The sequence below is a fragment of the Poeciliopsis prolifica genome, unplaced genomic scaffold (genome assembly GCF_027474105.1).
Source record: "Poeciliopsis prolifica strain line A6 unplaced genomic scaffold, Auburn_PproV2 SCAFFOLD044, whole genome shotgun sequence".
Classification (NCBI taxonomy): Eukaryota; Metazoa; Chordata; class Actinopteri; order Cyprinodontiformes; family Poeciliidae; genus Poeciliopsis; species Poeciliopsis prolifica.
The window spans coordinates 295109-367197 of NW_026562419.1; the positions used below are offsets into that span (position 1 = coordinate 295109).

The 72089-nt window shown below is 40.4% G+C and overlaps 2 protein-coding genes and 1 pseudogene across 2 annotated transcripts; 2 read left to right on the forward strand and 1 right to left on the reverse strand.

Moving 5' to 3' along the window:
• Nucleotides 1–7945: 7945 nt before the first annotated feature.
• LOC129376565 (gastrula zinc finger protein XlCGF71.1-like) lies at nt 7946–8715 on the forward strand (the record flags this gene model as incomplete). The annotated part of the gene is made up of 3 exons (XM_055056162.1): nt 7946–8044; nt 8185–8296; nt 8381–8715. Coding segments are annotated over exons 1-3 (546 nt in total), but the record flags the coding sequence as incomplete, so codon positions are not given.
• Nucleotides 8716–23938: 15223 nt separating this feature from the next.
• On the forward strand, nt 23939–30929 carry LOC129376450 (gastrula zinc finger protein XlCGF7.1-like; the record flags this gene model as incomplete). Its single annotated transcript, XM_055056083.1, has 5 exons — nt 23939–24027; nt 24078–24213; nt 25391–25549; nt 30241–30727; nt 30811–30929. Coding segments are annotated over exons 1-5 (990 nt in total), but the record flags the coding sequence as incomplete, so codon positions are not given.
• Nucleotides 30930–33411: 2482 nt separating this feature from the next.
• On the reverse strand, nt 33412–46276 carry LOC129376551 (gastrula zinc finger protein XlCGF57.1-like; annotated as a pseudogene).
• Nucleotides 46277–72089: the final 25813 nt, after the last annotated feature.

Sequence of the window (72089 nt, forward strand, 5' to 3'; positions counted from 1 at the left end):
TGTGAAACTCCAGTCCTCAAGGTGACCTGCAGTGTTTAGATGAGCCACAGGTACAAAACACTGCAATGAAATCACCATAATTACCTCCTCCTTGTGTGGATCAGATCTGCAGAGCCTTAATGACCTAATTACTCTATTCAGGTGGTGCAGCAGAGGCTCAGCTAAAGGTTTCAGGGCATCAGCCCTCCAGGACTTTAAAAGAAGAGACTCAGCAGAAAATTTAAAGCCAAACTAATAATCACTTCCAGTTTCTTCAGCACAGCAACAGTGAAACACGTGAAAAATAAAAACAGAGCAAATGTCTGGCTTTACTTTTCCTCTTGAAGACTATTTTGCAGTTTAGTTAAATGTTTCTGTGTTTAATGTAAAAATGTCTTCAGTTCAGCCTCAGAGAGTTTATCAAGCAGCAGGAAACTCCTGCTGAAGAAACATTCACAGAGTGGAAAGAAATCAACGTTAAGATGGAGGAAGAGATGGACGATCAGCGCAGACTGATGGATTTTACCCGGATACCCAAGATCATCTTGCACCGGATAGGTACGAAACAGCTGCAGTAGCTGTCATTATTTTAATTGATTGTATACATTGATATTAATTTAATTGGTGAATCAATAAAACCAGAGCACACAGAGCATGCTCATTGCTCTGTGATAGTTCTGTGCTGCCTGGCTTCATGCAGCAGGAGAAAAAGTGAGAACTGTCACAGTGTTTGGTTTTTCTGCTTGTTGCTCCTTGGTCTGTGTTCATGATGGAGCGTTGTTTACCACTAGTGCATTGCCTTAATTGCTATGTTTAATAGTGCAGACAGTGGTGGTTTCTGATATGAGAAATATGGGCAACCGCCCAGGGCGTTAACTTTTAGGGTTGGCATGAGACTTCCATGGATTGTAGCACAGAGCAAACTAGAACAAAGAGTTTGAATTGATAATATTGGTTAAATTGATTTGTTTTTATGGGAATGTGGATCTTTCAGACCAATTTGATTAGCACTTTTGCTAATATTTCACATTTTATTGTCATGTGGCGGCTGGTCTTGGTCTCTGCTTAGATGGTCTTGACTATAACACTATGTAAAGCTAATTAAAGGGCCGTTTCATTTAACTAAAAGAAATGTCATAATACTAATGGTCAGATATTGACTTAGCAAGCAGAGTTAATAGAGACGGTTCAGTTTAAATATTCAGTACTTACTGTAAGTTACAGTGTGGGACCATTATTTGATAAGCGCCATCATATTCTGTGTCCATAAGAATAGCAAAGTATGATGTAAACCTGCAACAGCGCCTCCTACAGTCACAATGTGCAGTGGTCACAGAATATGGTGTAACGTCCCTGTTGGTGAGAAGCGAATCTTGAAGGGAGTTAACGTCAGCTAGCCAGACTGCATATTTCCAAATGTTGGCACATTTGACGGCATTAAGTTTAATTGCTGGTAAAATTATTAACCACATGCAGACATTGTTTATTCTAAATAAGGTAAATAACAATCTCTCTGAAAGACGATGGAAGAGATTTCATTTTATAATGTTTGCTGAGAATTACATTTTCCCCTCCTGGGGGTTTCTGTGGGCTCTAGTGTCCCTTATAAGAAAGAAGGCTGACAGGAATGTAGTAAGGAAAGACATGCGGCAATATCGTCGGGTCCGGAAATCAAACCCGTGACGGCCGTGTGGAGGATTGAAGGCCTCCAAACGTGGGTTGTGCTACCACAGCACGCCCCTGATGAAGAATATTTTCATTTTAGTTTTAGTTAATTAAACTGAAGGGTTCATTGTGTGACCTCACATTTTGACTTTTTTTTCCAGATTTCCCACAATGCAGTGTGTGCAAAGAGGAGGAGGATCTAAATGAGCTCAGAAACCTGGAGAGAAACTTCACTTCATATCAAGATCATCCAGAACCTCTGCAGATAAAACTGGAACAAGAGGAACCAGAACCTCTGCAGATAAAACTGGAACAAGATGAACCAGAACCTTTGCAGATAAAACTGGATCAAGAGGAACCAGAACCTCTGCAGATAAAACTGGAACAAGAGGAACCAGAACCTCTGCAGATGAAACTGGAACAAGATGAACCAGAACCTTTGCAGATAAAACTGGATCAAGAGGAACCAGAACCTCTGCAGATGAAACTGGAACAAGAGGAACCAGAACCTCTGCAGATGAAACTGGAAAAAGAGGAACCAGAACCTCTGCAGATAAAACGGGAACAAGAGGAACCAGAACCTCTGCAGATGAAACTGGAAAAAGAGGAACCAGAACCTCTGCAGATGAAACTGGATCAAGAGGAACCAGAACCTCTGCAGATGAAACTGGAAAAAGAGGAACCAGAACCTATGCAGATAAAACTGGAACAAGAGGAACCAGAACCAGAACCTCTGCAGATGAAACTGGATCAAGAGGAACCAGAACCTCTGCAGATGAAACAGGAACAAGAGGAACCAGAATCTCTGCAGATGAAACTGGACCAAAAAGAACCAGAACTTCTGCAGATCAAAGAGGAAGAGGAGCAACTTTCCATCAGTCAGGATGAAGAGAATCTTGTGATGAAACAGGAAACTGATGACATTTTGAACAAACAGCAGAAAAACTCAACAGAGACTTCAGAACAAGAAACGCACATGAAAGCTCAACCAGACCAAAATCTATATTCTTGTCAAATTTGTGATAAAACCTTTTCTCGAAATAGTTCCTTGATGAATCACAAGAAAACTCACATGGCTAAGAAACCTTTCAAATGTTCCACCTGTGGAAAACGTTACCCTTACAAGAGTCGTTTAAAGGATCACATGAGAATTTATACAGGTGAAAAACCGTTCACTTGTCCAGATTGTGGAAAAGGTTTCCGTCTAAACGACTCTTTAAAAAGACACAAGAGAAATCACTCGGTGAGAAACCTTACACCTGCACAACCTGTGGGAAAAGTTTTTTGTTTAAATCTCATTTACTTGCTCATATGACGATTCATAGAGGTGAGAAACCTTTCTCCTGTGAGACTTGTGGAAAAAGTTTCCGGAGGAAACATAAGTTAGTTAATCACATCAGAATTCACACGGGTGAGAAACCTTTCTCATGTGGGATTTGTGGAAAAAGTTTCACTCAAACAGAACTTAACTTCTCACAACAGAATTCACACAGGTGAGAAACCTTTCTCATGTGGGATTTGTGGAAAAAGTTTCACTCAAAAACACAACTTAACTTCTCACAACAGAATTCACACAGGTGAGAAGCCTTTCTCATGTGGGATTTGTGGAAAAGGTTTCACTCACAAACATAGATTAACTTCTCACATCAGAATTCACACTGGTGAGAAGCCATTCTCATGTGAGGCCTGTGGAAAATGTTTCCCTCATAAAAAAAGTTTAACTGTTCACATGAGATCTCACACAGGTGAGAAACCTTTCTCATGTGGGATTTGTGGAAAAAGTTTCACTCAAAAACAGCACTTAATTTCTCACAACAAAATTCACTCAGGTGAGAAACCTTTCTCATGTGGGATCTGTGGAAAACGTTTCACTCGAAAACAGCACTTAACTTCTCACAACAGAATTCACACTGGTGAGAAGTAGCTGTGCATTGATTTATCAGCTGGCTGATTAATAAATGTTGATTTCCTTAATTTTGGGACATGGGTGAGCAGCAGATACATGCATGTGAAGCTGATCTGATTCCTCAACGTTATTGACCTCAGCCACTGTTCTGTTCTCCGCTGTGAGGTTTGACTATTAGACCAGCTCACCATGTCATGTCTGCACCCTTAGTGAAAAGTGAGGAAAATGTTTTGTGTATAGATCCAGTTTAAGTCATCACATGAAGATTCACACGGGTTGGAAGCTTTTATTTTGTAGATTCAGTAGAAAAGGTTCACTCAAAACAAATGTAACTGTTCACATGAGAACTTGCACAGGTTTGATGGCACAATGTGAACCTCAAGATTCTCAGTAAGTTGCTGTTTGGAAGTGGAGTAATTGCAACTGACTTGGATTTTATTCTGGCAGTTTTATATTTTTATTTTATTTAATCAGACTCAGGGAGAGATTGTCTCTAAAGAAACGATGACTTTAAATGCTTTGAGAGTTAGACTTCTAAAATGTTGGAAACTTTATTGTGTTTTTATTCTTTGTACTTGTTTATTTTATTTCAATGATTTGGAGAAATGGATGCATTTCTTTGACATGGTTTTAATAATTTTCCTGCTTAGAAAATGTATTGATGATATAAATTGAATTTCAGATTGAAACTATTTATATAATTTTAGAAATAAACTATTATAATGATGATATTTTTCTTTTTTCCTGTTTAGTAGAAAACTGTGTGAAAGACTAGATTTACATAATTATAGAGGCTGGAATAAAACCTGTTTAAAACAAAAAGTAAATCAGGAAAACCTTCATATACATAAACAGCAGCAGTCCACAGAGATCATCTCTTCCTCAACGTTGCATACATTCTAATAAAGTCGATATTCTTTTCATTCAACACTTAACAGACTGAGTTCTATATTTATACTAATAAGAGATAAAACAAAATGAGCCATAATTTAACAAAGAATGAACCTAAATAATCAAAACTTTAAAATTCAAAGCAAGTACAATTAATCATTTTAAACAACCTTCAGTACTTAAACTGGTGAGTTAGAAGTGAAGGAGTCATGGAAATAAACTATATTTTGATCTTATATAATAGTAAAGGTCAGGGTTTATCATTCTATTTATTTAATATTCCTGCTGGAACAATGTTCTTCCTCTGTATTTTCTTTGAAGTATTTGGTGAATTACTGAGTAACTGATCATAACACCTAATTCAATATTCAGTGTCTCCTCAGACTGACAAAAGTATAACAGTTATGTGAATATTCTGGTATTTTAAAGAGAATTTCTGAAAATATTGATACCAATAAGGAGTTTGGTTTAGAGGCCAAATTTACCACAAGGGCCAATGTGATCGGTTTCATGACGACACTTAAAAAAGAATGAAACAAAACAACAGATCAATATTTTATAATTTGATATAATAAATGAGCCAAAGAGCCTCTTGAGTCTCCAGAGATCCAGGTTGCAGAAACCTGCAGATTGAACAGCAGCTAAAAGTGCAGCAATTTATTAAAGTAAAATTAGGAAGGTTAAATAAATCTACCTCTAAATATTAACTAAAGGCTTTAAATTTAAACCAACAGAACAATAAAAGCATCCTGGTTAACTTCATACTTATCTGAAATATCTTTATAAAAATAGAAAATATATATGTGACTTTCACAGAATCAGGATTTTATTAGTTATTGCAAGAACAACAAAACATCATCAGTGTTTTCTCCAGACTGATCTATTGTAACTAAACCACAGGTGTCAAACTCCAGTCCTCAAGGTGACCTGCAGTGTTTAGATGAGCCACAGGTACAAAACACTGCAATGAAATCACCATAATTACCTCCTCCTTGTGTGGATCAGATCTGCAGAGCCTTAATGACCTAATTACTCTATTCAGGTGGTGCAGCAGAGGCTCAGCTAAAGGTTTCAGGGCATCAGCCCTCCAGGACTTTAAAAGAAGAGACTCAGCAGAAAATTTAAAGCCAAACTAATAATCACTTCCAGTTTCTTCAGCACAGCAACAGTGAAACATGTGAAAAATAAAAACAGAGCAAATGTCTGGCTTTACTTTTCCTCTTGAAGACTGTTTTGCAGTTTAGTTAAATGTTTCTGTGTTTAATGTAAAAATGTCTTCAGTTCAGCCTCAGAGAGTTTATCAAGCAGCAGGAAACTCCTGCTGAAGAAACATTCACAGAGTGGAAAGAAATCAACGTTAAGATGGAGGAAGAGATGGACGATCAGCGCAGACTGATGGATTTTACCCGGATACCCAAGATCATCTTGCAGCGGATAGGTACGAAACAGCTGCAGTAGCTGTCATTATTTTAATTGTTTGTATACATTGATATTAATTTAATTGGTGAATCAATAAAACCAGAGCACACAGAGCATGCTCATTGCTCTGTGATAGTTCTGTGCTGCCTGGCTTCATGCAGCAGGAGAAAAAGTGAGAACTGTCACAGTGTTTGGTTATTTCTGCTTGTTGCTCCTTGGTCTGTGTTCATGATGGAGCGTTGTTCACCACTAGTGCATTGCCTTAATTGCTATGTTTAATAGTGCAGACAGTGGTGGTTTCTGATATGAGCAATATGGGCAACCGCCCAGGGCGTTAACTTTTAGGGTTGGCATGAGACTTCCATGGATTGTAGCACAGAGCAAAGTAGAACAAAGAGTTTGAATTGATAATATTGGTTAAATTGATTTGTTTTTATGGGAATGTGGATCTTTCAGACCAATTTGATTAGCACTTTTGCTAATATTTCACATTTTATTGTCATGTGGCGGCTGGTCTTGGTCTCTGCTTAGATGGTCTTGACTATAACACTATGTAAAGCTATTTAAAGGGCCGTTTCATTTAACTAAAAAGAAATGTCATAATACTAATGGTCAGATATTGACTTAGCAAGCAGAGTTAATAGAGACGGTTCAGTTTAAATATTTAGTACTTTACTGTAAGTTACAGTGTGGGACCATTATTTGATAAGCGCCATCACATTCTGTGTCCATAAGAATAGCAAAGTATGATGTAAACTTGCAACAGCGCCTCCTACAGTCACAATGTGCAGTGGTCACAGAATATGGTGTAACGTCCCTGTTGGTGAGAAGCGAATCTTGAAGGGGAGTTAATGTCAGCTAGCCAGGCTGCATATTTCCAAATGTTGGCACATTTGACGGCATTAAGTTTAATTGACGGTAAATTTATTAACCACATGCAGACATTGTTTATTCTAAATAAGGTAAATAACAATCTCTCTGAAAGACGATGGAAGAGATTTCATTTTAAAATGTTTGCTGAGAATTACATTTTCCCCTCCTGGGGGTTTCTGTGGGCTCTAGTGTCCCTTATAAGAAAGAAGGCTGACAGGAATGTAGTAAGGAAAGACATGCGGCAAATATTGTCGGGTCCGGAAATCAAACTCGTGACGGCTGTGTGGAGGAGTGAAGGCCTCCATTCGTGGGTTGCGCTACTACAGCACACCCCCTGATGAAGAATATTTTCATTTCAGTTTTTGTTAAACTGATGGGTTCATTGTGTGACCTCATATTTTGACTTTTTGTCCAGATCTCCCACAATGCAGTGTGTGCAAAGAGGAGGAGGATCTAAATGAGATAAGAAACCCAGAGAGAAACTTCACTTCAGATCCAGATCATCCAGAACCTCTGCAGATAAAACTGGAACAAGAGGAACCAGAACCTCTGCAGATAAAACTGGAAAAAGAGGAACCAGAACCTCTGCAGATAAAACTGGAACAAGAGGAACCAGAACCTCTGCAGATGAAACTGGAACAAGAGGAACCAGAACCTCTGCAGATGATACTGGATCAAGAGGAACCAGAACCTCTGCAGATGAAACTGGAACAAGAGGAACCAGAACCTCTGCAGATGAAACTGGAACAAGAGGAACCAGAACCTCTGCAGATGATACTGGATCAAGAGGAACCAGAACCTCTACAGATGAAACTGGATCAAGAGGAACCAGAACCTCTACAGATGAAAGTGGATCAAGAGGAACCAGAACCTCTGCAGATAAAACTGGATCAAGAGGAACCCGAACTTCTGCAGATCAAAGAGGAAGAGGAGCAACTTTCCATCAGTCAGGATGAAGAGCATCTTGTGATGAAACAGGAAACTGATGACATTTTGAACAAACAGCAGAAAAACTCAACAGAGACTTCAGAACAAGAAACGCACATGAAAGCTCAACCAGACCAAAATCTATATTCTTGTCAAATTTGTGATAAAACCTTTTCTAGAAATAATTCTTTGATGAATCACATGAAAACTCACACGGCTAAGAAACCTTTCAAATGTTCCACCTGTGGAAAAAGTTACCCTAAAGAGAGTCGTTTAAATGATCACATGAGAATTCATACAGGTGAAAAACCGTTCACTTGTGCAGCTTGTGGAAAATGTTTCCATCTAAACAACTCTTTAAACAGACACAAGAGAATTTTCTTTGTTGAGAAATCTTACACATGCCCAATCTGTGGAAAAAAATTTGTGTCTAAATGTCAGTTACTTGCTCATATGACGATTCATACAGGTGAGAAACGTTTCTCTGTGAAACTTGTGGAAAACGTTTTCAGAAGAAATCTAAGTTAGTTAATCACATCAGAGTTCACACCGGTGAGAAACCTTTCTCATGTGAGACCTGTGGAAAAAGTTTCACTCAAAAGCAAAGTTTAACTCTTCACATGAGATTTCACACGGGTGAGAAGGTTATCACTTGTGGCACTTGTGGAAGAAATTGTTTGAATAAATCTCATTTAGTTCAACACATGAGATCTCACACAGGTGAGAAGTCTTTCTCATGTGGGGCCTGTGGAAAATGTTTCCCTTATAAAAGAAGTTTAAATTGTCACATGAGAACTCACACGGGGGAGAAACCTTTCTCATGTGCTACCTGTGGGAAAAGTTTTGCTTTTAGGTCTGATTTACGAAATCACATGAGAACTCACACAAGTGAGAAGCCTTTCTCATGTGTGATTTGTGGGAAAAGTTTCCCTTATAAAAAAAGTTTAAATCGTCACAGGAGATCTCACACAGGTGAGAAGCCTTTCTCATGTGGGATATGTGGAAAAAGTTTCAGTCAAAAACAGCACTTAACATCTCACAACAGAATTCACACTGGTGAGAAGTAGCTGTGCATTAATCTATCAGCTGGCTGATTAATAAATGTTGATTTCCTTAATTTTGGGACATTGGTGAGCAGCAGATACATGCATGTGAAGCTGATCTGATTCCTCGATGTTATTGACCTCAGCCACTGTTCTGTTCTCCGCTGTGAGGTTTGACTATTAGACCAGCTCACCATGTCATGTCTGCAGCCTTAGTGAAAAGTGAGGAAAATGTTTTGTGTATAGATCCAGTTTAAGTCATCACATGAAGATTCACACGGGTTGGAAGCTTTTATTTTGTAGATTCAGTAGAAAAAGGTTCACTCTAAATAAATGTAACTGTTCACATGAGAACTCGCACAGGTTTGATGGCACAATGTGAACCTCAAGATTCTCAGTAAGTTGCTGTTTGGAAGTGGAGTAATTGCAACCGACTTAAATTCTTAAATGTAGCAGGTTTTGCTTACAAAGCATTTTAATCTGGATATTTAGCTGAAATTCTTAAAAATTTTATTCTGCCGGTTTTATATTTCCATTTTATTGAATGAGACTGAGGGAGAGATTGTCTAACAAACAATGAGTTTGAATGCTTTGAGATTTAGACTTCTGAAATTTTGGAGTCTTTATTGTGTTTTTATCCTTTGTACATATTTTTTATTTTAATGATTTGGAGAAATGGATGCATTTCTTCGACATGGTTTTAAATAAATTTTCTGCTTACAAAATGGTTTGACGATGTGGATTGAATTTCAGATAAAAAAGTCATTGAAACTTTTTCTATAATTTTAGATGATAAAGTATAATGATGGTCTTTTTCTATTTTTCTGTTTAGTCAAAGACTGTGACAGAATCGATTTACATAGAGACTGAAATAAAACCTGTTTGAAACAAAAAGTAAATCAGGAAAACCTTCATATATAAACAGTTAACTTCTCACATGTCATTAATTTGATTTCAGCACCTCTGAGATCTAGAATTATAAGGCTGAGATATCAAGGTAAACAAAGAGAACCCAGTAGCTGCTGGTAGGGGCCCTCCAGACATTATTACAAAATATAAATAGAAAACTGGTTTTATAACTTCAACATCAGACCTATGTTTTTATTCACAAGTGTACGTTAGAAAAATTAATTATTGCCCAAAATTTGACCGTTAGAGGTCACAGTTCAGCCCCGCTCTTCCTCGCCACGGACCCGGTGTCTGAACAACGTGGAGGCAGAAGGACTGGGAATCCTCATAATTAGACCAAGGGCAGCCAGACTCATTAGTTTTGCTAGGTGTTATATTTAGAGGCACAAGAAGGCCTCCTGACACAAAAGACTCAAGTTGAAAACAAAAATAAACTCAAAAAGGGCTCTGGGGCATCAAGGGTAAAAGGGGCAGGGCTCAAGCCCTCTCCAGACCCCCTCTGCATGTGCCTGCATATGAATGCTTGTCTTTCTAAGTTACCATCCAATAAAATATCTGAAAATACAATTTAAACGATGTTAGAAAAGTGGCTCTGCAAACTCCGGCATTATTACTTCCTGCACCTCCTGGTTTTAGCTGTAGATTGTTGATCCACTTTTCTCTTTGTTAGGTGAGTTTTTTTCTAAATTAACTTCCTTGTGACCGACTACCTTCAAAACACAAAGATAAAGTTTTTCTTTCTCTCTATTAGAATGGTTGGAACAACCACACATGGCACAGACTTAAGACATTTTTATGTTTAAGTCAAAATGCCTAAATGTGCTGCATTTACTTTCTGACCCCCACCTCCATGGTAAGGCATCGGTGCTACATCATCTGAAACCCAGCAATTTATGGGAAAAAAGAATAATACACTGCTTTAAAATGTAAAATACTTTATTTTAAGTCATACATGTAAAAGTCAACAATGTAAAAGCTGAACTCAATAACTACATGACACAGAACTGCAAGACACCTGAAATCCACAGAAATTAAACCTTCCTGAAGACATTCCCCTCTTTAACTTCAGTATCTAATGGGACACTGATGGGAACCTTAAGTACAAATGTGACTGAGAAATAAACAAAAAACTGATTTTAGAAAAACAAAGCTGGTAGACAAAAATGGACCTCAAGTCTATCTTAGTACAGACATTCAGAGCATCGACTTGGCTTTGGATGAATGGATATTTTTGTGCAGAATTGGCATGGATTTAATTTATAAGTAAAGGTAAGATGGGGAAAAAAACATGTTTTTGTTTAGTTTTTAATGAAATGTGCATTTTGTGGGCCACAGTCTGTATGTCTAAAGAATTCAGTAAAGTAGAAATGTTAGCTAATCTACCACAGCAATGATTTATTAATAAACACTAAGACTAAAACAAACTACTGCAAAAAACTCAATGTTCTGTTCTGTGACCAAAATTCTTTATTTTTTTATGTTAAATCCTAAAACATGGCATTGTTATCAGTTGCTATTGCAACGAGTCTGCATGTAGCTTGGGTGATGCAGAGTGAGAAAGTGGTTTAGGTTTCTCCCTTTGCTGTGGATCATAACACGAAACAATACCTACATTTCTAAGTTTTCACCTGGTTACTACAGCTATGGATGACGTGTAAAAGAACGGTCTTTCTGCCCTCCAGCGTTGTATGCATGAGCAAAATTTCTGAGTAACCAATAACATACATGGTGTCTGTATTTATACATCGTAAAGCCTCACCGCACGTCACTGTTTTGCATCCATATGAATCTTTATGTGTTTAAGTAATTGTTGTTTCATCCTGAAACTCTTTCCACAGGTCCCACATGAGAAAGGCTTCTCACCTGTATGAATTCTCATATGCCGAGTTAAAGTCCCTCTGACACTGAAACTCTTTCCACAGGTCTCACACCAGAAAGGCTTCTCACCTGTGTGACTTCTCATATGCCGAGTAACTAAAAGTAACTCTGTCACTGAAACTCTTTCCACAGGTTGAACAAATGAAAGGCTTCTCACCTGTGTGAATTCTCATATGCCTAGTTAAAGTCGTTTTTTGTCTGTAACTCTTTCCACAAGTCCCACATGAGAAAGGCTTCTCACCTGTATGAATTCTCATATGCGCAGTTAAATTCGCTTTTACACTGAAACTCTTTCCACAGGTTGAACAAGTGAAAGGCTTCTCACCTGTGTGAATTCTCATATGCCTAGTTAAAGTCGTTTTTTGTCTGTAACTCTTTCCACAAGTCCCACATGAGAAAGGATTTTCACCTGTGTGAATTATCATATGCTGAGTTAAAGCCGTTTTTACATTGAAACTCTTTCCACAGGTCCCACAAGTGAAAGGCTTCTCACCTGTGTGAATTCTCATATGCTCAGTTTAAAGCCACTTTTTGTCTGTAACTCTTCCCACATGAGAAAGGCTTCTCACCTGTGTGAATTCTCATATGTTTAGTTAAAGTCCCTCTTTCATTGAAACTCTTTCCACAGGTTGAACAAGTGAAAGGTTTTACTCCTGTGTGAATTCTCATGTGTGTCTTCAAGTTACTGTTTCCAGAAAAGGTTTATCACAAATTTTACAAGAATGTATTTTTGCCCTTTGTGAGTTTTCTTCTGCGGTTTTTGTTTTTCAGCATCAGTTCTGTCTTTCTGCTGTTTGGTTTTCTCATATCTCTCCTTTGGTTTCTGTTCTTCCTTTCTCTTTTTTCCTGGGTCTTCAGAATTGCTTCCTTCCTGATCATGGTTCTCAGTTTCTGCAGAGCCATGAGAGATGAGTTGGTTCCTCTGTGGTTTTGTGTCATTGAGAATCTCCTCTTCTTCACACACACAACATTGTGGAAGATCTGGGAAATAGACAAAAAAAAAAAAGTTTTTTAAATGTCAATCAAACAAGAAATCCACTTTGATGCCTTCATGTATCGAAACAGGATTTTCTTAGGTTATTCGAAAATTACAATCTTACAAGAATGAACATTAACTCAACTAAGAAGTTAACGTTCTATGTTCTAGAACATTGGATGTTCTAGAATGGAACTATGACCAGAACTAGTTTCATTCTGGTCATTGCTCCATTCTAATGACCAGACTGGAACTAGACCTGAGTGAAAATATGATATTAAGAATCTCCAGGTGAGCAAATAAGATGGCAATAGCTTAATCTAGTAGCTTCCTGACAAATATTACATAAAATCTTCTTCCTCCATGTAGAGAGAGGAAGAAGACGCCTACATGGAGGAGGAGTCAGATGTTCAGGTCACCTGACTTTTGGACATGTACCCTGACCACACACACGGTGTCGCAATCCGACTGGGAGATTGTGGACCAACGCTGGTGGTGATGCGGGCTGTGTGCCTGTAATGGGCGCAGGGGAAGTGCACCCATTATATGTCACCAGATATATATCACATTAAAGAGTGACATAAAATGCCTAAAGGGAAACCATAAAGTAATTTTTAATCTCACCCGCTGATATTGTCAGACATTGCTCCGCTCACACACTCAACACAAACGTTCAAAAGCACAACTAAATCTCAGCCTTTACTTTCCTGGGATTCACAGCAGAATTGGTAGCAGTGGGTGATTGTTGTTAATCGCACACATGCAGAAAATAATGGCAAAATGAACCAATGGAAAATATTTAGACTTAGAGAGTCTTAGACTTAGACTTGACTTTATTGATCCCTTGGGAAGACTCCCTCAGGAAATTATAGTTACCAGCATGAATATTGGACAATTTGGAAGATTAAATATGAAAGATGAAAATGTACAATGATAAAATTATTTAACGAGTTTATTTAAGACACAAGTTAGTTAATAAGTCATTTACTAAGTTTACATTATGAAAATGGAAATTTAGCAGCCAGACAAGACAGTTACTAAATATGCTTTTGATTGTTGTGATCATTATTATCACCTGGATCCACTTCCTGTCGTGTCACCATAAAATAATTCCCCAATGAAAGTGGAGGGCGGGGCTTTGGGCGGGTCTAACACTGACCTTCTTTAACTTAAATTTGAGCCATTATTCTGTCAGAATAACTGACATGCATTGAGTACAAATGAGCATTAAGAGGCGCTGTCAGCTCAGCATATGTGACAAGATAAAAGAAAAGTCAATAAATATTTTCTAGTGATAACTGGATGGATAGTAGCGTTGCTGTAAACAACTATTTCAGTAATTGAGTAATCTATTAATTATTCTTATGATTAATCAACTAATCAGATTAAAAATGTATATAAAATAAAATATTGGTAAATCTGCTATAACACCAGTGTTACTATCAGATATCAATATCAATCCAATTTTTCATATTGGAGCATCCCTAACAGTGATTTCTTTGTAGTTTAGAAAACTGACCTGTAACAATAACATCAAATAACATAACATTGGAAGATGCACATTCTAGGCTAAACAATCACAGAGAAGTTTGATAGGGGAATTAAAAACTGTGTCGGCGATATTCAGGGTGCACAGTGGGTCAGGAGAGGAACCGCAGACCCGTCAGAACCTAAAGAACCAGACATCAGTCTCTTCATCCCTCAGTGATAGAGACTGAGAAATAATATGAATGGCAATTTACAGAACAAATCATACAAATAGGTTAATAAATATTGCGAAGAGAAACCGACTCAGAGACAGTGCAATAATATTAGCCTGCATGATCTTTTCCTCTCAGGTTAGGGCTCTGCTTTGCTGCACAAGCATCAGCCTTTTCCCTGCAATAAGCTTCTAGCTATTTTTATTACTTATTAGCCATGTTTAGGACCCTGAATGCAGGAAGTCAATGTAAGACAACATTGTAATGATGCCCCACATGCTACTAGCAGCATTTAGGCTAACATTAGCATTTTGGCTCATTTTAGATTATAGACTAATTTTAACAAACTGAATGGAGGAAGTCCATATTAGTCAACATGCATGTGACTTTCCACAGGCTATTGACTATAATTCAGCTTAGCTTAGCACTGATGCTAATTGTTAGAATCAGAGCGCTGGGTCCAAACTGGGGCCACTTTAGCAGGCCCTGGTTACATTTCTCCAGGGATTTTCTATTTTTACTTAATTTAAGCAGATTCTTTAAATATGTCTACGAACAGAACGATTATTTATCTGTAAAAACTCTCTTTAACCTCACTAATCAGTAAACCGTGAAGCTGTTTCGTACCTATCCGGTGCAAGATGATCTTGGGTATCCGGGTAAAATCCATCAGTCTGCGCTGATCGTCCATCTCTTCCTCCATCTTAACGTTGATTTCTTTCCACTCTGTGAATGTTTCTTCAGCAGGAGTTTCCTGCTGCTTGATAAACTCTCTGAGGCTGAACTGAAGACATTTTCACTGAAAACACGGAAAAAATTAGCTAAACCTCAAACTCTTCTCCAAACGACCGTCTAACAAAGGAAAAGCTAAAGCGAGCCCGCGTGCTCTGTTTTCATCTTCCCCGCCTTCTTCTTCTTCTTCTTCTCTCTTCTTCTTCTTCTTCTTCTTCTTCTTCTTCTTCTTCTTCTTCTTCTTCTTCTTCTTCTTCTTCGTGTGAGAGGAGGGTGTGTGAGGAAGAGCGGAAGGAGAGTGAAAGAGAGCGTGCTTGTATATCTTTATCTTTTCTTACTGTCTTTTCACTGGGTGTCTAGTTTTATTTGTTTAATTGTAATTTTGTGTTAGTTGTATCACGTTTAAGGGGTTTTTTGTTCGTTTGTTTGGGGTGTGGCCGTCGGGCGTGCCTGGCTTGCCGGCGTCTGACGGCAACAATGGTGGGTGTTGGTGGTGGGTCTTTCTCCACGCTGACACGGAAGAACGGCATCAAGGTGGGTGCCGGCTCTCCGTGCAGCGTGGAGGAAGTTTGTTTAGCGGTTGGAGAGGTGATTGGGCACGGGTCTATTCGGTCGGCTGCACGGATGAATGGGGCGGTGGTTTTATTTGTGGAAAAAGTCGAACAAGCTCAACAGTTGGTGGAGGCGGGCGTGTCCGTCAACGGCTTATTTCTGCAAGTGTCACCGTTAACGCTACCAGCAAAAAAGGTGACAGTATCGAATGTACCGCCGTTCATTAGCGATGAATTTCTAGTAAAGGAGCTATCGAGGCATGGTAAGGTGGTTTCACCTGTTAAGAAGGTACCATCAGGGTGTAAATCACCTTTATTGAAGCATGTAGTTTCTCATAGAAGACAACTGTTCATGCTTCTAAACAAAAAGATGAGAACTAAACTTACGTTTTCATGTGAGACTAGATGACTTCGACTACGTGCTTTTTGCAACCACTTCAAATATGAAGTGCTTTGGTTGTGGACAAGAGGGACACATTATAAAAATGTGTCCCGACAGGGCCGGGCTAGCCGCTTCGGTATCGGAGGAAAAGCAGCCCCCTGCTGGGCAAGATGGCGAGGCCGCTATTGCTGCTGCGGCGGGGGAACCCGCTGCTGCGGCTGGGGAACCCGCCGCTGCGGCGGGGGAACCCGCCGCTGCGGCGGGGGAACCCGCTGCTGCGGCGGGGGAACCGGAGAATGTTGATGAAGGGTCAGTGGAGGACGGAGATAAGAGTGGGAATGTCGGAAAAGGTGAGAGCATAGCGGTGTGTGGTGATGGGGTGAATGGTGGTGTGAGTGAGAGTGTGGAGCAGGTGAATGACGGTGTGGAAAGAGATCTGGAAGATGTGAGGGGCGATGAGGAGTGTCAAGTGTATGAAGGTGAGGGAAGAGAAGCTCAGCCAGAAGGACAAAGCAAAAGGAAAGGCAGTGTAGAGTCGGTGGTAGGGGATGGAGCAGAGAGAGAAACGGGTGAAGTAGAGGAAGACATGGACTTGGACGCAGCAAAAGGCAGAATGTAGTGGCTGCTGCAAAAGCTAGTAAACAAGCTAGCAAGTTGACTGTAGAGAGGAGGGAGGTGTCAGACAGCAGTGATACAGAGAGCTGGTTCTCTGACGCCAGCGAAGCCTCTGTATCAAAAATGGACAAAGAACCGAGATACCCAGCAGAAGCCTTTACAACCTTTTTAAGGCAAACAAAAGGGTTAAAGGGGGTAAAATTAGAAAAATATTTCCCTAATTTAAGAACGTTTTATTTCTCTGCCAGACACCACATCAGACACAAAGAAGAATCAGATTTTACGGACACAGAAATTTACAGGTTAAAAAAGATAATGTCAAAAGTTAGAAACAATTTTAATGATGTATAGTGATTATTTATTATTTATTGTAGTGTTTTGGTGGGTTGGTTTTAGTTTTTTACACAAGATGGAGTCTTTTAAAATAGCATCTTTGAATTTAAATGGGGCCAGAGAGGTTGAAAAACGGGCTTTAATTTATCAAATGTTAAAACAAAAGAAAATTGATGTAATTTTTCTGCAAGAGACACACAGTGATCACATATTAGAAACGGAATGGCGCAGAGAGTGGAAGGGAGAGGTCATATTAAGTCATGGCACATCTATGAGTGCAGGGGTAGGCTTTCTTTTTTCTAAAGCTTTACCCCTATTGCTATTGAAACCGAACACGTTATAAAAGGGAGGTGTCTTTTAATAAAGACAAAATTTGATTTTTTTAGCATGGTTTTATTAATATTTATGCTCCGACTACCAATGCAGAGAAGAAACGTTTTTATGAAAAAATTGGGGAAAGACTAGGTGATTGCGGGCCAGAAGATTATGTTTTCATAGGTGGGGATTTTAATTGCACTGAGAACGAGTTTTTAGACCGCAATCATGCAGAGCGCACCCGATAGCCCAACATGTCTTGAAGCAGCTGGTCTCGTCTCATGGCCTGGTGGACGTATGGAGGAGGATGCATGCAGGCTCCAGGCAGTACACATGGTCCCATATTAAGGAAGGTAAAATCTCTTTAGCTCGTTTAGATCGTTTTTATTGTTTTAAACACCATTTTAACGTGTTTAAAACATGCCAGATTTTACCCGTGGCTTTTACGGATCATTCGTTGCTTTTAGGTAGTGTTTTTATCAGAAACATTTTACCTAGAAGCGCGTACTGGCATTTTAATTCTGCTTTGACTTACGATCAGAGTTTTAAAGAGGTTTTAACTTATTTTTGGAACGGTTTTTAGACAAACGAAGGCTGATTTTATCTCCATCAGACAGTGGTGGGACTATGGAAAGGTCCAGATCAAACTGCTGAGTCAACAGCACACTGTCAATGTCACTCGTGACATTGCCGGATCTATCAGAGATCTGGAGATGAGCATAGTGGAGCTAGAACGACTTAGTGACGCCACAGGAAATCGAGAGCATATTGAAGCTCTCAAATCAAAAAGGCTAACTTGGCCAACCTGCTGGAGAATAAAGTCCAAGGCGCGTTGGTCAGATCCCGGATGCAAGACATCGCAGAGATGGATGCTCCCTCTGGCTTTTTCTTTGGCCTGGAGAGGAAGCACGGGCAGAGGAAAATGATCCACTCGTTGCTGTCGGACACGGGGCAGCATCTGAGCGAACCAGGGCAGATAAGGAGGAGGGCTGTCGATTTCTACCGTTCACTGTTCCAAGCGAGAACAGGGAGAACGACGAACTGATGGAGGAGTTCTGTGAGGAACTGCCTCAGGTCTCTGAGGAGACCAACAGCGAGTTGGAGCGCCCTCTGAGCATGCAAGAACTCCACACAGCCCTCCTGGGCATGCAGGGCCAGAAGTCCCCGGGTGTTGATGGGCTCACGGAGGAGTTTTTCAAGACTACTGGGATCTTCTGGCCCAGGACATGCTTGAGGTGTGTAATGAAAGTCTGGCCACTGGTTCGCTCCCCTTGTCCTGTCGTAGGGCGGTCATCGCCCTGCTGCCCAAGAAAGGAAACCTGCAGGATATAAAGAACTGGCGCCCCGTGTCCCTTCTCTGCACCGACTATAAAATCCTCTCCAAGGCCCTAGCCACAAGGTTAGGAAGAGCCATGGAGCAGGTCATCCACCGGGATCAGACCTATTGCGTCCCCGGCAGGTCTATGGTAGATAATATCTACCTAATTCGGATGTTTTGGAAGTCTCCGGTTCATTGGGTTTACAAACTGGCTTGATTTCACTAGATCAAGAAAAGGCTTTTGACCGCGTTGAACACGGCTTCCTCTGGAAAATTATGGGGAAGTTCGGGTTCAGCGAGGGTTTTATCGCCAAGATCCAGGTATTGTACAGTGACATTGAGAGTGTGCTGAAGATCAACGGTAGCCTGTGTGCTCCTTTTAGGGTGTGTAGAGGTGTCCGACAGGGCTGCGCGCTCTCGGGGATGCTCTACGCACTCTCCCTGGAACCCCTCCTGCAAAAATGCGCTCAGAGATCCATGGCATGGTTTTACCTGGTTTTAACAACAAATTGGTTTTATCCGCCTATGCTGACGATCTCGTGGTTTTATTAAAGATCAAAGAGACGTCAGCGCTTTAACCGAGATCATACAGAAATTCTCCATGTTGTCTGCCGCCAAGGTGAATTGGGAAAAGAGCGAGGCCCTGGCTGTTGGCAAGTGGCTGAAGGACTCCCGGCTCTCCCCAAGGGCATGACTTGGAGGAAAGATGGCTTGAAATATCTTGGTGTTTTTTTAGGCGGAAAGGATTTTGAAGAAAAGAACTGGGGAAACATAGAACAAAAGATAACAAATAAACTTGCCAAATGGAAATGGCTACACGGCAAAATGTCTTATCGAGGAAGAGTGCTGGTGTTAAATAACCTGGTTGCCTCACAACTATGGCATAACTTGTTGTGTTAGACCCGCCATCAAGGCTGTTGGCTAAAATCCAAACAGAAATGGTGAATTTCTTTTGGAATAACCATCACTGGGTACCGCAATCAGTGTTGTTTTTACCTAGAGAGGAGGGGGGCCAGGGCCTTGTCCACCTGGCTAGTAGAGTGGTTGTTTTTAGATTGCAGTTTTTACAGAAATATTTGACAGGATCTCCTGTATGGAGAGATGTGGCCAGCTGCATTTTGAGACGTGTGAATTTATTGGAGTTGGATGCTGCTCTGTTTTTAACAAATTTAGTCTTTTAAAGTTAAGGGAGATTCCGCAATTTTATCAGAGCGTTTTTAAATCGTGTGCTCTTTTTAAATTGCGTAGATCGGAAACGAATGACTCTCTGCATTGGCTTTTAGAAGAAACCATTGGTCTGCGGAGCAAGATTAGACGTCGAAAAAGACACGTTCCTAGGACTATCAGAGACTTTGAGCAGAGCTGGACTGGTGACTTTAAAGCGGCTGATCCAAATTTCTGGAGCGGATTTTGGAGACGCCCAGGGGGTTGCCGCTGCAGTCAAAATGAAGTCCACCAGAACAATGGAACGTGTCCTGGGAAAGTAAAGGAGAGACTGGCTGCAGAGGAGAAGGATTTACTGCAGTCATACAAAGAGAAGGAATGCCTACCAAGAGACACGGATCCATTCCCAAAGGTACTCCTGAGTCCGGGCTTTGAAGAGGACAGTGGTCCCCTTTTAAAGAACACGGACTCGGAAATGGACCTGTGCAAGGTAATGCCAAAGACACTGTACAAAAACTGTGTAAAAATCCTAAACAGGAAAACACTCCAGGGGAGAGCTGTCAGCGTGTGGGCTGATAAGCTAAAAGGACAGCCGATACAATGGAGGACGCTATATAAACTGCCAATTAAAAAAGGACTGGTGACCTCCAGTGGAGGGTGCTCCACGGCGCCATTGCCACAAATGCTTTTTTATCGGTCATCAATCATAATATTGTAAATGAGTGTCCTTTTTGCACCTTATCAGAGAGTGTTTTTCATGTTTTTATAGATTGTACACGTTTAACTGGTTTTTTAGTTTTCTATCGACTGTTTTTAGTCTTTTTAAATGCTTTTTACCAATGCAGTATTTATTAACGGTGTACCTCATAGTAAAGCAACTAGTTTTTAGATCTCGGCTTTTAAACTATTTATTGGCTGAAGCTAAACTAGCTATTTATATCACTCGAAGAGATAGGATGCAGGATGACCTCAGTTGGATGCTGTGACCCTGTGGAAAGTGAACATAAAGGCGAGATGAGATTGGAGTTTGCTTTCCACAGGGCCACCGGGAATTTGGAAAAGTTTTTGGATTTGTGGGGATGCGCTATAACGCACTATGCATCATCTCAGAGAGAAATGAACTAATTTATAAAAAAATACTATTATAATGATTTTATTGATGTAAAGAGAAACATTGTGAATTGTGTATATATATTTGTTTAATAAATGTATTGGTAAAAATCAAAATCTTCTTCTTCTTCGAGTGAGAGGAGGGTGTGTGAGGAGGAGCGAGGAAGAGTGAAAGCAAGAGTGATTTGTATATCTTTTCTTTATCTTTTTCTTACTGTTTTCGGGTGTTTGGTTTACCTTGTTTAATTGTTTTTTCTTGTGTTATGTTATCACGTTTTAAGGGGTTTTTGTTCGTTTGTTTGGGGTGTGGCCGTCGGGCGTGCCTGGCTTGCCGGCGTCTGACGGCAGCAATGGTGGGTGTTGTCGGTGGTGGTCTTTTTCCACGCTGACACGGAGAACGGCATCAAGGTGGGTGCTGGTTCTCCGTGCAGCGTGGAGGAAGTTTGTTTGGCGGTGGGTGAGATCATTGGCACGGAATATAAAGTCGGCTGCACGTATGAATGGGCAGTGGTGTTGTTTGTGGAGAAGGTGGAACATGCACAGCAGGTGGTGGAAAAGGGTGTTTCGTGAATGGGTTGTTTTTTACAAGTTTCACCGCTCACGTTACCATCCACTAAGATAATGTTGTCAACGTACCTCCTTTCATCAGTGATGAATTTTTGATTAAAGAACTGTCGAGACACGGAAAGGTGGTGTCGCCGGTGAAAAAAGTCCTTTCCGGGTGTAAATCACGCTATTGAAACATGTTGTTTCTCACCGTAACAGTTATTTATGATACTGAACAGAAAGGTATGAGGAAATGAATTTGCGTTTCCACGTTAGAGTGGATGATTTTGACTATGTTTTGTTTGCCACATCAGGGCAGATGAAATGTTTTGGTTGTGGGGCAGGAGGGCCACATCATAAAGATTTGCCCTGATAGGCAGAACTGGCCAAGCCGGACTCGGAAAAGCAGCAGCCTGTTGCCGCTGAGCAGGGTAAAAAAACAAATAGTGAGGAGGATGTTGTGGAGGGAGACACTGCTAATGTTGCGGCGGGAGAACCCGCCGCTGCTGCTGCTGGCGCGACTGCCGCTGCCGCTGCGGGGGAACCAGCGGTGGTAGAGGAGGATGTGACAGGAAACATTGTTAAAGAGGCGGTGGAGGACGGTGGTAATGGTGCGAGTATAGGAGAGGATGAGAGCACGGTGGTGTGTGGTGATGGGCTGAATGGTGGTGTGGGTGGAAGTGTAGGGAAGGAGAGTGATGGTGTGCAGAAAGAACAGGAGGATGTGAGGGGTGATGAGGAGCATCGAGTGTGTGGAGATCAGAGCGAGGGGGGAGAGGTTCAGGGGAGAAACGGTACAAAGAAAAGACGTGGAGTCGTTTATAGTGGCTGGAGGGAGGGAGAAACAGGTGAGGTGGAGGAGGAAATGGAGCTGGAAGCTTGTGTCCCGGTGAAACGGCGCAGCAAGAGGAAAAATGTGGTGGCTGCTGTGCAGGCCAGTAAGAAAGGAAAGTAAGTCGGTTGTGGAGAAGAGAAGTATCGGACAGCAGTGATGAAGAGAGTTATTTCTCAGATACCAGTGAAGCTTCCGTATCTCAGACGAGTAGAGAACCGAGATACCCGGTTGAAACATTTAGAACCTTTTTAAAACAAACAAAAGGTCTCAGAGGGATAAACTTGAGAGCTATTTCCCAAATTTAAGACTTTTCTATTTTTCCGCAAGGCATCACATTAGACATAAAGAGGACTCAGGTTTCACAGACACAGAAATTTTTAGGTTAAAGAAAATAATGTCTAAAGCCAGAAAACAATTTTATGATGTACAGTAGTTTTTTAATATCTATTTTAATGTTTTGGTGTGTTTGTTTTAGCCTTTTACCTAAGATGGATTCATTTAAAATAGCATCCTTGAATCTAAATGGGGGGAGGGAGGCTGAAAAACGGGCATTGATTTATCAGATGATGAAACAAAAGAAAATTGATATCGTCTATCTACAGGAGACACATAGTGATTGTACAATAGAAACAGACTGGGGCAAGGAGTGGGAGGGAGAGGTGATTTTAAGTCATGGCACCTCCAAGAGTGCAGGGGTGGGTTTTCTTTTTTCAAAAGCTTTCACCCCACTTTCTATAGAAATTGAACATGTGGTGCAAGGGAGATGTCTTTTAGTAAAGACAAAATTTGATTGTTTAAACATGTTTTTATTAATATCTATGCTCCGATAGCCAATGCAGAGAAGAAATGTTTTTATGAGAAAATTGGGGAGAGGCTGGGTGATTGCGGGACCGAATTATGTTTTTATAGGTGGGGATTTTAATTGTACTGAGAACGAGTTTTTAGATCGCAATCACGCAGAGCCACATCCGGCGGCCCAACGGGTCTTGAAGCAACTGGTCTCGTCTCATGGCCTGGTGGACGTATGGAGGAGGATGCATGCAGGCGCCAGGCAGTACACATGGTCCCACATTGTTGATAGTAAAATCTCTTTTAGCTCGTTTAGATCGTTTTTATTGTTTTAAACACCATTTTAACGTGTTTAAAACATGCCAGATTTTACCAGTGGCTTTTACAGACCATTCATTGCTTTTAGGTAGTGTTTTTATCAGAAACATTTTACCTAGAAGCGTACTGGCATTTTAATTCTGCTTTAACTTATGATCAGAGCTTTAAGGAGGTTTTAACTTATTTTTGGACTGGTTTTAGGGAAAGGAAAGCTGATTTTAGCTCTCTTAGACAGTGGTGGGACTATGGAAAGGTTCAAATAAAACTGCTGAGTCAACAGCACACTGTCAATGTCACTCGTGACATTGCCGGATCTATCAGAGATCTGGAGATGAGTATAGTGGAATTAGAACGACTTAGTGACTCCACAGGAAATCGAGAGTATTTTGAAGCTCTCAATCTAAAAAGCTAACTTTAGCAAACCTGCTGGAAAATAAAGTCCAAGGCGCATTGGTCAGATCCCGGATACAGGACATCACAGAGATGGATGCTCCCTCGGGCTTTTTCTTCAGCCTGGAGAGGAAACAGGGACAGAGGAAAATGATGCACTGCTTGCTGTCGGACACGGGGCAGCATTGAGCGAACCGGGGCAGATAAGGAGGAGGGCTGTGGAATTTTACCGTTCTCTGTTCCGCAGCGAACACAGAGAGAACGACGAACTGTTGGAGGAGTTCTGTGAGGAACTACCTCAGGTCTCTGCGGAGACCAACCTGGAGTTGGAACGGCCTCTGAGCCTGCAGGAACTACACACAGCCCTCCTTGGCATGAAGGGTCGGAAGTCTCCAGGCGTTGACGGGCTCACGGTCGAGTTCTACAAGGCCTATGGGAGCTTCTGGCCCAAGACGTGCTCGACGTATTCAACGAGAGTCTGTCTACCGGTTCGCTCCCCTTGTCTTGCCGCAGGGCAGTTATCACCCTGCTGCCTAAGAAGGGAAACTTGCAAGAGATTAAGAACTGGCGCCCCGTGTCCCTCCTTTGTACAGATTATAAAATCCTCTCCAAGGCCCTGGCCACTAGGCTAGGGAAAGCCATGGAGCAGGTCATCCACCGGGATCAGACCTATTGCGTCCCGGCAGGTCCATGGTGGACAATCTACCTAATTCGGGATATTTTGGAAGTCTCCGGTTCATTGGGTCTACAGACAGGCTTGATTTCATTAGATCAAGAAAAGGCTTTTGACCGCGTTGAACACGACTTCCTCTGGAAAGTAATGAGGAGGTTTGGGTTCAGCGAGGGTCTTATCGCCAAGATCCAGGTGTTGTACGGTGACATTGAGAGTGTGCTGAAGATCAATGGCAGCCTGTGTGCTCCTTTTAGAGTGTGTAGAGGCGTTCGACAGGGCTGCGCGCTCTCGGGAATGCTCTATGCACTCTCCCTGGAACCCCTTTTAAAGAAGATGCGATCAGACATTCACGGCTTGGTTTACCCGGTTTTAAAGACAAATTGGTTTTATCTGCCTATGCTGACGATCTCGTGGTTTTTATTAAAGATCAAAAGACGTCAGCGTTTTAACAGAAATCATAAGAAAGTTCTCCATGCTGTCTGCCGCCAAAGTAAATTGGGGAAAAAGTGAAGCCCTGGCTGTTGGCGAGTGGCCCGACGGACTCCCGGCTCTCCCCAAAGGCATGACCTGGAGAAAAGATGGCCTAAAATATCTAGGCGTGTATTTAGGCGAGAAAAGTTTTGTTGAAAAAAACTGGGAAAACCTAGAACAAAAATATCAAACAAACTTGCGAAATGGAAATGGTTGCATGAAAAAATGTCGTACAGAGGAAGAGTGTTAGTGCTTAATAATCTGGTCGCATCACAACTCTGGCACAAGCTCATTGTACTAGATCCACCGTCAGGGCTGCTGGCAAGAATACAGACGGAAATGGTTAATTTTTTCTGGAACAATCGTCACTGGGTGCCACAGTCGGTGCTGTTTTTATCCAGAGAAGGGGGGCCAGGGCCTTGTCCACCTGGCCAGTAGAGTCACTGTGTTTAGGATACAGTTTTTACAAAAGTACCTGATAGGATCTCCTGTGTGGAAGGATGTAGCCAGTTGCATTCTAAGACGCGTGAATTCCTTGGGATTGGATGCTGCTCTGTTTTTAACAAATTTTAGTCTTCTAAGGTTTAAAGGAACTCCGCAATTTTATCAGAGCGTTTTTAAATCATGTGCTCTTTTAGATTGCGTAGAGCGGAAATGACTGATTCTCTGCATTGGCTATTAGAAGAACCCTTGGTGTACGGAGCAAGACTGGATGTTGAAGAGACACGTTCCTGGGGCTACAGAGACGCTGTCTAGAGCCGGAATGGTGACCTTAAAGAGGCTGATTCGAGCGTCAGGAGCAGACTTTGGCGATGCCCAGAAGGTCGCTGCCGCACTGAAAGTAAGGTCTACAAGAATGATGGAACGTGTCCTGATGAGAATAAGAGAAAGATTGACTGGAAAAGAGAAGAGTTTATTGCAGGCATACAAGAATGGAGAATGCCTGCCAAAAGAAACAGATCCTTTTCCTAAGGTTCTTCTGAGTCCAAGCTTTGAAGAGGACAGCGGTCCTCTGCTAAAGACCATGGACTCAGAAATGGATTTGTGCAAAGTGGCACCAAAGACTTTATATAAAACTGTGTGAAAATTCTAAACAAGAGAACGCTTCGAAGAGGGACGTCAGCGTGTGGGTTGAAAGACTGAAAGGACAACCAATCCACTGGAGGACAATGTACAAACCGCCGATTAGAAAAAAGATTGGCGACCTCAGTGGAGGATACTCCATGGCGCTATAGCCACCAACGCATTTTTATCGGTGATTAGTCCTGGTTTTATAAATGAGTGTCCATTTTGTAGGTTGTCAGAGAGTTTTTCATGTTTTTATAGATTGCACACGTTTGATAGTCTTTTTAGTTTTTATCGACTGTTTTTAGTCTTTTAAAATGATTTTTACCGATGCACTATTTATTAACGGAGTACGTCATAGTAAAGCACTAGTTTAAGTCAAGGCTTTTAAATTATTATTAGCCGAGGCAAAATAGCTATATATATACTCGAAGAGACAAGATGCAGGATGGACCTCAGTTGATGTTGTGGCTCTGTGGAAGTAAACATCAAGGCGAGGCTGAAGTTGGAGTTTGCTTTCCACAGAGCCACTGGGAATGTGCAGGGGTTTTTAGAGTTATGGGATGTGACAAAGTGTTGTGCATCATTTCAGAAATAATGAACTAATTTATACTGATGTTTTATTATAATGTATTTGTTTGACATAGGATTATTGTAAAACATCAAAAAAAGGAAATTGTTTTATTATTATTGTAAATAAATGTTTTGGTAAAAATCAAAAAATCTCTTCTTCTTCTTCTTCTTCTTCTTCTTCTTCTTCTTCTTCTTCTTTTCATGGCGGTTGGCAAGAAACTTATTGATGTGAATTACCGCCATCTACTGGAATGGAGTGTGAAACGGGATGCTACATAAATATTCTCCCGCACCCAAAATTATTATTATTATTATTATTATTATTATTATTATTATTATTATTATTATTATTATTATAAATAAATATTCTTTCTACCAATTTTGTTTTCTTAAGGTGATTTATTAAAGAACAAATATATTCAGAAATCTTCCCCGTGTTTCACTGGAACTGTACTGAAGAAACTGAACGATTCAAAAGTTCCGCTTTAATATACCACATTTTCTTTCATATTTTATTGAGCATGATTAGATCTGTTTAATTAGAACAAAGCACGTACAGTTATTATATCGACACATGAGGTTTTAGTTTGTAGGTTCTGATCATTTTTAAAGTTAAACAGTATGAAGCCACATGTGGTTTAGAGTAATGTATTCAACTTGAACATTTGAAATAAAATTAAAAAAACGTCTCACAATAGATAACTGACTTCAAACACACATTTATGAAATACAACTTTTTTGTTGTTGGTCTGATTCCATGTTATTGAACATGACTGTTTAAACATACTCCTGCATATTAAATCAATTGAAATGAATTCAGTCGCACAGACCGTAGAAAAATAGCTTTTGTAGGTGTAGTACCAGGTTCTTGTCAGTAGGTGGCAGCATAAAGGGGCTTCTGTGTCACATTTCTGATTTAAAATGTTTTTATTATACATTGAAAGTTTAATATAAACATTTTACATATATTTTAAAAAACGTTAGTAAATGCGTTTAAAAAAACATAAAACTTAATAATTAATTAAAATTACTTGAAAAAAATTATACTGTGTTTCACTCGAGTCAACTGAGGAACTGAATGAATAGTAATGGAAAAAAGGAAATGAATCAGAAAGAATTTACTCTAATTTGCTATCACTCTTAGTTACCAAGGTAATCAAACAGTTATTGTCATCATCAGTGTTTTTCCAGACTGATCTGAGCTGATCGTTCATCTCTTCCTCCATCTTAACGTTGATTCATTTCCACTCTGTGGATGTTTCTTCAGCAGGAGTTCTGACTAAACCACAGGTGTCAAACTCCAGTCCTCAAGGTGACCTGCAGTGTTTAGATGAGCCACAGGTACAAAACACTGCAATGAAATCACCATAATTACCTCCTCCTTGTGTGGATCAGATCTGCAGAGCCTTAATGACTAATTACTCTATTCAGGTGGTGCAGCAGAGGCTCAGCTAAAGGTTTCAGGGCATCAGCCCTCCAGGACTTTAAAAGAAGAGACTCAGCAGAAAATTTAAAGCCAAACTAATAATCACTTCCAGTTTCTTCAGCACAGCAACAGTGAAACACGTAAAAAATAAAACAGAGCAAATGTCTGGCTTTACTTTTCCTCTTAAAGACTCTTTTGCAGTTTAGTTAAATGTTTCTGTGTTTTCAGTGAAAATGTCTTCAGTTCAGCCTCAGAGAGTTTATCAAGCAGCAGAAACTCCTGCTGAAGAAACATTCACAGAGTGGAAAGAAATCAACGTTAAGATGGAGGAAGAGATGGACGATCAGTGCAGACTGATGGATTTTACCCGGATACCCAAGATCATCTTGCAGCGGATAGGTACGAACAGCTGCAGTAGCTGTCATTATTTTAATTGATTGTATACATTGATATTAATTTAATTGGTGAATCAATAAAACCAGAGCACACAGAGCATGCTCATTGCTCTGTGATAGTTCTGTGCTGCCTGGCTTCATGCAGCAGGAGAAAAAGTGAGAACTGTCACAGTGTTTGGTTATTTCTGCTTGTTGCTCCTTGGTCTGTGTTCATGATGGAGCGTTGTTTACCACTAGTGCATTGCCTTAATTGCTATGTTAATAGTGCAGACAGTGGTGGTTTCTGATATGAGAAATATGGGCAACCGCCCAGGCGTTAACTTTTAGGGTTGGCATGAGACTTCCATGGATTGTAGCACAGAGCAAAGTAGAACAAAGAGTTTGAATTGATAATATTGGTTAAATTGATTTGTTTTTATGGGAATGTGGATCTTTCAGACCAATTTGATTAGCACTTTTGCTAATATTTCACTTTTATTGTCATGTGGCGGCTGGTCTTGGTCTCTGCTTAGATGGTCTTGACTATAACACTATGTAAAGCTATTTAAAGGGCCGTTTCATTTAACTAAAAAGAAATGTCATAAGACTAATGGTCAGATATTGACTTAGCAAGCAGAGTTAATAGAGACGGTTCAGTTTAAATATTTAGTACTTTACTGTAAGTTACAGTGTGGGACCATTATTTGATAAGCGCCATCATATTCTGTGTCCATAAGAATAGCAAAGTATGATGTAAACCTGCAACAGCGCCTCCTACAGTCACAATGTGCAGTGGTCACAGAATATGGTGTAACGTCCCTGTTGGTGAGAAGCGAATCTTGAAGGGGAGTTAACGTCAGCTAGCCAGACTGCATATTTCCAAATGTTGGCACATTTGACGGCATTAAGTTTAATTGCTGGTAAAATTATTAACCACATGCAGACGTTGTTTATTCTAAATAAGGTAAATAACAATCTCTCTGAAAGACAATGGAAGAGATTTCATTTTGTAATGTTTTGCTGAGAATATCTTTACATTTTCCTCTCCTGGGGGTTTCTGTGGGCTCTAGTGTCCCTTATAAGAAAGAAGGCTGACAGGAATGTAGTAAGGAAAGACATGCGGCAAATATTGTCTGGTCCGGAAATCAAACCCGTGACGGCCGTGTGGAGATTGAAGGCCTCCAATCGTGGGTTGCGCTACCACAGCACGCCCCCTGCTGAGGAATATTTTCATTTCAGTTTTTGTTAAACTGAAGAGTTCATTGTGTGACCTCACATTTTGACTTTTTTGTCCAGATCTCCCACAAGCAGTGTGTGCAAAGAGGAGGAGATCTAATGAGCTCAGAAACCCAGAGAGAAACTTCACTTCAGATCAAGATCATCCAGAACCTCTGCAGATAACTGGAACAAGAGGAACCAGAACCTCTGCAGATAAAACTGGAACAAGAGGAACCAGAACCTCTGCATATGAAACTGGAACAAGAGGAACCAGAACCTCTGCAGATGAAACTGGATCAAGAGGAACCAGAACCTCTGCAGATAAAACTGAACAAGAGGAACCAGAACCTCTGCAGATGAAACTGGATCAAGAGGAACCAGAACCCCTGCAGATGAAACTGGATCAAGAGGATCCAGAACCTCTGCAGATAAAACTGGAACAAGAGGAACCAGAACCTCTGCAGATCAAAGAGGAAGAGGAGCAACTTTCCATCAGTCAGGATGAAGTTCATCTTGTGATGAAACAGGAAACTGATGACATTTTGAACAAACAGCAGAAAAACTCAACAGAGACTTCAGAACAAGAAACGCACATGAAAGCTCAACCAGACCAAAATCTATATTCTTGTCAAATTTGTGATAAACCTTTTCTAGAAATAATTCTTTGATGAATCACAAGAAAACTCATAAGGCTAAGAAACATTTTAAATGTTCCACCTGTGGAAAATGTTACCCTCAAAGAGTCGTTTAAATGATCACATGAGAACTCATACAGTTGAAAAACCGTTCACTTGTGCAGCTTGTGGAAAATGTTTCCATCTAAACGACTCTTTAAACAGACACAAGAGAATTTTCTTTGTTGAGAAATCTTACACATGCCCAATCTGTGGAAAAAATTTTGTGTCTAAATGTCAGTTACTTGCTCATATGACGATTCATACAGGTGAGAATCGTTTCTCTTGTGAAACTTGTGGAAAATGTTTTCAGAAGAAATCTAAGTTAGTTAATCACATCAGAGTTCACACCGGTGAGAAACCTTTCTCATGTGAGACCTGTGGAAAAAGTTTCACTCAAAAGCAAAATTTAACTCTTCACATGAAATCTCACACAGGTGAGAAACCTTTCTCATGTGAGACCTGTGGAAAAAGTTTCTCTCAAAAGCAAAATTTAACTGTTCACATGAGATCTCACACAGGTGAGAAACCTTTCTCATGTGGGATTTGTGGAAGAAGTTTCACTCAAAAAAACAACTTAACTTCTCACAACAGAATTCACACAGGTGAGAAGCCATTCTCATGTGAGGCCTGCGGAAAATGTTTCCCTCATAAAAACAGTTTAACTGTTCACATGAGATCTCACACAGGTGAGAAACCTTTCTCATGTGGGATTTGTGGAAAAGGTTTCACTCACAACACAACTTAACTTCTCACAACAGAATTCACACAGGTGAGAAGCCATTCTCATGTGAGGCCTGTGGAAAATGTTTCCCTCATAAAAACAGTTTAACTGTTCACATGAGATCTCACACAGGTGAGAAACCTTTCTCATGTGGGATTTGTGGAAAAGGTTTCACTCACAAACACAACTTAACTTCTCACAACAGAATTCACACAGGTGAGAAGTAGCTGTGCATTGATTTATCAGCTGGCTGATTAATAAATGTTGATTTTCTAAATTTTGGGACATTGGTGAGCAGCAGATACATGCATGTGAAGCTGATCTGATTCCTCGATGTTATTGACCTCAGCCACTGTTCTGTTCTCCGCTGTGAGGTTTGACTATTAGACCAGCTCACCATGTCATGTCTGCACCCTTAGTGAAAAGCGAGGAAAATGTTTTGTGTATAGATCCAGTTTAAGTCATCACATGGAGATTCACACGGGTTGGAAGCTTTTATTTTGTAGATTCATTAGAAAAAGGTTCACTCAAAACAAATGTAACTGTTCACATGAGAACTTGCACAGGTTTGATGGCACAATGTGAACCTCAAGATTCTCAGTAAGTTGCTGTTTGGAAGTGGAGTAATTGCAACCGACTTAAATTCTTAAATGTAGCAGGTTTTGCTTACAAAGCATTTTAATCTGGATATTTAGCTGAAATTCTTAAAAATTTTATTCTGCCAGTTTTATATTTCCATTTTATTGAATGAGACTGAGGGAGAGATTGTCTAACAAACAATGAGTTTGAATGCTTTGAGATTTAGACTTCTGAAATTTTGGAGTCTTTATTGTGTTTTTATCCTTTGTACATATTTTATTTTAATGATTTGGAGAAATGGATGCATTTCTTTGACATGGTTTTAAATAAATTTTCTCCTTACAAAATGGTTTGATGATGTGGATTGAATTTCAGATAAAAAAAATCATTGAAACTTTTTCTATAATTTTAGATGATAAAGTATCATAATGATGGTCTTTTTCTATTTTTCTGTTTAGTCAAAGACTGTGACAGAATCGATTTACATAGAGACTGAAATAAAACCTGTTTGAAACAAAAAGTAAATCAGGAAAACCTTCATATATAAACAGTTAACTTCTCACATGTCATTAATTTGATTTCAGCACCTCTGAGATCTAGAATTATAAGGCTGAGATATCAAGGTAAACAAAGAACCAGTAGCTGCTGGTAGGGGCCCTCCAGACATTATTACAAAATATAAATAGAAACTGGTTTTATAACTTCAACATCAGACCTATGTTTTTATTCACAAGTGTACGCTAGAAAAAAAAAATATTGCCCAAAAGTTGACCGTTAGAGGTCACAGTTCAGCCCCGCTCTTCCTCGCCACGGACCCGGTGTCTGAACAACGTGGAGGCAGAAGGACTGGGAATCCTCATAATTAGACCAAGGGCAGCCAGACTCATTAGTTTTGCTAGGTGTTATATTTAGAGGCACAAGAAGGCCTCCTGACACAAAAGACTCAAGTTGAAAACAAAAATAAACCCAAAAAGGGCTCTGGGGCATCAAGGGTAAAGGGGGCAGGGCTCAAGCCCTCTCCAGACCCCCTCTGCATGTGCCTGCATATGAATGCTTGTCTTTCTAAGTTCCATCCAATAAAATATCTGAAAATACAATTTAAACGATGTTAGAAAAGTGGCTCTGCAAACTCCCGCATTATTACTTCCTGCACCTCCTGGTTTTAGCTGTAGATTGTTGATCCACTTTTCTATTTTTTAGGTGAGTTTTTTCTAAATTAACTTCCTTGTGACCGACTACCTTCAAAACACAAAGATAAAGTTTTTCTTTCTCTCTATTAGAATGGTTGGAACAACCACACATGGCACAGACTTAAGACATTTTGATGCTTAAGTCAAAATGCCTAAATGTGCTGCATTTACTTTCTGACCCCCACCTCCATGGTAAGGCATCGGTGCTCCATCATGTGAAACCCAGCAATTTATGGGAAAAAAGAATAATACACTGCTTTAAAATGTAAAATACTTTATTTCAAGTCATACATGTAAAAGTCAACAATGTAAAAGCTGAACTCAATAACTACATGACAGAACTGCAAGACACCTGAAATCTACAGAAATTAAAACTTCCTGAAGACATACCCCTCTTTAACTTCAGTATCTAATGGGACACTGATGAGAACCATAAGTACAAATCTGACTGATAAATAAAACAAAAAACTGATTTTAGAAAAACAAAGCTGGTAGACAAAAATGGACCTCAAGTCTATCTTAGTACAAGACATTCAGAGCATCGACTTGGCTTTGGATGAATGGATATTTTTGTGCAGAATTGGCATGGATTTAATTTATAAGTAAAGGTAAGATGGGAAAAAACATGTTTTTTAGTTTTTTTAATGAAATGTGCATTTTGTGGGCCACAGTCTGTATGTCTAAAGAATTCAGTAAAGTAGAAATGTTAGCTAATCTACCACAGCAATGATTTATTAATAAAACACTAAGACTAAAACAAACTACTGCAAAAAACTCAATGTTCTATTCAGTGACCAAAATTCTTTTTTTTTTTTTTTGTTAAATCCTAAAACATGGCATTGTTATCAGTTGCTATTGCAACGAGTCTGCATGTAGCTTGGGTGATGCAGAGTGAGAAAGTGGTTTAGGTTTCTCCCTTTGCTGTGGATCATAACACGAAACAATACCTACATTTCTAGGTTTCACCTGGTTACTACAGCTATGGATGACGTGTAAAAGAACGGTCTTTCTGCCCTCCAGCGTTGTATGCATGAGCAAAATTTCTGAGTAACCAATAACATACATGGTGTCTGTATTTATACATCGTAAAGCCTCACCGCACGTCACTGTTTCACACCCATATGAATCTTTATGTGTCTAAGTAATTGTTGTTTCATCCTGAAACTCTTTCCACAGGTCCCACATGAGAAAGGCTTCTCACCAGTGTGAATTCTCATATGCCGAGTTAAAGTCCCTCTGTCACTGAAACTCTTTCCACAGGTTGAACAAGTGAAAGGCCTCTCACCTGTATGAATTCTCATATGCTGAGTTAAAGTCAGTCTTTGTCTGAAACTCTTTCCACAGGTCCAACAAGTGAAAGGCTTCTCACCTGTGTGAATTCTCATATGACAGATTAAACCATGTTTTGACTGTAACTTTTCCCACAGGTTGAACAAGTGAAAGGTTTTACTCCTGTGTGAGTTCTCATGTGTCTCTTCAAATTACTGTTTAGAGAAAAGGTTTTATCAGAAATTTTACAAGAATATATTTTTTGCCCTCTGTGAGTTTTCTTCTGTGGTTTTTGTTTCTCAGCATCAGTTCTGTCTTTCTGCTGTTTGGTTTTCTCATATCTCTCCTTTGGTTTATGTTCTTCCTTTCTCTTTTTTCCTGGGTCTTCAGAATGCTTCCTTCCTGATCCTGGTTCTCAGTTTCTGCAGAGCCATGAAAGATGAGTTGGTTCCTCTGTGGTTTTGTGTCATTGAGAATCTCCTCTTCTTCACACACACAACATTGTGGAAGATCTGGGAAATAGACAAAAAAAAAAAAAGTTTTTTAAATGTCAATCAAAGAAGAAATCCACTTTGATGCCTTCATGTATAGAAACAGGATTTTCTTAGGTTATTGGAAATTACAATCTTACAAGAATGAACATTAACTCAACTAAGAAGTTAACGTTCTATGTTCTAGAACATTGGATGTTCTAGAATGGAACTATGACCAGAACTAGTTTCATTCTGGTCATAGCTCCATTCTAATGACCAGACTGGAACTAGACTTGAGTCAAAATATGATATAAAGGATCTCCAGGTGACCAAATAAGATGGCAATAGCTTAATCTAGTAGCTTCCTGACAAATATTACATAAAATCTTCTTCCTCCATGTAGAGAGAGAGGAAGAAGACGCCTACATGGAGGAGGAGTCAGATGTTCAGGTCACCTGACTTTTGGACATGTACCCTGACCACACACACGGTGTCGCAATCCGACTGGGAGATTGTGGACAACGCTGGTGGTGATGCGGGCTGTGTGCCTGTAATGGGCGCAGGGGAAGTGCACCCATTATATGTCACCAGATATATATCACATTAAAGAGTGACATAAAATGCCTAAAGGGAAACCATAAAGTAATTTTTAATCTCACCCGCTGATATTGTCAGACATTGCTCCGCTCACACACTCAACACAAACGTTCAAAAGCACAACTAAATCTCAGCCTTACTTTCCTGGGATTCACAGCAGAATTGGTAGCAGTGGTTGATTGTTGTTAATCGCACACATGCAGAAAATAATGGCAAAATGAACCAATTGAAAATATTTGACATGAATATTGGACAATTTGGAAGATTAAATATGAAAGGTGAAAATGTACAATGATAAAATTATTTAACGAGTTTATTTAAGACACAGTTAGTTAATAAGTCATTACTAAGTTTACATTATGAAAATGGAAACTTAGCAGCCAGACAAGACAATTACTAAATATGCTTTTGATTGTTGTGATCATTATTATCACCTGGTTGCAGTTCCTGTCAGGTCACCATAAAATAATTCCCCAATGAAAGTGGAGGGCGCGGCTTTGGGCGGGTCTAACACTGACCTTCTTTAACTTAAATTTGAGCCGTTATTCTGTCAGAATAGCTGACATGCATTGAGTACAAATGAGCATTAAGAGGCGCTGTCAGCTCAGCATATGTGACAAGATACAAGAGAAAGTCAATAAATATTTTCTAGTGATAACTGTATGGATAGTAGCGTTGCTGTAAACAACTATTTCAGTAATTGAGTAATCTATTAATTATTCTTATGATTAATCAACTAATCGGATTAAAAATGTATATAAAATAAAATATTGGTAAATCTGCTATAACACCAGTGTTACTATCAGATATCAATATCAATCCAATTTTTCATATTGGAGCATCCCTAACAGTCATTTCTTTGTAGTTTAGAAAACTAACCTGTAACAATAACATCAAATAACATAACATTGGAAGATGCACATTCTAGGCTAAACAATCACAGAGAAGTTTGATAGGGGAATTAAAAAAACTGTGTCGGCGATATTCAGGGTGCACAGTGGGTCAGGAGAGGAACCGCAGACCCGTCAGAACCTAAAGAACCAGACATCAGTCTCTTCATCACTCAGTGATAGAGACTGAAAAATAATATGAATGGCAATTTACAGAACAAATCATACAAATAGGTTAATAAATATTGCGAAGAGAAACCGACTCAGAGACAGTGCAATAATATTAGCCTGCATGATCTTTTCCTCTCAGGTTAGGGCTCTGCTTTGCTGCACAAGCATCAGCCTTTTCCCTGCAATAAGCTTCTAGCTATTTTTATTACTTATTAGCCAAGTTTAGGACCCTGAATGCAGGAAGTCAATGTAAGACCACATTGTAATGATGCCCCACATGCTACTAACAGCATTTAGGCTAACATTAGCATTTGGCTCATTTAGATTATACACTAATTTTAACAAACTGAATGGAGCAAATCCATGTTAGTCAACATGCTTGTGACTTTCCACAGGCTATTGACTATAATTCAGCTTAGCTTAGTATTGATGCTAATTGTTAGCATCAGAGCGCTGGGTCCAAACTGGGGCCACACTTTAGCAGGCCCTGGTTACATTTCTACGGGGATTTTCTATTTTTACTTAATTTACTTTAAATACGTTTACAAACACAACGATTATTTATCTGTAAAAACTCTCTTTAACCTCACTAATCAGTAAACCGTGAAGCTGTTTCGTACCTATCCGGTGCAAGATGATCTTGGGTATCCGGGTAAAATCCATCAGTCTGCGCTGATCGTCCATCTCTTCCTCCATCTTAACGTTGATTTCTTTCCACTCTGTGAATGTTTCTTCAGCAGGAGTTTCCTGCTGCTTGATAAACTCTCTGAGGCTGAACTGAAGACATTTTCACTGAAAACACGGAAAAAATTAGTTGAACCTCAAACTCTTCTTCAAACAACCGTCTAACAAAGGAAAAGCTAAAGCGAGCCCGCGTGCTCTGTTTTCATCTTTCCCGCCTTCTTCTTCTTCTTCTTCTTCTTTTTTTTATGGCGGTTGGCAAGAAACTTATTGATGTGAATTACCGCCATCTACTGGAATGGAGTGTGAAACGGGATGCTACATAAATATTCTCCCGCACCCAATTGTTATTATTATTATTATTATTATTATTATTAATAAAATATTCTTTCTACCAATTTCGTTTTCTTAAGGTGATTTATAAAATAACAAATATATTCAGAAATGTTCCCCGTGTTTCACTGGAACTGTACTGAAGAAACTGTGAACGATTCAAAAGTCCCGCTTTAATATACCACATTTTCTTTCATATTTTAATTTATTGAGCATGATTAGATCTGTTTAATTAGAACAAAGCACGTACAGTTATTATATCGACACAGGAGGTTTTAGTTTGTAGGTTCTGATTCATTTTTAAAGTTAAACAGTATGAAGCCACATGTGGTTTAGAGTAATGTATTCAACTTGAACATTTGAAATAAAATTAAAAAAACGTCTCACAATAGATAACTGACTTCAAACACATGTAACCGTATCCGATCTGCATTGTTCTGGTTTTAAATGATCAGGCCGTGGTTCACCTTTAAAAGGGTTTATTCTGACAAGAATAACAGATAGAAAATAACCGTGTTACAGGCTGCCCGCTCCAAGCCCTACATAAACAAAAGTACATAACAGAAATTAACTTAATAAATTATAAATAAACTGGATGTATTAGATACAAAATAAATAATACACACCTCTCCACAGGACAACATGACAAAAGGATAGGGTCTAAGGGACACAAACATTTTAAAGACAATACCACAGAGGAAGAAACAAAAGGGAGGGGCTTCTGTTCTTAAAGTAACACAGTTAAAAACAATAAGAGATTTTCAGTCAGGTAGGAACCCATACAAATAACCAAAGAAAAACATTTGAGCAATTGTGACTTCCTCCCCAATACACAGCACACAGCGGAGACCAGTTGGGTAAATTTCTGTAATGAGTGTCAACAATAACAAAAACACAGTAAGCCTCCCTACTGTTCGCCAACTCTGGGTACACAGTGGAGTTCCTGACAGACTGTGTCCTACAATAATCATTACAAATGCATTTTATAACAGGTGATCGTATAGTGGATTTTCATTGATAACAAAAACTTTCAAATAAAATTTATACAATATTTCTCTTATAAATCAATAAAATCAGAAAAATAAACATAGGCAGCAGTCAAATTTAACTAATTAACTATTTAACAGTAACTTCCAACTGAAACAGAGAACAAACAAACTGACAGACAGGCAAATACAACAAACTGACAACATAATAAACACACTGACAAACTTAACTGAAAAATAACTGACAACATAAATTTCTGACATTTAACATAATATAATTACCTGTAATGAGTGTCAACAATAACAAAAACACAGTAAGCCTCCCTACTGGTTCGCCAACTCTGGGTACTGCAACAAAACTCCACGTTAGTCTCAGAGCACAACCACCACTACTGTTCAGAAAGGAACTGGACTTGATGACCTACCACAGTGGAGTTCCTGACAGACTGTGTGGAATCTGCAGTTTCTTCCTCCTTTTATAGGCAACCAGTAGGGGGCGCCAAAAAAAAACACTCATCACAGGACAACCATAAAACCCATACTAGCAGAATTTAAACATTTCAACTATGTTACACGATTATAACAACAGATAAATTCAACCAGGAAACACACACATTTATGAAATACAACTTTTTTGTTGTTGGTCTGATTCCATGTTATTGAACATGACTGTTTAAACATACTCCTGCATATGAAATCCATTGAAATGAATTCAGTCGCACAAACTGTAGAAAAATAGCTCTGAAGGTGTAGTACCAGGTTCTTGTCAGTAGGTGGCAGCATAAAGGGGCTTCTGTGACATATTTCTGATTTAAAATGTTTTTATCATACTTTGAAAGTTTAAAAAAACATTCCACATATTAAAAAAAAACGTTAGTAAATGTGTTAAAAAAACATAAAACTTAATAATTAATTAAAAAGACTTGAAAAAATTATACTGTGTTTCACTCGGGTCAACTGAGGAACTGAATGAATAGTAATGGAAAAAAGGAAATGAATCAGAAAGAATTTACTCTAATTTGCTATCACTCTTAGTTACCAAGGTAATCAAACAGTTATTGTCATCATCAGTGTTTTCCAGACTGATCTGAGCTGATCGTTCATCTCTTCCTCCATCTTGACGTTGATTTATTTCCACTCTGTGGATGTTTCTCAGCAGGAGTTCTGACTAAACCACAGTGTCAAACTCCAGTCCTCAAGGTGACCTGCAGTGTTTAGATGAGCCACAGGTACAAAACACAGCAATGAAATCACCATAATTACCTCCTCCTTGTGTGGATCAGATCTGCAGAGCCTTAATGACCTAATTACTCTATTCAGGTGGTGCAGCAGAGGCTCAGCTAAAGGTTTTCAGGGCATCAGCCTCCAGGACTTTAAAAGAAGAGACTCAGCAGAAAATTTAAAGCCAAACTAATAATCACTTCCAGTTTCTTCAGCACAGCAACATGAAACTCGTGAAACATAAAAACAGAGCAAATGTCTGGTTTACTTTTCCTCTGAAGACTGTTTTGCAGTTTAGTTAAATGTTTTCTGTGTTTCAGTAAAAATGTCTTCAGTTCAGCCTCAGAGAGTTTATCAAGCAGCAGGAAATCCTGCTGAAGAAACATTCACAGATGGAAAGAAATCAACGTTAGATGGAGGAAGAGATGGACGATCAGCGCAGACTGATGGATTTTACCCGGATACCAAGATCATCTTGCACCGGATAGGTACGAAACAGCTGCAGTAGCTGTCATTATTTTAATTGATTGTATACATTGATATTAATTTATTTGGTGAATCAATAAAACCAGAGCACACAGAGCATGCTCATTGCTCTGTGATAGTTCTGTGCTGCCTGGCTTCATGCAGCAGGAGAAAAAGTGAGAACTGTCACAGTGTTTGGTTATTTCTGCTTGTTGCTCCTTGGTCTGTGTTCATGATGGAGCGTTGTTTACCACTAGTGCATTGCCTTAATTGCTATGTTTAATAGTGCAGACAGTGGTGGTTTCTGATATGAGCAATATGGGCATCCGCCCAGGGCGTTAACTTTTAGGGTTGGCATGAGACTTCCATGGATTGTAGCACAGAGCAAAGTAAGAACAAAGAGTTTGAATTGATAATATTGGTTAAATTGATTTGTTTTTATGGGAATGTGGATCTTTCAGACCAATTTGATTAGCACTTTTGCTAATATTTCACATTTTATTGTCATGTGGCGGCTGGTCTTGGTCTCTGCTTAGATGGTCTTGACTATAACACTATGTAAAGCTATTTAAAGGGCCGTTTCATTTAACTAAAAAGAAATGTCATAAGACTAATGGTCAGATATTGACTTAGCAAGCAGAGTTAATAGAGACGGTTCAGTTTAAAATATTTAGTACTTTACTGTAAGTTACAGTGTGGGACCATTATTTGATAAGCGCCATCATATTCTGTGTCCATAAGAATAGCAAAGTATGATGTAAACCTGCAACAGCGCCTCCTACAGTCACAATGTGCAGTGGTCACAGAATATGGTGTAACGTCCCTGTTGGCGAGAAGCGAATCTTGAAGGGGAGTTAACGTCAGCTAGCCAGACTGCATATTTCCAAATGTTGGCAAATTTGACGGCACTAAAGTTTAATTCCTGGTAAAATTATTAACCACATGCAGACATTGTTTATTCTAAATAAGGTAAATAACAATCTCTCTGAAAGACGATGGAAGAGATTTCATTTTGTAATGTTTTGCTGAGAATATCTTTACATTTTCCCCTCCTGGGGGTTTCTGTGGGCTCTAGTGTCCCTTATAAGAAAGAAGGCTGACAGGAATGTAGTAAGGAAAGACATGCGGCAAATATCGTCTGGTCCGGAAATCAAACCCGTGACGGCCGTGTGGAGGATTGAAGGCCTCCAATCGTGGGTTGCGCTACTACAGCACGCCCCCTGATGAAGAATATTTTTATTTTAGTTTTTAATTAAACTGAAGGGTTCATTGTGTGACCTCATATTTTGACTTTTTTTTCCAGATTTCCCACAATGCAGTGTGTGCAAAGAGGAGGAGGATCTAAATGAGCTCAGAAACCCAGAGAGAAACTTCACTTCAGATCAAGATCATCCAGAACCTCTGCAGATGAAACTGGATCAAGAGGAACCAGAACCTCTGCAGATGAAACTGGAACAAGAGGAACCAGAACCTCTGCAGATAAAACTGGATCAAGAGGAACCAGAACCTCTGCAGATGAAACTGGAACAAGAGGAACCAGAACCTCTGCAGATCAAACGGGAACAAGAGGAACCAGAACCTCTGCAGATGAAATGGGAACAACAGGAACCAGAATCTCTACAAATGAAACTGGAACAAGAGGAACCAGAACCTCTGCAGATAAAACAAGAACAAGAGGAACCAGAACCTCTGCAGATGAAATGGGAACAACAGGAACCAGAATCTCTGCAGATGAAACTGGAACAAGAGGAACCAGAACCTCTGCAGATGAAACTGGATCATGAGGAACCAGAACCTCTGCAGATGAAATGGGAACAACAGGAACCAGAACCTCTGCAGATAAAACTGGAACAAGAGGAACCAGAACTTCTGCAGATGAAACTGGAACAAGATGAACCAGAACCTCTGCAGATGAAACTGGATCAAGAGGAACCAGAACCTCTGCAGATGAAACAGGAACAAGAGGAACCAGAACCTCTGCAGATGAAACTGGAACAAGAGGAACCAGAACCTCTGCAGATGAAACAAGAACAAGAGGAACCAGAACCTCTGCAGATGAAACTGGAACAAGAGGAACCAGAACTTCTGCAGATCAAAGAGGAAGAGGAGCAACTTTCCATCAGTCAGGATGAAGAGCATCTTGTGATGAAACAGGAAACTGATGACATTTTGAACAAACAGCAGAAAACTCAACAGAGACTTCGGAACAAGAAACGCACATGAAAGCTCAGCCAGACCAAAATCTATATTCTTGTCAAATTTGTGATAAAACCTTTTCTAGAAATAATTCTTTGAAAAATCACAAGAAAACTCACATGGCTAAGAAACCTTTCAAATGTTCCACCTGTGGAAAACGTTACCCTAAAGAGAGTCGTTTAAATGATCACATGAGAATTCATACAGGTGAAAACCGTTGACTTGTCCAGCTTGTGGAAAAGGTTTCCGTCTAAACGACTCTTTAAACAGACACAAGAGAATTCATTCGGGTGAGAAACCTTACACCTGCACAACCTGTGGAAAAGTTTTTCGTTTAAATCTCATTTACTTGCTCATATTGAGATTCATACAGGTGAGAAACCATTCTCTTGTGACCTGTGAGAAACGTTTCCGGAGGAAACCTCAGTTAGCTATTCACATCAGAGTTCACACAGGTGAGAAACCTTTCTCATGTGAGACCTGTGGAAAAAGTTTCACTCGAAAGCAAAGTTTAACTGTTCACATGAGATCTCACACGGGTGAGAAACCGTTCTCATGTGAGGCCTGTGGAAAAAGTTTCACTCGAAAGGAAAGTTTAACTGTTCACATGAGATCACACGGGTGAGAAGGTTATAACTTGTGGCACTTGTGGAAGAAATTGTTTGACTAGATATCAATTAGTTCATCACATGAGATCTCACACAGGTGAGAAACCTTTCTCATGTGGGATTTGTGGAAAAAGTTTCACTCATAAACAGAACTTAACTTCTCACAACAGAATTCACACAGGTGAGAAGCCTTTCTCATGTGGGATTTGTGGGAAAAGTTTCCCTTATACAAAAAGTTTAAAACGTCACAGGAGAATTCACACTGGTGAGAAGCCTTTCTCATGTGGGATTTGTGAAAAAGGTTTCAGTCAAAAACAGTACTAACTTCTCACAACAGAATTCACACAGGTGAGAAGCCTTTCTCATGTGTGATTGTGGAAAAGTTTCCTTATAAAAAAAGTTTAAATCGTCACAGGAGATCTCACACAGGTGAGAAGCCTTTCTCATGTGGGATATGTGGAAAACGTTTCAATCAAAAACAGCACTTAACATCTCACAACAGAATACACTGGTGAGATGTAGCTTGCATTAATCTATCAGCTGGCTGATTAATAAATGTTGATTTCCTTAATTTTGGGACATTGGTGAGCAGCAGATACATGCATGTGAAGCTGATCTGATTCCTCAACGTTATTGACCTCAGCCACTGTTCTGTTCTCCGCTGTGAGGTTTGACTATTAGACCAGCTCACCATGTCATGTCTGCACCCTTAGTGAAAAGCGAGGAAAATGTTTTGTGTATAGATCCAGTTTAAGTCATCACATGAAGATTCACACGGGTTGGAAGCTTTTATTTTGTAGATTCAGTAGAAAAAGGTTCACTCTAAATAAATGTAACTGTTCACATGAGAACTCGCACAGGTTTGATGGCACAATGTGAACCTCAAGATTCTCAGTAAGTTGCTGTTTGGAAGTGGAGTAATTGCAACCGACTTAAATTCTTAAATGTAGCAGGTTTTGCTTACAAAGCATTTTAATCTGGATATTTAGCTGAAATTCGTAAAAAAATTTATTCTTCCAGTTTTATATTTCCATTTTATTGAATGAGACTGAGGAGAGATTGTCTAACAAACAATGAGTTTGAATGCTTTGAGATTTAGACTTCTGAAATTTTGGAGTCTTTATTGTGTTTTTATCCTTTGTACATATTTTATTTTAATGATTTGGAGAAATGGATGCATTTCTTTGACATGGTTTTAAATAAAATTTCTCCTTACAAAATGGTTTGATGATGTGGATTGAATTTCAGATAAAAAAAATCATTGAAACTTTTTCTATAATTTTAGATGATAAAGTATCATAATGATGGTCTTTTTCTATTTTTCTGTTTAGTCAAAGACTGTGACAGAATCGATTTACATAAACATAGAGACTGAAATAAAACCTGTTTGAAACAAATAGTAAATCAGGAAAACCTTCATATATAAACAGTTAACTTCTCACATGTCATTAATTTGATTTCAGCACCTCTGAGATCTAGAATTATAAGGCTGAGATATCAAGGTAAACAAAGAGAACCCAGTAGCTGCTGGTAGGGGCCCTCCAGACATTATTACAGAATATAAATAGAAACTGGTTTTATAACTTCAACATCAGACCTACGTTTTTATTCACAAGTGTACGTTAGAAAAAAAAAATTATTGCCCAAAATTTGACTGTTAGAGGTCACAGTTCAGCCCCGCTCTTCCTCGCCACGGACCCGGTGTCTGAACAACGTGGAGGCAGAAGGACTGGGAATCCTCATAATTAGACCAAGGGCAGCCAGACTCATTAGTTTTGCTAGGTGTTATATTTAGAGGCACAAGAAGGCCTCCTGACACAAAAGACTCAAGTTGAAAACAAAAATAAACTCAAAAAGGGCTCTGGGGGCATCAAGGGTAAAAGGGGCAGGGCTCAAGCCCTCTCCAGACCCCCTCTGCATGTGCCTGCATATGAATGTTGTCTTTCTAAGTACCATCCAATAAAATATCTGAAAATACAATTTAAACGATGTTAGAAAAGTGGCTCTGCAAACTCCCGCATTATTACTTCCTGCACCTCCTGGTTTTAGCTGTAGATTGTTGATCCACTTTTCTATTTTTTAGGTGTTTTTTTCTAAATTAACTTCCTTGTGACCGACTACCTTCAAAACACAAAGATAAAGTTTTTCTTTCTCTCTTTTAGAATGGTTGGAACAACCACACATGGCACAGACTTAAGACATTTTGATGTTTAAGTCAAAATGCCTAAATGTGCTGCATTTACTTTCTGACCCCCACCTCCATGGTAAGGCATCGGTGCTACATCATCTGAAACCCAGCAATTTATGGGAAAAAAGAATAATACACTGCTTTAAATGTAAAATACTTTATTTCAAGTCATACTTGTAAAAGTCAACAATGTAAAAGCTGAACTCAATAACTACATGACACAGAACTGCAAGACACCTGAAATCCACAGAAATTAAACCTTCCTGAAGACATTCCCCTCTTTAACTTCAGTATCTAATGGGACACTGATGGGAACCTTAAGTACAAATGTGACTGAGAAATAAAACAAAAAACTGATTTTAGAAAAACAAAGCTGGTAGACAAAAATGGACCTCAAGTCTAATTTAGTACAAGACATTCAGAGCATCGACTTGGCTTTGGATGAATGGATATTTTTGTGCAGAATTGTTATGGATTTAATTTATAAGTAAAGGTAAGATGGGAAAAAACATGTTTTTGTTTAGTTTTTTAATGAAATGTGCATTTTGTGGACCACAGTCTGTATGTCTAAAGAATTCAGTAAAGTAGAAATGTTAGCTAATCTACCACAGCAATGATTTTATTAATAAACACTAAGACTAAAACAAACTACTGCAAAAAACTCAATGTTCTGTTCTGTGACCAAAATTCTTTCTTTTTTTATGTTAAATCCTAAAACATGCATTGTTATCAGTTGCTATTGCAACGAGTCTGCATGTAGCTTGGGTGATGCAGAGTGAGAAAGTGTTTAGGTTTCTCCCTTTGCTGTGGATCATAAACACGAAACAATACCTACATTTCTAAGTTTCACCTGGTTACTACAGCTATGGATGACGTGTAAAAGAACGGTCTTTCTGCCCTCCAGCGTTGTATGCATGAGCAAAATTTCTGAGTAACCAATAACATACATGGTGTCTGTATTTATACATCGTAAAGCCTCACCGCACGTCACTGTTTTGCATCCATATGAATCTTTATGTGTTTAAGTAATTGTTGTTTCATCCTGAAACTCTTTCCACAGGTCCCACATGAGAAAGGCTTCTCACCTGTATGAATTCTCATATGCCGAGTTAAAGTCCCTCTGACACTGAAACTCTTTCCACAGGTCTCACACCAGAAAGGCTTCTCACCTGTGTGACTTCTCATATGCCGAGTTAAAGTAACTCTGTCACTGAAACTCTTTCCACAGTTGAACAAGTGAAAGGCTTCTCACCTGTGTGAATTCTCATATGCCTAGTTAAAGTCGTTTTTTGTCTGTAACTCTTTCCACAAGTCCCACATGAGAAAGGCTTCTCACCTGTATGAATTCTCATATGCGCAGTTAAATCGCTTTTACACTGAAACTCTTTCCACAGGTTGAACAAGTGAAAGGCTTCTCACCTGTGTGAATTCTCATATGCCTAGTTAAAAGTCGTTTTTGTCTGTAACTCTTTCCACAAGTCCCACATGAGAAAGGATTTTCACCTGTGTGAATTATCATATGCTGAGTTAAAGCCGTTTTTACATGAAACTCTTTCCACAGGTCCCACAAGTGAAGGCTTCTCACCTGTGTGAATTCTCATATGTTTAGTTAAAGTCCCTCTTTCATTGAAACTCTTTCCACAGGTTGAACAGTGAAAGGTTTTACTCCTGTGTGAATTCTCATGTGTGTCTTCAAGTTACTGTTTCCAGAAAAGGTTTTATCACAAATTTTACAAGAATATATTTTTGCCCTCTGTGAGTTTTCTTCTGCGGTTTTTGTTTTTCAGCATCAGTTCTGTCTTTCTGCTGTTTGGTTTTCTCATATCTCTCCTTTGGTTTCTGTTCTTCCTTTCTCTTTTTTCCTGGTTTTCAGAATTGCTTCCTTCCTGATTCTGGTTCTCAGTTTCTGCAGAGCCATGAGAGATGAGTTGGTTCCTCTGTGGTTTTGTGTCATTGAGAATCTCCTCTTCTTCACACACACAACATTGTGGAAGATCTGGGAAATAGACAAAAAAAAAAAAAAAGTTTTTTAAATGTCAATCAAACAAGAAATCCACTTTGATGCCTTCATGTATCGAAACAGGATTTTCTTAGGTTCTTCTAAAATTACAATCTTACAAGAATGAACATTAACTCAACTAAGAAGTTAATGTTCTATGTTCTAGAACATTGGATGTTCTAGAATGGAACTATGACCAGAACTAGTTTCATTCTGGTCATAGCTCCATTCTAATGACCAGACTGGAACTATTCTTGAGTCAAAATATGATATTAAGGATCTCCAGGTGAGCAAATAAGATGGCAATCGCTTAATCTAGTAGCTTCCTGACAAATATTACATAAAATCTTCTTCCTCCATGTAGAGAGGAAGAAGACGCCTACATGGAGGAGGAGTCAGATGTTCAGGTCACCTGACTTTTGGACATGTACCCTGACCACACACACGGTGTCGCAATCCGACTGGGAGATTGTGGACCAACGCTGGTGGTGATGCGGGCTGTGTGCCTGTAATGGGCGCAGGGGAAGTGCACCCATTATATGTCACCAGATATATATCACATTAAAGAGTGACATAAAATGCCTAAAGGGAAACCATAAAGTAATTTTTAATCTCACCCGCTGATATTGTCAGACATTGCTCCGCTCACACACTCAACACAAACGTTCAAAAGCACAACTAAATCTCAGCCTTTACTTCCTGGGATTCACAGCAGAATTGGTAGCATTGGGTGATTGTTGTTAATCGCACACATGCAGAAAATAATGGCAAAATGAACCAATGGAAAATATTTGACATGAATATTGGACAATTTGGAAGATTAAATATGAAAGGTGAAAATGTACAATGATAAAATTATTTAACGAGTTTATTTAAGACACAAGTTAGTTAATAAGTCATTTACTAAGTTTACATTATGAAAATGGAAATTTAGCAGCCAGACAAGACAGTTACTAAATATGCTTTTGATTGTTGTGATCATTATTATCACCTGGTTGCAGTTCCTGTCAGGTCACCATAAAATAATTCCCCAATGAAAGTGGAGGGCGGGGCTTTGGGCAGGTCTAACACTGACCTTCTTTAACTTAAATTTGAGCCTTATTCTGTCAGAATAGCTGACATGCATTGAGTACAAATGAGCATTAAGAGGCGCTGTCAGCTCAGCATATGTGACAAGATAAAAGAGAAAGTCATAAATATTTTCTAGTGATAACTGGATGGATAGTAGCGTTGCTGTAAACAAATATTTCAGTAACTGAGTAATCTATTAATTATTCTTATGATTAATCAAGTAATCGGATTAAAAACGTATATAAAATAAAATATTGGTAAATCTGCTATAACACCAGTGTTACTATCAGATATCAATATCAATCCAATTTTTCATATTGGAGCATCCCTAACAGTGATTTCTTTGTAGTTTAGAAAACTGACCTGTAACAATAAAATCAAATAACATAACATTGGAAGATGCACATTCTAGGCTAAACAATCACAGAGAAGTTTGATAGGGGAATTAAAAAACTGTGTCGGCGATATTCAGGGTGCACAGTGGTCAGGAGAGGAACCGCAGACCCGTCAGAACCTAAAGAACCAGACATCAGTCTCTTCATCCTCAGTGATAGAGACTGAGAAATAATATGAATGGCAATTTACAGAACAAATCATACAAATAGGTTAATAAATATTGCGAAGAGAAACCGACTCAGAGACAGTGCAATAATATTAGCCTGCATGATCTTTTCCTCTCAGGTTAGGGCTCTGCTTTGCTGCACAAGCATCAGCCTTTCCCTGAAATAAGCTTCTAGCTATTTTTATTACTTATTAGCCATGTTTAGGACCTGAATGCAGGAAGTCAATGTAAGACCACATTGTAATGATGCCCCACATGCTACTAGCAGCATTTAGGCTAACATTAGCATTTTGGCTCATTTTAGATTATACACTAATTTTAACAAACTGAATGGAGGAAGTCCATGTTAGTCAACATGCTTGTGACTTTCCACAGGTTATTGACTATAATTCAGCTTACCTTAGCACTGATGCTAATTGTTAGCATCAGAGCGCTGGGTTCAAACTGGGGCCACACTTTAGCAGGCCCCGGTTACATTTCTACGGGGATTTTCTATTTTTACTTAATTTAAGCAGATTCTTAAATATGTCTACGAACACAACGATTATTTATCTGTAAAAAACTCTCTTAACCTGACTAATCAGTAAACCGTGAAGCTGTTTCGTACCTATCCGGTGCAAGATGATCTTGGGTATCCGGGTAAAATCCATCATTCTGCGCTGATCGTCCATCTCTTCCTCCATCTTAACGTTGATTTCTTTCCACTCTGTGAATGTTTCTTCAGCAGGAGTTTCCTGCTGCTTGATAAACTCTCTGAGGCTGAACTGAAGACATTTTCACTGAAAACACGGAAAAAATTAGCTAAACCTCAAACTCTTCTCAAACGACCGTCTAACAAAGGAAAAGCTAAAGCGAGCCCGCGTGCTCTGTTTTCATCTTCCCCGCCTTCTTCTTCTTCTTCTTCTTCTTCTTCTTCTTCTTGTGAGAGGAGGGTGTGTGAGGAAGAGCGGAAGGAGAGTGAAAGAGAGCGTGTTTGTATATCTTTATCTTTTCTTACTGTCTTTTCACTGGGTGTCTAGTTTTATTTGTTTAATTGTAATTTTGTGTTAGTTGTATCACGTTTTAAGGGGTTTTTTGTTCGTTTGTTTGGGGTGTGGCCGTCGGGCGTGCCTGGCTTGCCGGCGTCTGACGGCAACAATGTGGGTGTTGGTGGTGGGTCTTTCTCTCCACGCTGACACGGAAAACGGCATCAAGGTGGGTGCCGGCTCTCCGTGCAGCGTGGAGGAAGTTTGTTTAGCGGTTGGAGAGGTGATTGGGCACGGGTCTATTCGGTCGGCTGCACGGATGAATGGGGCGGTGGTTTTATTTGTGGAAAAAGTCGAACAAGCTCAACAGTTGGTGGAGGCGGGCGTGTCCGTCAACGGCTTATTTCTGCAAGTGTCACCGTTAACGCTACCAGCAAAAAAGGTGACATTATCGAATGTACCGCCGTTCATTAGCGATGAATTTCTAGTAAAGGAGCTATCGAGGCATGGTAAGGTGGTTTCACCTGTTAAGAAGGTACCATCAGGGTGTAAATCACCTTTATTGAAGCATGTAGTTTCTCATAGAAGACAACTGTTCATGCTACTAAACAAAAAAGATGAGGAACTAAACTTACGTTTTCATGTGAGACTAGATGACTTCGACTACGTGCTTTTTGCAACCACTTCAAATATGAAGTGCTTTGGTTGTGGACAAGAGGGACACATTATAAAAATGTGTCCCGACAGGGCCGGGCTAGCCGCTTCGGTATCGGAGGAAAAGCAGCCCCCTGCTGGGCAAGATGGCGAGGCCGCTATTGCTGCTGCGGCGGGGGAACCCGCTGCTGCGGCGGGGAACCCGCTGCTGCGGCGGGGGAACCCGCTGCTGCGGCGGGGAACCGGAGAATGTTGATGAAGGGTCAGTGGAGGACGGAGATAAGAGTGGGAATGTCGGAAAAGGTGAGAGCATAGCGGTGTGTGGTGATGGGGTGAATGGTGGTGTGAGTGAGAGTGTGGAGCAGGTGAATGACGGTGTGGAAAGAGATCTGGAAGATGTGAGGGCGATGAGGAGTGTCGAGTGTATGAAGGTGAGGGAAGAGAAGCTCAGCAGAAGGACAAAGCAAAAGGAAAGGCAGTGTAGAGTCGGTGGTAGGGGATGGAGCAGAGAGAGAAACGGGTGAAGTAGAGGAAGACATGGACTTTGAAGCCAGTGTCCCGGCAAAGAGACGCAGCAAAAGGCAGAATGTAGTGGCTGCTGCAAAAGCTAGCAACAAGCTAGCAAGTTGACTGTAGAGAGGAGGGAGGTGTCAGACAGCAGTGATACAGAGAGCTGGTTCTCTGACGCCAGCGAAGCCTCTGTATCAAAAATGGACAAAGAACCGAGATACCCAGCAGAAGCCTTTACAACCTTTTAAGGCAAACAAAGGGTTAAAGGGGTAAAATTAGAAAAATATTTCCCTAATTTAAGAACGTTTTATTTCTCTGCCAGACATCACATCAGACACAAAGAAGAATCAGATTTTACGGACACAGAAATTTACAGTTAAAAAAGATAATGTCAAAAGTTAGAAAACAATTTTAATGATGTATAGTGATTATTTACTATTTATTGTAGTGTTTTGGTGGGTTGGTTTTAGTTTTTTACACAAGATGGAGTCTTTAAAATAGCATCTTTGAATTTAAATGGGGCCAGAGAGGTTGAAAAACGGGCATTAATTTATCAAATGTTAAAACAAAAGAAAATTGATGTAATTTTTCTGCAAGAGACACACAGTGATCACATATTAGAAACGGAATGGCGCAGAGAGTGGAAGGGAGAGGTCATATTAAGTCATGGCACATCTATGAGTGCAGGGGTAGGCTTTCTTTTTTCTAAAGCTTTTACCCCTATTGCTATTGAAACCGAACACGTTATAAAAGGGAGGTGTCTTTTAATAAAGACAAAATTTGATTTTTTTAGCATGGTTTTTATTAATATTTATGCTCCGACTACCAATGCAGAGAAGAACGTTTTTATGAAAAAATTGGGGAAAGACTAGGTGATTGCGGGCCAGAAGATTATGTTTTCATAGGTGGGGATTTTAATTGCACTGAGAACGAGTTTTTAGACCGCAATCATGCAGAGCCGCACCCGATAGCCCAACATGTCTTGAAGCAGCTGGTCTCGTCTCATGGCCTGGTGGACGTATGGAGGAGGATGCATGCAGGCTCCAGGCAGTACACATGGTCCCATATTAAGGAAGGGTAAAATCTCTTTAGCTCGTTTAGATCGTTTTTATTGTTTTAAACACCATTTTAACGTGTTTTAAAACATGCCAGATTTTACCCGTGGCTTTTACGGATCATTCGTTGCTTTTAGGTATGTTTTTTATCAGAAACATTTTACCCAGAAGTGCGTACTGGCATTTTAATTCTGCTTTGACTTACGATCAGAGTTTTAAAGAGGTTTTAACTTATTTTTGGAACGGTTTTAGACAAACGAAGGCTGATTTTATCTCCATCAGACAGTGGTGGGACTATGGAAAGGTCCAGATCAAACTGCTGAGTCAACAGCACACTGTCAATGTCACTTGTGACATTGCCGGATCTATCAGAGATCTGGAGATGAGCATAGTGGAGCTAGAACGACTTAGTGACGCCACAGGAAATCGAGAGCATATTGAAGCTCTCAATCAAAAGGCTAACTTTGGCCAACCTGCTGGAGAATAAAGTCCAAGGCGCGTTGGTCAGATCCCGGATGCAAGACATCGCAGAGATGGATGCTCCCTCTGGCTTTTTCTTTGCCTGGAGAGGAAGCACGGGCAGAGGAAAATGATCCACTCGTTGCTGTCGGACACGGGGCGCATCTGAGCGAACCGGGGCAGATAAGGAGGAGGGCTGTCGATTTCTACCGTTCACTGTTCCAAAGCGAGAACAGGGAGAACGACGAACTGATGGAGGAGTTCTGTGAGGAACTGCCTCAGGTCTCTGAGGAGACCAACAGCGAATTGGAGCGCCCTCTGAGCATGCAAGAACTCCACACAGCCCTCCTGGGCATGCAGGGCCAGAAGTCCCCGGGTGTTGATGGGCTCACGGTGGAGTTTTTTCAAGACCTACTGGGATCTTCTGGCCCAGGACATGCTTGAGGTGTGTAATGAAAGTCTGGCCACTGGTTCGCTCCCCTTGTCCTGTCGTAGGGCGGTCATCGCCCTGCTGCCCAAGAAAGGAAACCTGCAGGATATAAAGAACTGGCGCCCCGTGTCCCTTCTCTGCACCGACTATAAAATCCTCTCCAAGGCCCTAGCCACGAGGTTAGGAAGAGCCATGGAGCAGGTCATCCACCGGATCAGACCTATTGCGTCCCCGGCAGGTCTATGGTAGATAATATCTACCTAATTCGGGATGTTTTGGAAGTCTCCGGTTCATTGGGTTTACAAACTGGCTTGATTTCACTAGATCAAGAAAAGGCTTTTGACCGCGTTGAACACGGCTTCCTCTGGAAAATTATGGGGAAGTTCGGGTTCAGCGAGGGTTTTATCGCCAAGATCCAGGTATTGTACAGTGACATTGAGAGTGTGCTGAAGATCAACGGTAGCCTGTGTGCTCCTTTTAGGGTGTGTAGAGGTGTCCGACAGGGCTGCGCTCTCGGGGATGCTCTACGCACTCTCCCTGGAACCCCTCCTGCAAAAAATGCGCTCAGAGATCCATGGCATGGTTTTACCTGGTTTTAACAACAAATTGGTTTTATCCGCCTATGCTGACGATCTCGTGGTTTTTATTAAAGATCAAAGAGACGTCAGCGCTTTAACCGAGATCATACAGAATTCTCCATGTTGTCTGCCGCCAAGGTGAATTGGGAAAAGAGCGAGGCCCTGGCTGTTGGCAAGTGGGCTGAAGGACTCCCGGCTCTCCCCAAGGGCATGACTTGGAGGAAAGATGGCTTGAAATCTCTTGGTGTTTTTTTTAGCGGAAAGGATTTTGAAGAAAAGAACTGGGAAACATAGAACAAAAGATAACAAATAAACTTGCCAAATGGAAATGGCTACACGGCAAAATGTCTTATCGAGGAAGAGTGCTGGTGTTAAATAACCTGGTTGCCTCACAACTATGGCATAAACTTGTTGTGTTAGACCCGCCATCAAGGCTGTTGGCTAAAATCCAAACAGAAATGGTGAATTTCTTTTGGAATAACCATCACTGGGTACCGCAATCAGTGTTGTTTTTACCTAAAGAGGAGGGGGGCCAGGGCCTTGTCCACCTGGCTAGTAGAGTGGTTGTTTTTAGATTGCATTTTTTTTACAGAAATATTTGACAGGATCTCCTGTATGGAGAGATGTGGCCAGCTGCATTTTGAGACGTGTGAATTTATTGGAGTTGGATGCTGCTCTGTTTTTAACAAATTTTAGTCTTTTAAAGTTAAGGGAGATTCCGCAGTTTTATCAGAGCGTTTTTAAATCGTGTGCTCTTTTTAAATTGCGTAGATCGGAAACGAATGACTCTCTGCATTGGCTTTTAGAAGAACCATTGGTCTGCGGAGCAAGATTAGACGTCGAAAAAGACACGTTCCTAGGACTATCAGAGACTTTGAGCAGAGCTGGACTGGTGACTTTAAAGCGGCTGATCCAATTTTCTGGAGCGGATTTTGGAAACGCCCAGGGGGTTGCCGCTGCAGTCAAAATGAAGTCCACCAGAACAATGGAACGTGTCCTGGGGAAAGTAAAGGAGAGACTGGCTGCAGAGGAGAAGGATTTACTGCAGTCATACAAAGAGAAGGAATGCCTACCAAGACACGGATCCATTCCCAAAGGTACTCCTGAGTCCGGGCTTTGAAGAGGACAGTGGTCCCCTTTTAAAGAACACGGACTCGGAAATGGACCTGTGCAAGGTAATGCCAAAGACACTGTACAAAAACTGTGTAAAAATCCTAAACAGGAAAACACTCCAGGGGAGAGCTGTCAGCGTGTGGGCTGATAAGCTAAAAGGACAGCCGATACAATGGAGGACGCTATATAAACTGCCAATTAAAAAAAGGACTGGTGACCTCCAGTGGAGGGTGCTCCACGGCGCCATTGCCACAAATGCTTTTTTATCGGTCATCAATCATAATATTGTAAATGAGTGTCCTTTTTGCACCTTATCAGAGAGTGTTTTTCATGTTTTTATAGATTGTACACGTTTAACTGGTTTTTTTAGTTTTTTATCGACTGTTTTTTAGTCTTTTTAAATGCTTTTTACCATGCAGTATTTATTAACGGTGTACTCATAGTAAAGCAACTAGTTTTAGATCTCGGCTTTTTAAACTATTTATTGCTGAAGCTAAACTAGCTATTTATATCACTCGAAGAGATAGGATGCAGGATGGACCTCAGTTGGATGCTGTGACCCTGTGGAAAGTGAACATAAAGGCGAGATTGAGATTGGTTTGCTTTCCACAGGGCCACCGGGAATTTGGAAAAGTTTTTGGATTTGTGGGGATGCGATAACGCACTATGCATCATCTCAGAGAGAAACGAACTAATTTATAAAAAAATACTATTATAATGATTTTATTGATGTAAAGAGAAACATTGGAATTGTGTACATATTATTGTTTAATAAATGTATTTGGTAAAAATCAAAATCTTCTTCTTCTTCTTCTTCTTCTTCTCTTCTTCTTCTTCTCCTCTTCTTCTTCTTCTTCGTGTGAGAGGAGGGTGTGAGGAAGAGCGGAAGGAGAGTGAAAGAGAGCGTGTTTGTATATCTTTATCTTTTCTTACTGTCTTTTTCACTGGGTGTCTAGTTTTATTTTGTTTAATTTAATTTTGTGTTAGTTGTATCACGTTTTAGGGTTTTTTTGTTCGTTTGTTTGGGGTGTGGCCGTCGGCGTGCCTGGCTTGCCGGCGTCTGACGGCAACAATGGTGGGTGTTGGTGGTGGGTCTTTCTCCACGCTGACACGGAAGAACGGCATCAAGGTGGGTGCCGGCTCTCCGTGCAGCGTGGAGGAAGTTTGTTTAGCGGTTGGAGAGGTGATTGGGCACGGGTCTATTCGGTCGGCTGCACGGATGAATGGGGCGGTGGTTTTATTTGTGGAAAAAGTCGAACAAGCTCAACAGTTGGTGGAGGCGGGCGTGTCCGTCAACGGCTTATTTCTGCAAGTGTCACCGTTAACGCTACCAGCAAAAAAGGTGACACTATCGAATGTACCGCCGTTCATTAGCGATGAATTTCTAGTAAAGGAGCTATCGAGGCATGGTAAGGTGGTTTCACCTGTTAAGAAGGTACCATCAGGGTGTAAATCACCTTTATTGAAGCATGTAGTTTCTCATAGAAGACAACTGTTCATGCTTCTAAACAAAAAAGATGAGGAACTAAACTTACGGTTTCATGTGAGACTAGATGACTTCGACTACGTGCTTTTTGCAACCACTTCAAATATGAAGTGCTTTGGTTGTGGACAAGAGGGACACATTATAAAAATGTGTCCCGACAGGGCCGGGCTAGCCGCTTCGGTATCGGAGGAAAAGCAGCCCCCTGCTGGGCAAGATGGCGAGGCCGCTATTGCTGCTGCGGCGGGGGAACCCGCTGCTGCTGCTGCGGCGGGGGAACCCGCTGCTGCGGCGGGGGAACCCGCTACTGCGGCGGGGGAACCCGCTACTGCGGCGGGGGAACCCGCTACTGCGGCGGGGAACCCGCTGCTGCGGCGGGGGAACCGGAGAATGTTGATGAAGGGTCAGTGGAGGACGGAGATAAGAGTGGGAATGTCGGAAAAGGTGAGAGCATGGCGGTGTGTGGGTGATGGGGTGAATGGTGTGAGTGAGAGTGTGGAGCAGGTGAATGACGGTGTGGAAAGAGATCTGGAAGATGTGAGGGGCGATGAGGAGTGTCGAGTGTATGAAGGTGAGGGAAGAGAAGCTCAGGCAGAAGGACAAAGCAAAAGGAAAGGCAGTGTAGAGTCGGTGGTAGGGGATGGAGCAGAGAGAGAAACGGGTGAAGTAGAGGAAGACATGGACTTTGAAGCCAGTGTCCCGGCAAAGAGACGCAGCAAAAGGCAGAAATGTAGTGGCTGCTGCAAAAGCTAGCAAACAAGCTAGCAAGTTGACTGTAGAGAGGAGGGAGGTGTCAGACAGCAGTGATACAGAGAGCTGGTTCTCTGACGCCAGCGAAGCCTCTGTATCAAAAATGGACAAAGAACCGAGATACCCAGCAGAAGCCTTTACAACCTTTTTAAGGCAAACAAAAGGGTTAAAGGGGGTAAAATTAGAAAAATATTTCCCTAATTTAAGAACGTTTTATTTCTCTGCCAGACATCACATCAGACACAAAGAAGAATCAGATTTTACGGACACAGAAATTTACAGGTTAAAAAGATAATGTCAAAGTTAGAAAACAATTTTAATGATGTATAGTGATTATTTATTATTTATTGTAGTGTTTTGGTGGGTTGGTTTTAGTTTTTTACACAAGATGGAGTCTTTTAAAATAGCATCTTTGAATTTAAATGGGGCCAGAGAGGTTGAAAAACGGGCATTAATTTATCAAATGTTAAAACAAAAGAAAATTGATGTAATTTTTCTGCAAGAGACACACGTGATCACATATTAGAAACGGAATGGCGCAGAGAGTGGAAGGGAGAGGTCATATTAAGTCATGGCACATCTATGAGTGCAGGGGTAGGCTTTCTTTTTTCTAAAGCTTTTACCCCTATTGCTATTGAAACCGAACACGTTATAAAAGGGAGGTGTCTTTTAATAAAGACAAAATTTGATTTTTTTAGCATGGTTTTTATTAATATTTATGCTCCGACTACCAATGCAGAGAAGAAACGTTTTTATGAAAAAATTGGGGAAAGACTAGGTGATTGCGGGCCAGAAGATTATGTTTTCATAGGTGGGGATTTTAATTGCACTGAGAACGAGTTTTTAGACCGCAATCATGCAGAGCCGCACCCGATAGCCCAACATGTCTTGAAGCAGCTGGTCTCGTCTCATGGCCTGGTGGACGTATGGAGGAGGATGCATGCAGGCTCCAGGCAGTACACATGGTCCCACATTAAGGAAGGTAAAATCTCTTTAGCTCGTTTAGATCGTTTTTATTGTTTTAAACACCATTTTAACGTGTTTAAAACATGCCAGATTTTACCCGTGGCTTTTACGGATCATTCGTTGCTTTTAGGTAGTGTTTTTATCAGAAACATTTTACCTAGAAGCGCGTACTGGCATTTTAATTCTGCTTTGACTTACGATCAGAGTTTTAAAGGGTTTTAACTTATTTTTGGAACGGTTTTAGACAAACGAAGGCTGATTTTATCTCCATCAGACAGTGGTGGGACTATGGAAAGGTCCAGATCAAACTGCTGAGTCAACAGCACACTGTCAATGTCACTTGTGACATTGCCGGATCTATCAGAGATCTGGAGATGAGCATAGTGGAGCTAGAACGACTTAGTGACGCCACAGGAAATCGAGAGCATATTGAAGCTCTCAAATCAAAAAGGCTAACTTTGGCCAACCTGCTGGAGAATAAAGTCCAAGGCGCGTTGGTCAGATCCCGGATGCAAGACATCGCAGAGATGGATGCTCCCTCTGGCTTTTTCTTTGGCCTGGAGAGGAAGCACGGGCAGAGGAAAATGATCCACTCGTTGCTGTCGGACACGGGGCAGCATCTGAGCGAACCAGGGCAGATAAGGAGGAGGGCTGTCGATTTCTACCGTTCACTGTTCCAAGCGAGAACAGGGAGAACGACGAACTGATGGAGGAGTTCTGTGAGGAACTGCCTCAGGTCTCTGAGGAGACCAACAGCGAGTTGGAGCGCCCTCTGAGCGTGCAAGAACTCCACACAGCCCTCCTGGGCATGCAGGGCCAGAAGTCCCCGGGTGTTGATGGGCTCACGGTGGAGTTTTTCAAGACCTACTGGGATCTTCTGGCCCAGGACATGCTTGAGGTGTGTAATGAAAGTCTGGCCACTGGTTCGCTCCCCTTGTCCTGTCGTAGGGCGGTCATCGCCCTGCTGCCCAAGAAAGGAAACCTGCAGGATATAAAGAACTGGCCCCCGTGTCCCTTCTCTGCACCGACTATAAAATCCTCTCCAAGGCCCTAGCCACAAGGTTAGGAAGAGCCATGGAGCAGGTCATCCACCGGGATCAGACCTATTGCGTCCCCGGCAGGTCTATGGTAGATAATATCTACCTAATTCGGGATGTTTTGGAAGTCTCCGGTTCATTGGGTTTACAAACTGGCTTGATTTCACTAGATCAAGAAAAGGCTTTTGACCGCGTTGAACACGGCTTCCTCTGGAAAATTATGGGGTTCGGGTTCAGCGAGGGTTTTATCGCCAAGATCCAGGTATTGTACAGTGACATTGAGAGTGTGCTGAAGATCAACGGTAGCCTGTGTGCTCCTTTTAGGGTGTGTAGAGGTGTCCGACAGGGCTGTGCGCTCTCGGGGATGCTCTACGCACTCTCCCTGGAACCCCTCCTGCAAAAAATGCGCTCAGAGATCCATGGCATGGTTTTACCTGGTTTTAACAACAAATTGGTTTTATCCGCCTATGCTGACGATCTCGTGGTTTTTATAAAGATCAAAGAGACGTCAGCGCTTTAACCAAGATCATACAGAAATTCTCCATGCTGTCTGCCGCCAAGGTGAATTGGGGAAAGAGCGAGGCCCTGGCTGTTGGCAAGTGGGCTGAAGGACTCCCGGCTCTCCCCAAGGGCATGACTTGGAGGAAAGATGGCTTGAAATATCTTGGTGTTTTTTTAGGCGGAAAGGATTTTGAAGAAAAGAACTGGGGACATAGAACAAAAGATAACAAATAAACTTGCCAAATGGAAATGGCTACACGGCAAAATGTCTTATCGAGAAGAGTGCTGGTGTTAAATAACCTGGTTGCCTCACAACTATGGCATAAACTTGTTGTGTTAGACCCGCCATCAAGGCTGTTGGCTAAAATCCAAACAGAAATGGTGAATTTCTTTTGGAATAACCATCACTGGGTACCGCAATCAGTGTTGTTTTTACCTAGAGAGGAGGGGGGCCAGGGCCTTGTCCACCTGGCTAGTAGAGTGGTTGTTTTTAGATTGCAGTTTTTACAGAAATATTTGACAGGATCTCCTGTATGGAGAGATGTGGCCAGCTGCATTTTGAGACGTGTGAATTTATTGGAGTTGGATGCTGCTCTGTTTTTAACAAATTTTAGTCTTTTAAAGTTAAGGGAGATTCCGCAATTTTATCAGAGCGTTTTTAAATCGTGTGCTCTTTTTAAATTGCGTAGATCGGAAACGAATGACTCTCTGCATTGGCTTTTAGAAGAACCATTGGTCTGCGGAGCAAGATTAGACGTCGAAAAAGACACGTTCCTAGGACTATCAGAGACTTTGAGCAGAGCTGGACTGGTGACTTTAAAGCGGCTGATCCAATTTTCTGGAGCGGATTTTGGAGACGCCCAGGGGGTTGCCGCTGCAGTCAAATGAAGTCCACCAGAACAATGGAACGTGTCCTGGGGAAAGTAAAGGAGAGACTGGGCTGCAGAGGAGAAGGATTTACTGCAGTCATACAAAGAGAAGGAATGCCTACCAAGAGACACGGATCCATTCCCAAAGGTACTCCTGAGTCCGGGCTTTGAAGAGGACAGTGGTCCCCTTTTAAAGAACACGGACTCGGAAATGGACCTGTGCAAGGTAATGCCAAAGACACTGTACAAAAACTGTGTAAAAATCCTAAACAGGAAAACACTCCAGGGGAGAGCTGTCAGCGTGTGGGCTGATAAGCTAAAAGGACAGCCGATACAATGGAGGACGCTATATAAACTGCCAATTAAAAAAAGGACTGGTGCCTCCAGTGGAGGGTGCTCCACGGCGCCATTGCCACAAATGCTTTTTTATCGGTCATCAATCATAATATTGTAAGTGAGTGTCCTTTTTGCACCTTATCAGAGAGTATTTTTCATGTTTTTATAGATTGTACACGTTTAACTGGTTTTTTTAGTTTTCTATCGACTGTTTTTAGTCTTTTTAAAATGCTTTTTACCAATGCAGTATTTATTAACGGTGTACCTCATAGTAAAGCAACTAGTTTTAGATCTCGGCTTTTAAACTATTTATTGGCTGAAGCTAAACTAGCTATTTATATCACTCGAAGAGATAGGATGCAGGATGGACCTCAGTTGGATGCTGTGACCCTGTGGAAAGTGAACATAAAGGCGAGATTGAGATTGGAGTTTGCTTTCCACAGGGCCACCGGGAATTTGGAAAAGTTTTTGGATTTGTGGGGATGCGATAACGCACTATGCATCATCTCAGAGAGAAACGAACTAATTTATAAAAAAATACTATTATAATGATTTTATTGATGTAAAGAGAAACATTGTGAATTGTGTATATATATTTGTTTAATAAATGTATTGGTAAAAATCAAAAATCTTCTTCTTCTTCTTCTTCTTCTTCTTCTTCTTCTTCTTCTTCTTCTTCTCTTCTTCTTCTTTTTTTCATGGCGGTTGGCAAGAAACTTATTGATGTGAATTACCGCCATCTACTGGAATGGAGTGTGAAACGGGATGCTACATAAATATTCTCCACACCCAAATTATTATTATTATTATTATTATTATTATTATAAATAAAATATTCTTTCTACCAATTTTTGTTTTCTTAAGGTGATTTATTAAATAAAAAATATATTCAGAAATGTTCCCCGTGTTTCACTGGAACTGTACTGAAGAAACTGTGAACGATTCAAAAGTTCCGCTTTAATATACCACATTTTCTTTCATATTTTGATTTATTGAGCATGATTAGATCTGTTTAATTAGAACAAAGCACGTACAGTTATTATATCGACACAGGAGGTTTTAATTTGTAGGTTCTGATTCATTTTTAAAGCATAAAGGGGCTTCTGTGTCACATTTCTGATTTAATGCTTTTATTATACATTGAAAGTTTAATATAAACATTTTACATATATTTTAAAAAAACGTTAGTAAATGCGTTTAAAAAAACATAAAACTTAATAATTAATTAAAATGACTTGAAAAAAATTATACTGTGTTTCACTCGGGTCAACTGAGGAACTGAATGAATAGTAATGGAAAAAAGGAAATGAATCAGAAAGAATTTACTCTAATTTGCTATCACTCTTAGTTACCAAGGTAATCAATCAGTTATTGTCATCATCAGTGTTTTTCCAGACTGATCTGAGCTGATCGTTCATCTCTTCCTCCATCTTGACGTTGATTCATTTCAACTCTGTGGATGTTTCTTCAGCAGGAGTTCTGACTAAACCACAGGTGTCAAACTCCAGTCCTCAAGGTGACCTGCAGTGTTTAGATGAGCCACAGGTACAAAACACTGCAATGAAATCACCATAATTACCTCCTCCTTGTGTGGATCAGATCTGCAGAGCCTTAATGACCTAATTACTCTATTCAGGTGGTGCAGCAGAGGCTCAGCTAAAGGTTTCAGGGCATCAGCCCTCCAGGACTTTAAAAGAAGAGACTCAGCAGAAAATTTAAAGCCAAACTAATAATCACTTCCAGTTTCTTCAGCACAGCAACAGTGAAACACGTGAAAAATAAAAACAGAGCAAATGTCTGGCTTTACTTTTCCTCTTGAAGACTATTTTGCAGTTTAGTTAAATATTTCTGTGTTTTCAGTAAAAATGTCTTCAGTTCAGCCTCAGAGATTTTATCAAGCAGCAGGAAACTCCTGCTGAAGAAACATTCACAGAGTGGAAAGAAATCAACGTTAAGATGGAGGAAGAGATGGACGATCAGCGCAGACTGATGGATTTTACCCGGATACCCAAGATCATCTTGCACCGGATAGGTACGAAACAGCTGCAGTAGCTGTCATTATTTTAATTGATTGTATACATTGATATTAATTTAATTGGTGAATCAATAAAACCAGAGCACACAGAGCATGCTCATTGCTCTGTGATAGTTCTGTGCTGCCTGGCTTCATGCAGCAGGAGAAAAAGTGAGAACTGTCACAGTGTTTGGTTATTTCTGCTTGTTTGCTCCTTGGTCTGTGTTCATGATGGAGCGTTGTTTACCACTAGTGCATTGCCTTAATTGCTATGTTTAAATATGGGAATCCTTTCCTCTTTCATCCAGTTTTCACTCTGCGCCGTTGTTTTTTATTTTTAACCAGTTATGAGGAAAAGTGGTGAAACTTTAAACTGCGACTGTCAGTTGCTCAACGGATCTCGTTGCTAGGTAACCAGAGTGTTTTTTTTAACTTTATTTCAAACAAATAACATGAACATACATACAGATGTTAATTCAAACGTTATAATTAAATCAAATCAAGAATAATTACAGATATTGAAGGTGTTGATTTTAAACTCTAGAAAGTTAAATAAATATATATACATTGGCAAAATAAAATATGTACTTTTTACTATATTGTACCAAAAGTTAAAGTTTTTACCAATTTCTTATTGTTAAAGTTTTTCAACAGAGCCAATATACAAACGGATTGTTCGTACTCGGCTGGAGTCCAGTTTAAAAAACCATCTTACTGGCTCCTCACCTGGGATTTTCTTTCACTGCGCCTGTTTTCTCTATTTTTCAGTCTAAACTCTTGGTTTTTTTACTTTTCTCCGTCTCGTCCGGCTGCATTTCCTGCAATGAATTACTGTTTCTTTTTACTCTTGCCTTGTCTGGGTAACCGCTCTCAACCGTCCTCACTTTGACGCCATCTTTAACGTTCGGTTCGTTCCAGAATCGCATCAGCGAGCCGAGCTGCATTCAGTCGTAAAGTTTGTTTTTATTCAAACTTCAGCAGTTTCTTGTTGTCCTTCTGAGGTGGTGACATCAGTTTGTGACATCACAGAATTTGATGTCACAAAGAGTGATGCACCCTTTGTGGAGAGACAATGCATCACTTCTGAATCTACGGTCATAGCTATTGCAGCAGTTGGAGAGAAAGCACAAGGATTGTATTATTCGCGTGTTAGTACAGTTAGTACCTTTTCTGATCGATTTTCAAATTTGTCCTGAGAAAAGAGTTAAAAATGAATAAGAGCAGTAAGATGAATAAGTCTACTGATTGCAAAGACAAGGAATTGCAACGGATCATAGCGAGACAGACGCAGCAGCTCAATGACATTTTGAAACAAGTCAGCATGATGTCCATCGAGCGAAAGTCTCTGCTGAAGCCAATGAGGAGCTGAACATCCAAGTTCTCAACGTGAAAAAAGCTGCACTTGAAGTAGACGCTCTCCTTCGGCAGAAAGACGAAGACTTGAAAAAACAGTTGGAGGGAAATAAAACTTTAAAGGAAGATATCGCCGATCTAGAGAAGAAACAGGCCACCTTGGAGGAAAATATACTGCCTTAAAGATCGAAAAGACTGCCTTGGAGGAGAGAAAACACAGCGTTAGAGACACAAAACACCATCTTGGAGAAGAAGAATGACGATCTGGAGAAAAAATATATTGCAATGGGTCAGAAAAACGCAGCCTTAGAGATCGAAAAGAGAGCTTTGGAGGAGAAAAACTCTGCCTTGGAGAAAATGAAGAGCACTCTGGAGAAAAAAAGCATCGCCTTGGAGCTAAAGAACACCGCCATGGAGAAGGAAAGACCGCTCTGGTGCAAGAAAGTACCGCGCTGGAGCAGGCAAACACTTCCCTGCAGAAGGTAAACACCGCCTTGAAGCAGAAAAGCACCGCTCTGGAGCAGAAAAGCACCTTCTTGGATGAGAAAATCAATACCTTGGAGCAGCAAAAACGGGCCCTGGAGCAGAAAACCACTGCCTTGGCACAAATAAACACCACCTTCAAGCAAGAAAACACCACCCTGGGTCAGAAAAACACCGCTTTGGAGGAGGTTAAAATCTCTCTGGAGAAGGAAACACCGGCCTGAAGCTGAAAAGCTTCGCTCTGGAGAAAAGAAGCGCTGCCTTGGTGAAAATGAGCACCGCCCTGCAGCTGAAAAGCTTGGCCCTGGAGCAGAAAACCATCGCCTTGGAGAATATAAACACCGCCTATGAACAGGAAAACACCGACCTGAAGCTGAGAAGTCGCGGAAATGTCTCGGAAGAGGAAAAGCAGACCAAAAAGACGAGGGACAGAGTAGAACAGCAGAACCGGCAGCCACCTGAAGAGGAAACCCACGAAGACAGCCAGTCGGTTTCAGACCAGCCACAGGAGCAGCGGTCAGTAATCGCACGTCTGATCGGAGGGATCTCCAATTCTATTCTGCACACATACCGAGCAGGTACTGCGAAGTACTGGGTTGAATTCTAATTAGAAAGGACTGCAGTGTCAAGGGAGCTTGACACTTAGGGGGCTGATGGCAGAAGATGCTGGCAGGAAGCTTGGGCCCGCAGGACTGCGGTGCCATGGGAACTTGAGGCCTCGAGTTCCCAGACCATCAGATTCTAATCTCCTTGTCGCCAGGTCATCAGATACTCTCCGGCTGACCTCCGGGGCTTCATGCCGAGTCTTTTTGCACGAATATTGCATGTTCTCCCCTAGCTTGTGTGGGTTCTCTCCGGGTACTCCGGCTTCCTCCCAAAGTCCAAAAGCATGACTGATAGGTTTATTGATTCCTCTAAACCCATCCTGAGGTGTGGATCTAATGTTTTGTTTACTGATGCTGATCAAGTCTATCGCGATATATATTGTTGTTTAGTTGCCATGAGAGAGGGAGTTGATTCCAGATTTCAGGATCAGAGTTCAATAGATATTCCAAATGTTTAATATTTTATCAGATGTTTTGGACTGATTGATGTATTTTGTTATTGATGAATTATTCAGATCTTTTAGTGTTTTTTTTATCATAATCTATCTCTTCTGCCTTTGACCTTTCTCCTGATGTTAACAAAATACATCAATCGATCTCAAAACATCTGATAAAATATCAGTCAAATTCAAAAATACTCTTTTGACCCCAAAGTGAAATTAAATGTTGAAGCTCATATGAATTCAAGTTTTTAAAGAGTTATTGTTGTTTACATGTTGTCCATGTAAACCTATTCACACCAGTAGAGTCTAAAAAAATCAGCTTCAAAACATCAGGAAATGATGTAAAACACCACTAATGTGTATCTACATGTTTCAGTGGATCGGTGTAATAAATATCGACCTGAACAGGATAACTTATCTGCTCCTGCTGATGGTTTAAAGGCTCACATTGATTTCCAATATCAGTCAGTGAGGCGGCGCACCTCGTTCTTTGGGTCTCAAACCGGATCCGGCTTAGACTTAGACTTCCTTTATTGTCATTGTACAAAAAAAAAAAAACAAGGTGAATCTTGAAAACGAAATGTCGTTACTTGGCTACCAGTGTAGCAGAGCTAAAACCTTATACTACACAATAAATAAATAAATACAATACAAGTGCCATAGAATACACAGGTTCAGTGTTGTGAAAAAAACTAAAGTGCATGTATTGACCATGTCCATGGGGGGTGATTTGGTGTGTGTGTGTGTGTGTGTGTGTGTGTGTGTGTGTGTGCGTGTGTGTGTGTGTGTGTGTGTGTGTGTGTGTGTGTGTGTGTGTGGAGGGGTGTTATGTGGCGTTAAGCAGTCTGATGGCCCGGGGGAAGAAACTGTTCAGTAGTCTGGTTGTTCTGCACAAGATGCTGCAGAACCTTCTTCCAGACGCCAGGGGGAAACAGTCCATGGTTGGGGTGGGTGGGGTCGGAGAGGATCTGGTGAGCGCGGGATAGGCAGCGCCTCTCTGCGATGTCCTTGATGCAGGGGAGCAGAGCCCCCGTGATCTTCTCCCCTGTCCTCACCACCCTCTGTAGAGACTTCCAGTCAGAGGCCCTGCAGCTCCCAGACCAGATGGAGATGTAGCTGGTCAGTTGGCTCTCGATGGTCCCTCTGTAGAAGGTCTGAAGGATGGGGGCGGGAGGGATGCTCTCTTCATCCGACGCAGGAAGTGCATGCGCTGCTGGCCCTTCTTCACCAGTGAGGAGATGTGGGGAGACCAGCTGAGGTTGTCGTTGATGTGCACCCCCAGGAACTTGGTGCTGCTGAAGACCTCCACTGCTGAGTCGTTGATGAGGAGTGTGTGTGGGTGGGTCTGGATTTCCTGAAGTCCACTTCTCATGTTCTGTAACTACCAGCCACGGGACCATCTCCATACTGTGCTGTTCCCCCATGATGTTTACCCTGTGGTCTTCCACTACCTGCTGGGTCTCTCTAACAGATACTTGGGTACCCTGCCGATGATCTACGGACCGAAGGTGTTTTCCCGGGAGCTGGCCGAATCCACAGGCGTGGTCATGACCTTCTTCCTCGCTCTGGGGCTGGCTGTTGAATCTGTGTTCAACGGCTCACATTGATTTCCAATATCAGTCAGTGAGGCGGTGCACCTCGTTGTTTTGGTCTCAAACCGGATCCGGCTGCGTCTCTTCCATGTTTAAATTCTGCTCTGCTTTATCCTGCTGCTTTTTCTCCAGCAGTTTACCCCTTAATCCTCACATCTGACTCTCACGGTGGATTTCAATCCACCGTTTTCTCTCACTTTCCCCCTGATAAGGTTTGCTCAGCACTTTCACTTCAGTGCCGCTAAATAGTGAACCATTTATAGTGAAACGATACACAGACCGGCAGCTTGTGCTCATTAAATGTGTGCAGCGATACGCTCCTATTTCATAAGATCTTGTTCTGTTTAGATATTTTGCATTTTAATTTATGCAAATAAGTGAACCATTTATAGTGAACGATACACAGATACAAAGAAGGCTGACAGGAATCTGGTAAGGAAAGACATTCAACAAATATTGTCTGGTCCGGGAATCAAACCCGTGACGGCCGTGTGGAGGATTGAAGGCCTCCAAACGTGGGTTGCGCTACCACAGCACGACTCCTGATGAAGAACATTTTCATTTTAGTTTTTGTTAAAGTGAAGAATTTATTGTGTGACCTCACATTTTGACTTTTTTGTCCAGATCTCCCACAATGCAGTGTTTGCAAAGAGGAGGAGGATCTAAATGAGCTCAGAAACCCGGAGAGAAACTTCACTTCAGATCAAGATCATCCAGAACCTCTGCAGATAAAACTGGATCAAGAGGAACCAGAACCTCTGCAGATAAAACTGGAACAAGAGGAACCAGAACCTCTGCAGATGAAAGTGGATCAAGAGGAACCAGAACCTCTACAGATAAAATGGGATCAAGAGGAACCAGAACCTGTGCAGATCAAAGAGGAAGAGGAGCAACTTTCCATCAGTCAGGATGAAGAGCATCTTGTGATGAAACAGGAAACTGATGACATTTTGAACAAACAGCAGAAAAACTCAACAGAGACTTCAGAACAAGAACGCACATGAAAGCTCAACCAGACCAAAATCTATATTCTTGTCAAATTTGTGATAAAACCTTTTCTCGAAATAATTCCTTGATGAATCACAAGAAAACACACACGGCTAAGAAACCTTTCAAATGTTCCACCTGTGGAAAACGTTACCTTACAAGAGTCGTTTAAATGATCACATGAGAATTCATACAGGTGAAAAAACCGTTCACTTGTCCAGCTTGTGGAAAATGTTTCCGTCTAAACGCCTCTTTAAACAGACACAAGAGAATTTTCTTTGGTGAAAATCTTACACATGCACAATCTGTGGAAAAAATGTTGTGTCTAATGTCAGTTACTTGCTCATATGACGATTCATACAGGTGAGAAACCTTTCTCATGTGAGACCTGTGGAAGAAGTTTCACTCAAAAGCAAAGTTTAACTGTTCACATGAGATGTCACACAGGTGAGAAACCTTTCTCATGTGGGATTTGTGGAAAAAGTTTCACTCAAAAACAGAACTTAACTTCTCACAACAGAATTCACACAGGTGAGAAGTAGCTGTGCATTGATTTATCAGCTGGCTGATTAATAAATGTTGATTTCCTTAATTTTGGGACATTGGTGAGCAGCAGATACATGCATGTGAAGCTGATCTGATTCCTCGATGTTATTGACCTCAGCCACTGTTCTGTTCTCCGCTGTGAGGTTTGACTATTAGACCAGCTCACCATGTCATGTCTGCACCCTTAGTGAAAAGTGATGAAAATGTTTTGTGTATAGATCCAGTTTAAGTCATCACATGAAGATTCACACGGGTTGGAAGCTTTTATTTTGTAGATTCATTAGAAAGGTTCACTCAAAACAAATGTAACTGTTCACATGAGAACTCGCACAGGTTTGATGGCACAATGTGAACCTCAAGATTCTCAGTAAGTTGCTGTTTGGAAGTGGATTAATTGAAACCGACTTGGATTTTATTCTGGCAGTTTTATATTTCTATTTTATTTAATCAGACTGAGGGAGAGATTGTCTCTAAAGAAACGATGACTTTAAATGATTTGAGATTTAGACTTCTAAAATGTTGGAAACTTTATTGTGTTTTTATTCTTTGTAATAATTTATTTTATTTCAATGATTTGGAGAAATGGATGCATTTTTTGACATGGTTTTAATAATTTTCCTGCTTAGAAAATGTATTGATGATATAAATTGAATTTCAGATTGAAACTTTTTATATAAATTTAGAAAATAAACTATTATAATGATGATCCTTTTCTTTTTTCCTGTTTAGTAGAAAACTGTGTGAAAGACTAGATTTACATAATTATAGAGGCTGGAATAAAACCTGTTTAAAACAAAAAGTAAATCAGGAAAACCTTCATATACATAAACAGCAGCAGTCCACAGAGATCATCTCTTCCTCAACGTTGCATACATTCTAATAAAGTCGATATTCTTTTCATTCAACACTTAACAGACTGAGTTCTATATTTATACTAATAAGAGATAAAACAAAATGAGCCATAATTTAACAAAGAATGAACCTAAATAATCAAAACTTTAAAATTCAAAGCAAGTATAATTAATCATTTTAAACAACCTTCAGTACTTAAACTGGTGAGTTAGAAGTGAAGGAGTCATGGAACATAAACTATATTTTGATCTTATATAATAGTAAAGGTCAGGGTTTATCATTCTATTTATTTAATATTCCTGCTGGAACAATGTTCTTCCTCTGTATTTTCTTTTGAAGTATTTGGTGAATTACTGAGTAACTGATCATAACACCTAATTCAATATTCAGTGTCTCCTCAGACTGACAAAAGTATAACAGTTATGTGAATATTCTGGTATTTTAAAGAGAATTTCTGAAAATATTGATACCAATAAGGAGTTTGGTTTAGAGGCCAAATTTACCACAAGGGCCAATGTGATCGGTTTCATGACGACACTTAAAAAGAATGAAACAAACAACAGATCAATATTTAATAATTTGATATAATTAATGAGCCAAGAGCCTCTTGAGTCTCCAGAGATCCAGGTTGCAGAAACCTGGCAGATTGAACAGCAGCTAAAAGTGCAAAAATTTATTAAAGTAAAATTAGGAAGGTTAAATAAATCTACCTCTAAATATTAACAAAATGCTTTATATTTAAACCAACAGAACAATAAAAGCATCCTGGTTAACTTCATACTTATCTGAAATATCTTTATAAAATAGAAAATATATATGTGACTTTCACAGAATCAGGATTTTATTAGTTATTGCAAGAAGAACAAAACATCATCAGTGTTTTCTCCAGACTGATCTATTGTAACTAAACCACAGGAGTCAAACTCCAGTCCTCAAGGTGACCTGCAGTGTTTAGATGAGCCACAGGTACAAAACACTGCAATGAAATCACCATAATTACCTCCTCCTTGTGTGGATCAGATCTGCAGAGCCTTAATGACCTAATTACTCTATTCAGGTGGTGCAGCAGAGGCTCAGCTAAAGGTTTCAGGGCATCAGCCCTCCAGGACTTTAAAAGAAGAGACTCAGCAGAAAATTTAAAGCCAAACTAATAATCACTTCCAGTTTCTTCAGCACAGCAACAGTGAAACACGTGAAACATAAAAACAGAGCAAATGTCTGGCTTTACTTTTCCTCTTGAAGACTGTTTTGCAGTTTAGTTAAATATTCTGTGTTTAATGTAAAAATGTCTTCAGTTCAGCCTCAGAGAGTTTATCAAGCAGCAGGAAACTCCTGCTGAAGAAACATTCACAGAGTGGAAAGAAATCAACGTTAAGATGGAGGAAGAGATGGACGATCAGCGCAGACTGATGGATTTTACCCGGATACCCAAGATCATCTTGCACCGGATAGGTACGAAACAGCTGCAGTAGCTGTCATTATTTTAATTGATTGTATACATTGATATTAATTTAATTGGTGAATCAATAAAACCAGAGCACACAGAGCATGCTCATTGCTCTGTGATAGTTCTGTGCTGCCTGGCTTCATGCAGCAGGAGAAAAAGTGAGAACTGTCACAGTGTTTGGTTATTTCTGCTTGTTGCTCCTTGGTCTGTGTTCATGATGGAGCGTTGTTTACCACTAGTGCATTGCCTTAATTGCTATGTTTAATAGTGCAGACAGTGGTGGTTTCTGATATGAGAAATATGGGCAACCGCCAGGGCGTTAACTTTTAGGGTTGGCATGAGACTTCCATGGATTGTAGCACAGAGCAAAGTAGAACAAAGAGTGTGAATTTATAATATTGGTTAAATTGATTTGTTTTTATGGGTGGATCTTTCAGACCAATTTGATTAGCACTTTTGCTAATATTTCACATTTTATTGTCATGTGGCGGCTGGTCTTGGTCTCTGCTTAGATGGTCTTGACTATAACACTATGTAAAGCTATTTAAAGGGCCGTTTCATTTAACTAAAAAGAAATGTCATAATACTAATGGTCAGATATTGACTTAGCAAGCAGAGTTAATAGAGACGGTTCAGTTTAAATATTTAGTACTTTACTGTAAGTTACAGTGTGGGACCATTATTTGATAAGCGCCATCATATTCTGTGTCCATAAGAATAGCAAAGTATGATGTAAACCTGCAACAGCGCCTCCTACAGTCACAATGTGCAGTGGTCACAGAATATGGTGTAACGTCCCTGTTGGCGAGAAGCGAATCTTGAAGGGGAGTTAACGTCAGCTAGCCAGACTGCATATTTCCAAATGTTGGCACATTTGACGGCATTAAGTTTAATTGCTGGTAAAATTATTAACCACATGCAGACATTGTTTATTCTAAATAAGGTAAATAACAATCTCTCTGAAAGACGATGGAAGAGATTTTATTTTGGAATGTTTTGCTGAGAATTACATTTTCCTCTCCTGGGGTTTCTGTGGGCTCTAGTGTCCCTTATAAGAGAAGGCTGACAGGAATGTCGTAAGGAAAGACATGCGGCAAATATCGTCTGGTCCGGTAATCAAACCCGGAACGGCCGTGTGGAGGATTGAAGGCCTCCAAACGTGGGTTACGCTACCACAGCACGCCCCCTGATCAAGAATATTTTCATTTTAGTTTTTGTTAAACTGATGGGTTCATTGTGTGACCTCACATTTTGACTTTTTTTTCCAGATTTCCCACAATGCAGTGTGTGCAAAGAGGAGGAGGATCTAAATGAGCTCAGAAACACGGAGAGAAACTTCACTTCAGATCAAGATCATCCAGAACCTCTGCAGATAAAACTGGAACAAGAGGAACCAGAACCTCTGCAGATGAAATTGGAACAAGAGGAACCAGAACCTCTGCAGATAAAACAGGAACAAGAGGAACCAGAACCTCTGCAGATGAAACTGGACCAAAAAGGACCAGAACTTCTGCAGATCAAAGAGGAAGAGGAGCAACTTTCCATCAGTCAGGATGAAGAGCATCTTGTGATGAAACAGGAAACTGATGACATTTTGAACAACAGCAGAAAAACTCAACAGAGACTTCAGAACAAGAAACGCACATGAAAGCTCAACCAGACCAAAATCTATATTCTTGTCAAATTTGTGATAAAAACTTTTCTCAAAATAGTTCCTTGATGAATCACAAGAAACTCACATGGCTAAGAAACCTTTCAAATGTTCCACCTGTGGAAAACGTTACCCTAAAGAGAGTCGTTTAATTGATCACAAGAGAATT